This window comes from Gossypium raimondii, chromosome 4 (genome assembly GCF_025698545.1).
Source record: "Gossypium raimondii isolate GPD5lz chromosome 4, ASM2569854v1, whole genome shotgun sequence".
Lineage (NCBI taxonomy): Eukaryota > Viridiplantae > Streptophyta > Magnoliopsida > Malvales > Malvaceae > Gossypium > Gossypium raimondii.
In genome coordinates this window covers 31,643,379-31,715,467 of record NC_068568.1, presented here as the reverse complement: position 1 = coordinate 31,715,467, position 72,089 = coordinate 31,643,379, and the positions used below count along the sequence as shown (strand labels likewise).

The 72,089-nt window shown below is 34.1% G+C and overlaps 1 protein-coding gene and 2 long non-coding RNA genes across 15 annotated transcripts; all 3 read left to right on the top strand.

Annotated features, from left to right (window-relative positions):
* Positions 1-39,202: 39,202 nt before the first annotated feature.
* On the top strand, positions 39,203-51,680 carry LOC105780586 (uncharacterized). Of its 11 annotated transcripts, none has more exons than XR_008195253.1 (6): positions 39,203-39,460; positions 41,093-41,228; positions 41,465-41,585; positions 41,957-44,701; positions 45,169-49,503; positions 51,507-51,680. It is a non-coding gene; the product is annotated as an uncharacterized LOC105780586 (long non-coding RNA). The 11 variants fall into 11 exon arrangements; XR_008195255.1 differs by having other exon boundaries at positions 39,208-39,460; positions 45,169-46,337; XR_008195254.1 differs by having other exon boundaries at positions 39,208-39,460; positions 45,169-46,341.
* A 4,876-nt stretch (positions 51,681-56,556) lies between these two features.
* Positions 56,557-57,881, top strand: LOC105780854 (uncharacterized). 3 transcript variants are annotated; one of them, XR_008195250.1, is made up of 3 exons: positions 56,557-56,994; positions 57,095-57,357; positions 57,608-57,881. XR_008195250.1 is itself a non-coding variant. In XM_012605376.2 (3 exons), the coding sequence occupies exons 1-3, from the start codon at positions 56,888-56,890 to the stop codon at positions 57,692-57,694; spliced, it is 261 nt and encodes an 86-aa protein (XP_012460830.1). In that variant the 5' UTR covers positions 56,558-56,887; the 3' UTR covers positions 57,695-57,881. The 3 variants fall into 3 exon arrangements, 2 of the variants coding, with proteins under 2 accessions (XP_012460830.1, XP_012460828.1); XM_012605376.2 differs by having other exon boundaries at positions 56,558-56,994; positions 57,158-57,224; XM_012605374.2 differs by having other exon boundaries at positions 56,563-56,994; positions 57,095-57,224.
* A 1,827-nt stretch (positions 57,882-59,708) lies between these two features.
* LOC128040560 (uncharacterized) lies at positions 59,709-62,740 on the top strand. Its single transcript, XR_008195251.1, has 2 exons — positions 59,709-62,273; positions 62,564-62,740. It is a non-coding gene; the product is annotated as an uncharacterized LOC128040560 (long non-coding RNA).
* The last annotated feature ends 9,349 nt before the right edge of the window (positions 62,741-72,089 follow it).

Here is a 72,089-nt window from a genome sequence, read left to right as displayed (position 1 = left end):
CTCAAATTTAGTCCCTATGAGATAAAAGATCATAAATATCTCAAATTAGCAGGATCATACTCAGAATAAATACATAATTAATACATAAAAATATGTTATTCTAGAGTGTTATCAAGCCCGTTGAGCCACATTGGAATAATAAGGATACTTGGGTCTCTTTCTGATAAGAACATGCCAAAGCCATGTCCCAGACATGGTCTTACATGGGATGTTTCATGTATTGCCAATGCCATATCCCAGATATTGTCTTACACGAGAGTTCTCATATCGGTGCCTATGCCATGTCCCACAAATGGTCTTATGGAGGACCTCTCATCTTGGTACGAACGCCATGTCCCAAACATGGTCTTACATGGGACCTCTCGTCTCGGTGCCAACACCATGTCCCAGACATGGTTTTACATGGGACCTTTCATGATCTCAAGGATGCCAATGCCATGTCCCAGACATGGTCTTACATGGGATCTCTTTACCCAAATGTCATCCATTTGTATCTAATACCTTCCTTATGCTTCCACGGGACTTTTTAATATCAATTCTCTATCGTCTCATACTTGAGTCAATATCAAATAAATTCATGAAATAAATATATAATTACTGGAAAATAATAGCATTAATAATAATTATTGAAATATTGCATTTATTTACCGTAAACTTACCTCGGTAGCAAATATAGCCAAACTTATCAATTTTCTCTTCAACTTTATTCTTTCCTCGATCTAACCTCGAATTCCATTCTTCTTGATCTATAATAACAAATTTAACTTATTTAATACTAACATTCATTAAAACAGCCCTCGACTCTAACTTTGGCAAAATTATAATTTTGCCTCTAAACTTTTACATAATTACGCTTTTGCCCCAAAGTTCAGAAATTGAACTTCATCTCATATTCGTATGTTATATAACATGCTGAACATTTTCCTCTTCTATGACAACATCAAATTCTCACTCCAACACTTATGCACATTAGGGATTTTTACCGATTTTGTTAACTTACTCGTTTTTGCTTAAAATTGACTAGCAAAAGTTGTTTAACATAATTTATAGCTTCATATTCTATCATAAAACATCGAAATAAACACTTTGAACCTATGGGTATTTTTCCAAATATAAACCTTAGGTTAAATTATCGCTAGAATAAGCTAAATTAAGCTATCGGGATTTCAAAAATGTAAAAAGCATTAAAAACGGGGCTTAGAGTCACTTACTATGAGCTTGAAAAAGTGTGAAAACCCTAGCTATGGTGTCTTTCCAAATTCGGCAGCAAGATATGGAGGAGATGATATTTTTGCCATCTTTTTCCTTTTTTATTCCTTTTATTATTCATTTACTAAAATACCCTTCATTAAAACTTTAGTTATTTTTATCTATGCATGCCAATTTTTGTCCATGGAAATTTTATGGTCTAATTACTATTTAAGGACCTCTACTTTGATTATGCACTTCAAATAAATCTTTTATCATCTAAAATTCATATTTACCCACTTTTACAATTAAGTCCTAATAGGCAATTTGGGCATGCAATCAATAAAATTTCTTATCAATACTCTAATACTTATATCTAATCACTCGATAAATCTTAAAAATTAATAATAATTTTCTCTTTAAATCATAGTTGTCGTTACGAAACCACTATTCTGATAACCTTAAATTTGGGTCATTACAGAAATGGTGAAATAAATGAAATATAGGGCTTGTTATGGACCTAATTGATATTCGGCTATAATGGGTTGTGGTTGAATTTCATGAATTTTCACTTTTATAAGCTAGGGATTATATTGAAAAGAAATCAAAAGTTTAAGATCAAAAGAGTAATTTTGCAAACATGTGAATGTGGATTGAATTGAATAGAATATTTTTTAAATTGGTTGAATTTATTTATTTAGATCAAGATAAATCTCAACCAGATCTAAATCGAGGAAAGGCGAAAATCGCGGATTAAGTAATCGTACTCCTACGCAATAGTTGTCGATATAAGTTCATAATAATTAAATTATATCATTTAATTACCTTACGTATTTGTATTTTATAGTCAAGTAGTTAATTATTATATATATAAGTATAACCCGATCGCACTTACGTGCCTATTGTACTTCGATACCCTTGATAGCAGTTTCATGCCATGATTATGTTTCGGTAACATTTATTAAGTAAAATAGAATTTCCTTCATTTATTGTTAAGTTAAATAAATTGCTATGTACTTTTTAAGTTTTATAAGCTTATACGAGCTTATGTGTCATTTTGTAGATTACTTTTGCTGACTTGGGACGGATCGAAACTTCGGCTCACACTATCCATTATCATTAGTAGCTTTTGAACTCTTTCAAGATTGTGGCATGTATATGTGGCTATAAGTATATATGTATTTGTGTTTAGTTCATTTTAGTATAAAAGTGAATTACTAAGTTGTATGTTTGGATACTTTGTTTTCCATGTTGTACATATGTATCTTTTAACTTAACAAATTGGTATGAATGCAATCACTTATGAATGGTTTATTGTTGATTAATTTAAGTTTTTATGCTAGTATTTGTATTTGGTTAAGTGTTTTAATAAATAAAGATGAAAGACTAGTTTGAAAAAGCATGTTATATAGGTTATGTGATATGTTCTAATTATGGATTTGGTTTTTTTGCTTTCAATGGCATATAAGTCTATTGGTGATAGTAATGGAATGATACAAATGGTATATTTTTGGTGTTTGGTTGTTAGGTAAATTTTAATGGCATATGTTGAAAAAAATTTAGTTTAAAGGATAGTGAATATTATTTGGCTAAATTGAGTACATGGTTGCATGTTTATATGTTGACATTTGAGGTGCCTACGGGCATATTGGTTGTATATTAATATACCATATTTCATTTTACATAATTTTGGTGCCATGTTATAGCTTTTATATATCTGAACTTTTGGGTGTAGGTACCTGCCAAAATGGGTTAGAAAAATGGCTTGTAAAATAGCCTATTTTCATCCACATGGGCAAAAACACGGGCGTGTGTCTCAGCCGTGTGACACACGGCAAAGAAACACAGTCGTGTGTCCCTTGTAGCTTTCAAAGGGTTGCAAGTCAGGCTATTACAGGGCCTACCACATGGCCTGGCACACAGGCGTGTGATGTTATTACGAAGGGTACACGGCCTGGCATACGGACGTGTGGCTTGGCCGTGTGACCCAAGTCATTGAGTTACACGGGAATGGACACGGTCTGAGACATGGGCATGTCTCATGGTCATGTCAATCTCATGGCCGTGTGACCCCTGTAGTGTTGAGAATTTTTGCTATTTTCTAAAAAATTCTCTGAGTTTTCGATTTAGTCTCGACTTATTCCTAACGTGTTTTTAGGGCCACGAGGGCTCGTATAAGGGACTACATGTGTCACTTGGATTGGTTTTAATATGATTATCGATATGATTTGAAATGTTTGAAATTTTTGTTCATTTGATTTGAAAACTCCGATAATGCTCCGTAACCCTATTTCAGTGACGGATACGGGTTAGGGGTGTTACATATCACACTATCCAACATAAATATCGATAGTTTTTGAATATTTTGGCCAAGGTTATAATGGCATGTATAGTTTTAATTGTAAGGTCATTTTGATGTTGTTTAGTTGGTAGAGTGGCTTGTAAAAGTTGTAAGTGTTATCTTGGTTTGGTACTCTTGATGCCTTAATGGTTTGTGTCATTGTGCTATCTCATGTTGCATGTTTTGGAATGGCTCATCTGGTATGTTTTGAGATAGCTTGAACATGGTTAAGTTATGACATGTTTGGTAAGTTTTGGAGAGAGTAATTGATGATTGAAATGTGGTAATAAATGCATGTTTTGGTAGGTCTTGATGATTTCATGTGAGATGCCTTTGATGCATTGATTATGTGCAAATCAGGCCTAAAGGTTTTTGCATGATTTGTTGATGGAAATGGCTTGATTTTGGGCAAATTCATGTCCATACAGCCTGAGACACCAGCGTGTGACACATTAGTGTGTAACACACGGCCTAACAACACGTCGTGCGTCTCCAGTAGGTTCCTTTGTATGCAAGTCAGTGACTTACACGGCCTAGCACACAGGCATGGGGCAATTTTGACAGTAACAGGACCGTGTGACATAGGCATGTGACCCTACACAGAGAGCTACACAGGTGAGGACACGGGTTGGGACCCCTGTATTCCAAAATTTGTAACTTTTTCATAAAGTTTCCAAACGATTTCAAATGGGTTCTGACTTGTTTCTAAGGTGTTTCTCGGGCCTGGAGGGGTTGATTTAAGGACGATATGGATGTGAATGATTAGTTTATAATATTTTATGATAGTATAAGAAATGTATGTTTAAATGTTCCATTTGTATGGTAATAGTCTACAACCCTAATTTGGTGATGGATACGGGTTAAGGGTGTTACAACGATAGCAAGAAAGAAAGGTGAGTTATGAAGACTGCTTAAATACCAAGTCTTTCTCAACAATCCAATCCTAGACATATTCATTCCCATTACCACATCACTTCGCTTTTTTCTAGTGAAGAGGCATTGAGCTTATTTTATTTATACTTGCAATATCTTATTTATTATACGAAGCAAAATACTAACTAAGGAATAGAAATAAATGCCTAAAAATAAATACAAAGAATAAAAAATTCCCCCATTTCTATTTGTGTCATCCGCAATGTATTTTTCCTTTTCCCTTCTTTGTTTCACTTGATCCTACAATCTCCTTTTGCCATGTCTCGAAGATATGATCTAGGAATTCATGAACAAAATTTTTCGAGATATTCTTTAAATTAGTTCATAAGGTATCATCTCTAACTTTTGCATATCTCCAATAAGCTTGTTGTTGGTTATGCATGAATTTTCACATATCCACCATAGTTGAAAATTATGAATTCTTCATAGTGTTTAAGGAAGTAGGAATTGTCATCTCAGGATTAAAAGTCAGCTCCACTGGTTCAACTACATTTGGTTCCACCCTCGGTTCAGGGCTGTTTGGTTCCTCATCAGTTTTTGCTTCTTCTATCTCATCAACTGATTTAGCTTTCGATTTAGATTTGGTTGATGACCCATTTTATTCTAGTTCGTTTATCTCATTTGGTTTCACTTGGTTCAATAACATAATATTCTCCACTAACCTTTCAAGGCCTTGCCTTTTTATGCAACCTTAAACATAATGGTCCTTCTAGTTTGTTTCTATCTTACTTAGGTCCTTAAGCAAAGCAAAGTAATCAATCATGGAACGTAGGCATTTCCTGCCTTCTTCCCTGCACAGTCTTGAATCTCCTTGAGAATAATTCTCCCAACATTGATAGACCTTTCTTGCATAATCTCATACAACAAAAGCATCCATTCCATCAAGATGTTGGGTCTATGTGAGATAGGCAAGAAGTAATATCGAATAAAATAGAACCATACCTTAGCCACTGGATTTAAATATTCTCTTCGGTAAGAATTACTGCCATACTTTCTTATAATCCATTGGTCTCCCGGATTTATAACCACATTAAGAACTTGTAGAAGAAAATCCCAATTGATATTCATCATCATGGTAGGGTACTCATCTTCTTCAACATCATGTAAGTTAGAAAAATCATCAATGGACTTAGAAGTAAGGGGTACCTTATTCTTACAAATAAAAACTTCATTAATATCTGGCATGGTCAAGTTTGCATAGAACTCTCGTACTAAGTTTTCATCAAGCATTGATCGTGCATCACAAAATTGCTCTCAATTTAAAGCATTAATTGTCTTTCGAGGTGACAGTAGCATGATCATCTTGTAATTGCTCTCCAAATTAAAACCTTTTTCCAACATCATGGGTTGATTCTTGAAGAGAGAATCAAATCTTTCCCTTACTTTCTCGTCTTGAATCACAATCAGATTTCTGGCAGAAGTCTTACAAGATCTAGTTCTTTTTTGAGACATAGTATTTTTCTCGAAAGTCGGCCGAATTTAGGCAAATGGAAGGGAAACTATAATAGCCCGTTTTTAGGGAAATCAGAATAGTGATTTTGGGACCACAAATCTGATGAGTAAATTTTTATTTTATTATTATTTTAATATCTATGGGATGTTAGTAAGGTCATATTAAAATTTCATTAAAAATTCTTATGTTTGCATGATTAATTAAGTGAAAAGGACTAAATCGTAAAAGGTGCAAAATGGATTTCTATTAGTTGAAAGGGTCAAATGGATATGAAACTTTAAAGTGGATGGATTTTAATGGAAATTATACCATTCATAATGTTAGTGGGAAAAGATGGGCATGAATTTGGTGTTTTATTTAGTTAATTAGAAAGGTTATTAAGGTAATTTAATAATCAACTTAAAGTAAAATAAAGTAAAACAATTGTATCATCTTCTTTAGTTTATTTTCTCCATTGAAAATAGGGTTAGAAAACTCTATTATTGAGGTTTAAAGGTTGGGTCAAGCTATCTTGCTTGTATGGTATGATTTTCAATCCTGCTTTTATTGATTTTTATGTTTTTGAGGTCATTTTAACTTAATCTAGCTAGCCTAAGGGTTAATTTGTAAAACTGTCAAAGATTGAGAGTTATGCCATGAATGCTTTTGTATGATTCTTGATGTTTAATGATAGATTATGAGTCCTTGTTGATAAAAAAACAAGTTTTGTAAAGTGAATTTTATGAAAATTTCATTTAGGGATGAATTTGTAAAAATAGTAAAAGTTCATGTGAAATTTATGAAATGATGATTGTTATGGGTTGTTTCAAGTCCTTAGAGAATTCAGTTAGCTTGAAAGGATGATTAAAATGCTTAAATTTCAATTTATATTCTTAAAGACTAAATTATGAAAAGTTAAAATGTTAGGGGCAAAATAGTAATTTTGTATAAATATGAAACGTGAACTAAATTGAATACTAGGGTTATTAAATGGATTGAATTTGTCTATTCAGATCAAGATAGACCATGTACAGATTTAGATCGGGGAAATGCTAAAGCCTCGTATTAGTTCGACTTTGTTTCTACACCTTAGTTGTCGAGGTAAGTTCGTACGTACAGATTACTATATTAATGTAATTCAATTTTATGTTATCATGTATCTGAAATGCTATTGAACAATGTATATCCTAAGCAATGTTATGGCGATTATTTAGTCCCGGTTCAACCCTAGGAATTCGTAGGATACAAATGACATGTCATTAGAGATTTAATGTTTCAGGTGTCGGTCTTGAATGTCCTATCAATGATTGAGGTCTTGCATTTGTTGTGGATACTCCATAGCTTGTGTGAACAGCATCGTGTAGCTTACATTCCGACCCACAGCTAGTGTGATCGGGCCCATTTCACAACTTGTATGAGCAATGATGTAAAGGAAAGGTTATGGTTATATGTTTAAGCACACTTCGTGTGAGCTTTCTCAAGTATCCAATGATATTCTAGATGGTTCGACGGGCAAGAAAAGGGATCGGAATGGTAAGTTTCCAAATGAAAGTATGCATATTCTCATGAAAAGGATGTATGAATCAAATTATGTATTTTCTTACGAAAATGGTTTATTATGTGGTTAATCCAAAAGAATTATGTATAAAGGCACTAACTTGTGTATTGATGATGATGTTTAGGCTTGTGCCAAGCTTGTGGCTTGGGTTACATTATGTTTGTACTTATTATTATGTGATGAAATGGTAAGTTGCTTTTCATTTTCTATGAACTTACTAAGCATTTTGTGCTTACGTAGTTTCTTTCTCATGTTTTATAGATTATCGGAAGCTCGATCGGTTTGGAAGCTTGTCAGAGACCTATCACATTATCCAGCATAAATATTGGTAGTTTTTAAATGTTTTGTCCAATGTTATAATAGGATGTATAGGTGGACTTCTAATGGTGTTTAGTTGAATGTTTAATGGATGTTTTTGGCATGTATAACTCGTGCAAATTGTCTTAGTTGGTATCATTTGATACCTTGTTGGATTGTGTCATTTTGGGTACTTGTGATGCATGAGTGAAATGGCTAAAATGGTATGTTTGTAGTGATGAGTTAACGGTCATGTTTGTGGCATGATTTTATTAATGTTGAATTATAATTGATGATGGAAATGTGACCAAATATGCCTGTTTAGGTAAGTTTTGATGTTTTCCTTTGTGGTTCCTTGAATGGCATATTGTTTAGTTGATTTTAGGACTCTTGAATTGGTCATTACATGCATATTTTGATAGGGTTATCATGCTTTGGTTATGTGCACTTAAGGTCTAAAGGTTTATGCATGATGAGGTGTTGGAAATGGATTCCTTTGGGTGAATTTTAGGTTCACACGGCCTGAGACATTGGCGTGTGACTTAGCCATGTATGACACACGTCCTAGCGACATGATCGTGTGTCCCTTGCAGATCTCTTCACACGCAAGTCAGTCAGTTACATGGCCTAAGACACGACCTGGCACACGTATATGTGAGGCAATTTTGTGAGTTACACAGCCTGGCACATGAGCGTGTAAGGCAATTTCATGAGGTACACGGCCTGGCACATAGGCGTGTGACACGGCCGTGTGGCCCTACTCACAGAGTTACATGGGTGAGGACATGGGCTAGGACATGGCCATGTGTCCCTAGTTTGAAGGTTACAAGGGCGTGTCTCTCAGCAGTATGAGGCACACAGCCTAGCCACACGGCTGTGTGACTGGAACGACAGAAATGTACAAGTGTACACAATCGCAACAAGTAATAAAGTGACAAATAAATGTCGAGTTATCGTACCCACAGGGACTGTGAAAAGAATTATTTATGAATGCTATTTAAAACACTTTGGTGAAGAAAAATATTTTGTTTGAAGAGGGTGATTAAAAACTAAGATTTTAAACTAAGTGAACTAAATAAATAAATCTCAAAATATGATTTTAATCAAGATGACATAATTGTGTTAGATTAATTACATTTCTTAACTTAGAATTATTAAACTGATGTTTATATTGTTACGAATAAGTTCACGGTAACTCGGTAATTTGCTAATTTATGAACATGCTCACCAACCAAAATCCATTTATCTCTTGACTATATCCCTATGTCAATTCAATCGATTAAACAAATCTTAATAGGCTAATATGTTATTGCACATACATACTTATTAAATCAAAATAATCTCTTGTACATATCCCTATGTCAATTCAAACAATTAACTCGATTTAATAAGCACCTAAAAGACTATGTGAGGTAACAAAGTATCCTTACCTTGAAACAGTTTAATCACAATAATCTTGCAAGTTATGGAAGGCAAATGTATCGTCAGATACCGTTGCTAATCTAACCCTCAGCTACCTTAGATGATTAAACATGCACTGATTAAGTATTGTGTCCATTAATTACAATTTTAGTCCGTTTAAATAATTAATTCATTAGTTACCTAACAATTGTAATGCAAGAATAACTTAGTCATGATTTTACTTAATTAAGCATCTTACCGAGGCCTATAACAACATAACACAATTTTAATAATTTTAACAAACGAAATGCAATCAACCTAAAATGAACTAAATTCAAGATAAATTGATTAAATTAACCATTCCAACAACATAAATATTCATAGATATGTTCAGCATAACAATAACAGAAATTAAAGAGATAAGGAACAAGAATTAAATCTGGTCTTTTTTCATGGATTGACTAGTTGCTCTGTTCTTCCTTCTCCATTGTCCTCGTCGACCAAGGCTGCTATGAACATTTAATTGCTGCTCCAAATAGCTGATGAATGCTCCTTTTCCAGAAGGAGAAATCGGCAAGAGAGCAAGGGAATTTTGGAATGGAAAAGAAGAGAGAAAGTGGAGAGAAGAGAGGAATATGTGAATGCTTGAGGTGTGTTTTTAAAATGACCAGTGTAAGGGATTTTTATAGTTGAGGAGGGCTGCTAAAAATAGTTAAAATTATTAGCCAAAGAGCCCTCCCTTGGCTGGCCATACATGTGGCAAGGTTGATAGTTTCAACTTTGCTAATTTAGGCTTAAGGCAAATCTATAAAGCCACCAATTGTGGAAGGGTTTGAATGCAACTTGAACAAGTATTCAATGGCCTCTTTGGAAGCTTAAATAATCAGCTAATAAGCTGATTTGGGTCAGCTCTTGGGACGGTTTTTGGGCTGTCCATTTCTTGGTCGGTTCGGTTCACTCGGTTCAGTTGAACTAGACCATTTTTTCATAATTAATTAATAATAATTTATTAACCCAAATTAAATTGGATGTAAATTAAAATTAATTATATTATAATTTAATACATATAATTTTGGACCGTCTTAGGCTGAAATTTAGTTCGCCTCGATACTTCAAACTGCTTATCGGTTTTGAGCTTTTAGTAGTGTCTACCGAGGGATTTTTTGCCCTTTGTGAAAATCTGTCAAAAATAACCAAAATTCATCAAAATTAATTATAAAATTAACTAAAATTCAACATGTTCATATTTTAAGTGAACTTTAATTATTTTGTAAAAAGTAATTATTTTTTTTACAAGAATTTTATCGAAATTGTATGATTTTAAGTTTAAAAGGGTATGTAAAAATGTGTAAATTTTCGTGTTTACACACCCCCAAACTTAATTCATTGCTCATCCCGAGTAATGCAAAATTAAAAAATAATTACTCAAAAACACCTTTGAAAAATTCCTTCAAAATAACATTCTTCCCGAATTATGTATTTAATATACTTATTCTCAAAAATAAGAAATTTGATAGTTATGCTACTTAAGTATACATATCGTTCAAATTAATCTCAACAACTATTATGATAGCACAATTAGAGTAAATGCTTCCTTAACAAGACATGTTAACCCTTACCAATTTGATTTTATTTCCTTATTCAAGATTATGCTGCAATCATTAAGTTTAACTCATGCCTTCATATGTTGAACATAGCAGTTTCTCTCCACTAACGTGGGTAGCATAGAAAACTTGAATTAATAGGTCTTTAAAAAGGTTGTAACGTAGCTAGGCTAGAGGTAGGTAAAAGATAGAAAAATTTAGGCTTTTAAACCCTAGACTCAGCTTCAATCGGACCTTTGGAATAATTTCCCTCAATACACCAACTTATTTTGCTTTTATATGATCATTTGTACATCTATTTTCTTTCAAGTACATGTGCTCTCTTTTTTTTATTTTTTTTTCAAGCTTTTTACTGTATGTACTACAATTTTTAGAGCATTTGATACTTCTTTCAACTCCCCCAAACTTATTTTCAAAGAATATTCTGAATAGTACTGAGTCTAGTGTTTGGGACAATTTAAAAATAATTAAGAGAGAAGTATGGCTAAATATTGCAAGGGTTCAAATAAAATTAGGCCATATAGTCTCGAATTTGGGTTTCAAAGGATAAAATTTCATCAATGTTACAAGAGTTTCCTAAATCATTTTCAACATTCCATGCTTCCTAGGATTTCGCCTCAAGAAACTACTATGTCAATTCTAGAGACTTAAACTTTCATTCATGCCTACCTTTCTTAAGGAACTAAATTTCATGCTTTATTAAACATACATTTATATCATTATTCAGCTAACATAACAATTTTTTGAAATATTAGAACTTTATTTATACTGAAGTTAAGCATACTTAACAAAATTTCAAATTATTGAACAAAATATATCCTAATCATAATTAAAAGAACTATTTATTTTGAGTGGAAATAATTTCAATTTTTCGATCCCCCTACTTAAAATGAACAATGTCCTTATTGTTTAAAGTGAATAGATACTATACACCAGGTAGGATTCTAGAAATGAGAAGGTGAGTCAATTTGACTGCTTAAGTACCAGGCTCTTTCTAAATCCAGTCCTAGACATGTATATATCTATTGTCACACTTTATACTTCGCAACTTGTTCAATTTTATTAATGATTTCCATCTCTTGTTTTATTATGCAAAAATTCCTAATTAACTTTATCCTAAAATAACCTAAGAACATAAATAAAATAAAGTCGAGATCCCCCCTTTATTTATTTGCAGATCCTTTCGAATTCGACTCATCTTTTGCTCCATCATTATTTTCTTTGCATGAATCGCTTCACTCCTTTTTCGATAATGGGCTGCATGGTTCAAATATGTAATCCGGAAACTCAGGCACAAAAATAAATGGGTCATTGTAAATTTTTGTAAGAGCACTTCTCATCGAGTCATCCCTTATTTTTTAGTATTTCTAATAAGCTTGTTGCTGCCACTGCATATGTTACATTATGTCCATCAACTTTGACAACTCATCTCGAAGATCTGGGCGATGCGGTTGAGCTCTGAACATTAAAGTCTCGATATCAAGTTCAACTTCTGGTTCCATTGGTTCCACCCTATCAGGGACTTCAGTCGATTGTACTGGCTCGATCTCTGTGGGATCTTCTTCTTCTTCTTTTTCGAGATCCTCACTTTCTTCAACTTGTTACTGAAGAACAGAGTCTCCAGCTATTCAATAGAGGTCTCAATCTGTGATTGTGCCCTGGCTATAGCCTATCTTCTTTACATTTGCAAGAATTTTAGCTTTCAAGCACAGAATTGTTATCTTAAAGGGAAAGTAAGCTGGGCCAGTACCTGAACATCTAATGGCACAATTCTGCATTTCCCTCAAGATTATTTTTCCCACATCAATAGTCTTCCCAGTTAAAATCGAGTATAATAAGACCATTCGCTCTAATGAGATTGTAGTCCCATGTGAGCTAGGCACAAGGCTAAATCGGATGAAGTAGAACCATACCTTTGCGAGTGGTGTCAAATATTCTCTTTGAAAAGTGTGGATTACTTGCTTTGACATAGTCCACTTAGAACCTGGAACTGTAAGTTCCTTAAGAATTTCTTGCAAATTTTCAGACTCTATATTGCTCATCAAGGAGGAATATTCATCGATTTCGAAATCAGGCAATTCAAAGAACTCATTAATAGAGTTTGAAGTTATTGGTACCTTGATTCCGCGAACTGGAACTTCCGTCAACTCGCTTGAGGTTAAAATCATATAGAATTCATGTACTAACTCCTCATCCACACTAGGTCTATTCTCACAAAACAACTCCCAATTGAGAGTTTCAGCAACCTACTAAATATGCGCCATAAAACCAATAGAGTTGCTTTCTTTCAATGTGAAACCTTTCTCTAGATGCATCTGTTCATTCTTGAAGATACTCTCGTATCTTGCTTTGGCTTCTTCACAGTGGAACTTGTTTTGTGATTCGTAAATTTGGGCAGATGCTTGAGTTCTCTTGTGAGGCATGATTAACCTCATCATAAGATGGTAACAATTATTTTCTCAAAAATTTAATTAATATAAAATATTAATAATTCAATAAATTTAAAAATTCGATAATTAAATTAAAATTTAGGAGAAAAATTGGTCTTACCACTTTTTTTGTAAAAATTAAGAGCCCTGAAGAAAAATAATTTTGAATCAAAAGATGGAAAATTAATATAGGTTGAGGGGTTTTTGGCTAAGGATGGGTGAAAGGGTGGTGTGCCGCTCGAGTATGCAAGGCAGCAGCGCGCAGCAGGGGATGGATGTGAGCAGCGTGCGGATCGTTGAGCAGGCCTAATGTGGGCGCGCACGGGGTGCTGCTGACCGATCAGTTGGGTGATGCTATGGCTAGGGAATTGTTAGGAGGTTTTGCTGTATGAATGAAAAAAAATAAGAATAGATAGGTGGAATTTATGGTGAAAGGAGTAGGAGCTAGAGTAGAATTCTTAATAATTCTAAGTTCTAATTTTACTCAAAGTAAATAACAATTAATAATTAATATAATGCATATTAAATTATTATTTGCTATTAATTTATTAAGATAAAACTTATCGAAAAAATATGATTAAATTAAAACTAATCCTAACTCTAAATAAAGTGATAATAATTAATAATTATCATATTTTCTCCTTTTCCTTTTTTGAACTAAAACATTTATTCTAGATGCTTTTTGAAAATATTTACAAAATGAGACATCTAATTTTAATATTTACAAAAGAGAAACCAAAATTTAAAAATAATTCAATTAAGTTCCTAGACTTAATGAAATTTCAAAATTGAGTTGCAACATAAAGCTTGGATCAAAATTGACTCTTTTATTTGAAAAATAAAATTTATTTTGTCATTTAGGAAATAATTTCTAGGAAATTCATTAAAATCTCCTAGACAGAATTTATTTAAACATACTAATCCCAAAAATAAACCCTAAATCATCTTTTCAAAAAGAAGAACAAGAAAAATTAAATATTTGATTAAATGAACGAGATTTGGTTCTGTTCAATTTTATCTCCCCAGTAATGTTTTAAACGTTGAGCATTAACTCGAAAATTTCCTCCCTTACCTTGAAGTTCAACAACTCCATATGGATAGACTCAATGAATCATAAATGGACCGGACCAACGTAATTTTAACTTACTTGGAAAGAACCTTAATCTGGAATTGAATAACAAGACTTGCTGACCTGCTTCAAATTCTCAAACTCGAATGTGCTTGTCATGCCGTTTCTTGAGTCTCTGCTTAAGTGATTTGGCATTCTCGTATGAAGATATTCGGAATTCTTCTAACTCGTTAAGTTGAAGCATCCGTTTCTCTTTGGCACTTTTAAGATCCAAGTTGAATCGTTGGAGAGCCCAATAAGCTTTGTGTTCTAACTCTAACGGTAGATGACATCCGTAAAAGTGTCTTGTATGATGTCCTGTAAGCCCATAAAGCATCACCCAGTCTTTTGGACCAATCTCGTCGGTTTGAGCAAACTACCTTCTCAAGTATGCCTTTGATCTCCTTGTTTCCCAGTTCAGCTTGCCAATTTGTCTGCGGATGGTAAGCTGTAGCGACCTTGTGTTTCACTCCATGTTTATCTAATAACCATTTCAACCACTTGTTCACAAAATGGGACCCTTCATCACTGATGATGGCTCTTGGGGTTCCAAACCTTGTGAACACATGTTTCTGCAAAAACTTTATTACAACCTTAGCATCGTTTGTCAGATATGCCTCTGCCTCAACCCACTTAGAAACATAGTCTACTGCTACTAATATGTACTTGTGACCAAAAGACGGAGGGAAAGGACCGAGAAAGTCAATACCCCAAACATCGAATAATTCTACCTCAATGATGTTTGTTCGAGGCATCTCATTTCTTTTTGTGACATTTCTGACACTTTGAAATCGATCACAACTCTTTATGTAAGCATATGCATCTTTGAATAGTGTTGGCCAAAAGAATCTGACTTGCAATACCTTGGCTGTAGTACGTGTACCTTCGAAGTGTCCCCACTCAGAGCTGAGTGACAATGGTATAACATCTTATGTACTTCATCTTCTGCCACGCATCTCCTGATCCTTTGATCTGTACACTTTTTAAACAAATATGGTTCTTCCCAAAAATAGTACTTCACATTGTGAAGAAACTTTTTCTTTTGATGATACGTCTTATCAATCGGCATCAAACCACAAGCTAAAAAGTTAGCAATATCAGCAAACCAAGGGGTATTATGGACATGATTTACCTTCAGTATGTGTTCATCAAGAAACGTCTCTCGAATTGGTATAAGAGGAGAGTTCCCTTCTTGCAGCTCCAATCTGGACAAGTGGTCTACTACTTGGTTTTCCACTCCCTTTCGATCTTGAATAACTAGATCAAACTCTTGAAGTAGAAGTACCCATCAGATCAGTCTCGGCTTAGCGTCTTTCTTGGCAAGTAAATACTTAATTGTCGAGTGGTCTGTATAAATAGTCACTTTGGTACCTACAAGAGAAGATTGAAACTTGTCAAAAGCAAACACAATAGCAAGTAACTCTTTTTCTGTTACCGTGTAATTCAGTTGAGCCCCTGTCAGAGTCTGACTCGCATAGTAGATGGGATGAAAAACTTTGTTCCTTCACAGACCCATGACAGCTTCGATCGCGAAGTCACTTGCGTCACATATCAATTCAAACGGCAAATCCCAATCTGGTATGACTATTATGGGTGCCGAGACTAACCGACTCTTCAAATCATTGAAAGCTCTTAAGTACTCCTCATCAAATTTAAATGTCGTGTCCTTCTCCAATAATTTGCATAAGGGTTTAGCAACTTTCGAGAAGTCTTTGATGAATCTTCGATAGAAATCGGCATGGCCCTAAAAGCTCCTGACACCCTTTACAGATATTGAAGGTGGGAGTTTCTCAATAACATCTACCTTTTCTTTATCTACCTTGATTCCATGTCTTGTTATCCAATGCCCTAGAACAATACCTTCCCGTACCATGAAATGGCACTCTTCCTAGTTAAGTACAAGGTTTGTTTTTCGCATCGCCTTAGTACCTTAGCTAGATTGGCTAAACAATCATCATAAGTATCTCCGAATACTGAAAAATCATCCATAAAAACTTCCAAATATTTCTCAACCATGTCAGTAAAAATAGACATAATACATATTTGAAATGTAGCAGGTGCATTACATAAACCAAATGGCATGCGCCTAAATGCAAATGTATCGTACAGGCAGGTGAATGTTGTCTTGTGCTGATCTTCCGGTGCTACTATAATCTGATTATAACCCGAGTATCCATCGAGAAAATAATAATAGTCTCACCCTACGAGTCTATCCAGCATCTGGTCCAAAAACGGCAAAGGAAAGTGATCTTTCCTAGTTGCCTTGTTCAGCTTCCGGTAATTGATGTAACTTCTCCATCTCGTAACCGTTCTAGTTGGTATCAACTCGTTATTCTCATTTTCAATGACCATGATACCTCCTTTCTTTGGCACGCACTGGACTCGACTTACCCATGAACTATCTGAGATGAGGTAAATTATACCCGCATCTAACCACTTGATGATTTCTTCCTTGACTACGTCCTTCATGATGGGGTTCAGTCTTCGTTGTCCATGAATCATCCCTTTTTCACCATCTTCTAAGATAATCTTGTGCATGCATACAGATGAACTAATTCTACGAATATTGGCTATGGTCCATCTGATAGCCTTCTGGAATTGTTTCAACACTAGGATCAGTTTCTCTTCTTGCTGAGTAGTTAATTTTGCTGAAACAATCAGAGGCAGAGTAGAAGAGTTACCTAAATAAACATATTTCAAATGTGAGGGAAGTACCTTCAGTTCTAATTTAGGTGGCTCCTCGATTGACGCTTTTGGTTGGGCATAATCCATTTTCTCTAACTCCAACGATCCAAAGCGGGATTGCTGATTAAATCCCCTTTGATTAGCTTCTAACAAAGCTAAGTATTCATCCTCCTCTGCATCATTTAGAGGATCTGATGTCAAAATTTGTTTCAATGGGTCCTCAATATAATTGAGTTCCTTCTCCATAATTAAATCCTCTAAATCGGACACTACAGAACAATCATCAATTGTGTCAGAAAATCGCATGGACTTAAAAACGTTAAATGTTACCTAATCATTCGGAACACGCATAGTAAGGTCGCCCTTCTATACATCAATAAAGGTCCTTCCGGTTGCTAAGAATGGTCTTCCTAGGATGATTGGCACCTTTTTGTCTACTTCAAAGTCTAGAATCACAAAGTCAGCATGAAAGATAAATTTGTCTACACGTACCAATATGTCCTCGAATTTTCTTTCTGGATGTGCTAAGGATCGATCTACTAATTGAAATGTAACCGTAGTAGGTCTAACTTCACCTATCCCTAACTTTCTAAATATTGACATGGGCATCAAGTTGATACTCGCACCCAAGTCACATAGTGCCTTACCACAATATGTTGATCCAATATTGCAAGGTATGGTAAAACATCTAGGATCCTTCAATTTTAGGGGTAGTTTGTCTTGAAGATATGCACTGCATTCCTTCGTTAGGGCTACCGTCTCAAATTCTCCAAGCCTTCATTTTTTAGACTGGATATCCTTCATAAATTTGATGTAGTTCGGCATTTGTTCAAGTGCTTCAACCAATGGGATGTTGATATGAAGTTGCTTGAGTACGTCTAGGAACTTCTTGAATTGAATTTCCTGCTTCTACTTCTGAAGTCTTTGAGGGTAAGGTGGTGGAGGTTTCTTTACTGGAAATAGTTGATTCGTTTTCTGTGGCAATTCTGCATCTAATGGAGTTATTAGTTTATCAGAATTAGCTGGTTCAGAAGTTACCTTGTCTATAACACCCCAAACCCGGCCTAAACGTTATGGTCGAATCTGGCAATATCACATTGAAGTGTTTTTTTGAAAACATAGTTTCAATGAAAAACACGTTCTATATTAATTCTTGTTTATTGAAAACTCAAGTTATCTTTAGCAGTTTGTTACTATATTTAAAACATTGTTTGATGCGGAAGCTTTTATAGTATTTTACGAAAATGTGGTGTCTTGTAAAACATTCATCTTTTGAAAATTTGGGTCCTACTACTATAAGTAAGATTTTTAAAAAAATCTCAAATTAAAAGTTAACAATTTAAAGAGGCCTTATTACAACAAATACCCAATTTAAATTATTATCAGTGAAAATCTAGTTTAGAAGCAGGTGCGGTTGTGTGGCCACCTCCGAGTCTCTCCCAGCACCGGTCCTTAAGACTGGGGATTACCTATAAGATAAACAGAGGGGTGGGTTTACGAAAACTCAGTGGGTAACCCCATATAAGCAAAATGGCCAATCTGGCCCTAGGCAAGTACAGTCTGTGCCTAAGCCCAATTCAATAATAGTTCAGTTCAGTTCAGTTGGACCTTAGCCCATTATAATATCAGTATCAGTGTGGGCCTTAGCCCATTACAGTGATAGTGACAGTAACAGTTCATACATGCAACCAGAAATCCTACCCAGCTAGCCTCTACACTCCACTCTATCATGCTCAACACTCCATGTGGGGATAAAATCACTCACCCATCCCTACACTCCAAAATTAGCACCGGTTGCGGCACTAAATAGTATTTGCAGCAGAGCTGCCAATACAATACACTTCCTCCAATCATAATAATCCCATTCCCATGCAACATATCATACATGTATGCAACATGCTTATATATATCGTGGCATGCTTATATACAGTCACACATAACATAAAACATACAGTCACACATACACCCTAATTTCCATGTTTAAATCCTTTTCTCGTGTTTAGCAAATCATCTCGTCAAAAACGTTTACTTAATGTCTGGCATTGATACTTTAGGTTATTCCTCTCACGGAAGCTACTAAAGTTTGAAATGTAAAAATGTTTGTTTTTAAATGTTTTTGGAAAATAGTTGTAAATTTTGAAAATTCTTGTTTAGCAGTTTTAGATAAGGAAATGTAAAGCCCTTTTAAAAATTTAATCCCTCAAAGGCCTTATAACAGAATTAAAACATAAAATATAAAATTCAAATAAAAAGGCTACAGCAGAGCGTCAACGGTCGTGTGGCCACCTCCGAGTCTCTCGCGACTCCAAATCGCCTAAAGCTGGGGATTACCTGCATAGTTAGACGGAAGGGTGAGTTTACGAAAACTCAGTGTGTAATCCCTTATAATACAAATAGTCAGATATACGGTATGCAGAAGTAGACTGGGCTTGAGCCCATTAACAGAACCAAGTGGACCTAAGCCCAATACAGAAACAGTATCAGATGCAGATATGCAGACAGAAATCCAGCCCAATCTAACTAATACACCACTCGTACCAACCAAAACACCGTGTGGGGATAAAATCGACCCACCCAACCAACACACCAAGCTTAGCACCAATTGCGGCACTAAGTCTACAAAACATCTCGGCACCGTAGACAGAATGACTAAAAGCCATAAGTATCGTAGCAACGCTGCTAGTTAACAAAACGACTAAAAGCCGTAAGCAGAAAAGGCAGTAAGACTTGAACAAAACGGCTACAAGTCATACACTTCCTCCGTCAATATTAACCCAACCCCATGCAGGATGACATGCCATAGTAACATACATGAATGCAGGATGTCATCCTCAGTATCAGTCACATAACTTTCATATATACATCAGTCAACCTACCACTAAGGGTGTAGCGGTCATTTCGTCAGTTAAGGGTAAAACGATAATTCTTTCCCCTAGAGGTATTTTGGTCATTTTACTTTTCAAGCAAATTTCGGTCATTTAACAACCTTTTTGAAGGCCTACAGTCTCTTCGAGTGACACAGATAAACTGAATGGTCATAATGGTACAAATGGGCCCAAGGCCCATATTCGGCCCAAGTGGGCCCACAAACTCGTGTGGCCCATTTAGCCCAAATTCAGTCACGACTATGCGAACTAGATAGCCCAGTCTAGTATTTTTCACTTAATGTGGATTTAATTCGTCTGGGGCCCACGAGCTTTTTGGGCCCACACAACCAATTTCAGCCCAACGTGGCCCATAATGGCCCAAAAGCAAGAGAACGTTCGCGACAGCCTCTACAGTCTAACGCCCATATTCGTGGGTTCAGTTCACCACATGAGTATTCACATGCTCATGTGGCCTCAATCACCGTATTTTTGGCTTCTCGACTTTTGTCAATTTGCAGTAGAGACAGTGTGATTACACATACCTTCGGCTTTACAATAATAATGTTTTACGGAATACAGTTACACACCTGACTGGGAAATCGAATGAACAATTCGCCGCCAAGGCCTACATTCATTCGAGGTATACCGTCAGTTTTCCCATCATTAATGTTCACAATACTTAAACCCAAATCGTCACTCAGTACTCACCTTGAACAAATGAGAATTGCTTAATGCCCTTGGATTGCCAAATAAGAATCGATCACACGACCTCACCGATTATTTTCCTGAACAATGAAACCTATAAGAATAGGTTGTTTACAAAAAAAAATAAGACTTAAGGCCCCAATATTATAACACAGCACCATCGACGAACAAGCCAACTTACCCCCTTCAAGTATACAATTCAAAACCAAAAGAAGAATCTTGAATGCCTCAGCACTCCCGATGAACCCTCTTAAATCGCAATGAGTGCAGTACGTGAGAAAAGAAATAACAATCGGTCAGTAAGGTTATTCAGTTTTGAGAAAGAAAAGCAGAGATAGCTTTTGATCACCTACCGATAATTAGAAACTTTGTAGTAGATCGACGCAGAGAAGGATTAACAACAGTGATATTCGGCCAGCCTAGAATAGAAGGTGAACAGAAGTTAAAAGAAGAGAAAAGGAAGGTTAGGCTAGGCTATGAAAGAGCATAGCAAAGATGCAGAGAATGAATAACACGAATGGTTAGTTTCATAGCACAAAAAGAACTGGAGGGAACCCGAAAAAAAGATTCACGAGTGGTCAATTTTCATTTCGGCACTAGAGAAAAAGAAAGAGAAGTCCAAAACCCCAAATGTTAGAGAAGAAATTCGGCACCTATACAGTCACCAATTGCTGAAATGCACCAAATGAGTTCCCCTAGCCGAATTTGCAAATAGAAGTTGCACAATTCGACTAAAACACTCATCTCCTACAAATCCCTTGAAAATCTCCTCAAATCTCTCCCCTTATCCCTCCTTGATATCCTCCATAACAACCTTCAAGACCCATTCAAACTCTCACCCAACAGATTTCGAAACCACCTCCAACTCCTCCCGCCTCATGCTGGCAAAATAAATGTCATTTTTGCTTGCAATGGGATTCTAACACAAGCCCCCCTCAATAGCTCAACACGGCACTTGCCTCCTTGCTACAAGCTCTTTTGTGTCACATTTTATCTTCAAATTACTAAAAGGTCTAAAGGCCAAAGTCTAGGTTCCCTTAAAAGAAAAACCAAAATAAATTGCAAGAGCCAAGACTTGAACCCAGGCTCCCTTGCAACCTTAATGACACCGCAACCACTAGACCACGAGCTAGACTTGAACCCAGGCTCCATTGCAACCTTAATGACACTGCAACAACTAGACCACAAGTTTCCTTATGACAATTTTTTAACATAATAATTTAAAAGGCCTACATCCAAGCATCCAGGGCTTTATCCACTTAAAAACAAAATTTTTGCTAAAGCCTAGGTTTGAACCCAAGAATTTTCCAACTCTTCTTAGGACCCTTAACCACTAAAGCAAACATACTTTGTGCACAGTTTCCTAACCATTCCCTTGCTCAAAGCCCAATACTTCTAGGCCCAAATTCTGAGGCGTTACATAGTCCCTTAGTAAGTGGATCCGAAATCATAGAGTTTGTCTCAATATGCTTTATAGACACCTAACAACTCTGAATTTTTACTTTAACAACCAGGAACTTAAATTCTATGTGCTTTGACTTTGATGTGCTCTTATTGTTATTGGAATAAAGGACTGGTAATTATTGTTACAATTTGTACCTTAGTGAGAAAATTTTGCATCAATATTTCATCAAAATTGAAGTTTGTACACCTAATAATCTCTAACTTATCAAACCTATGATATGTGAGCATGTAATCTTTTATTCTCTAAAAATACCTTATAACCTTCTTGGCTACTATCTAATGGTCTATATCAGGGTTGCTTAAATATCCCCTTAGCATCGCAACAATGTACACAATATTCGAATGTGTACAAACCTGAACATACATTAGACTTCCCACTACTAAAATGTAAGGAATCTTATACATTTCTGTAATCTCAAAATTATTCTTAGGGCAGTGATTGAGACTATACTTACATTCACTAAACATGTGATATATACAATCATTAACCAAAGCCATCTCGAAACCAATTGAGATAATCACTTGGTAAATATTGTAATACTACGTGATTCCACATGCAAGGCTTCATTATAGGATGCAATTGTTTCTAGTAAATAAAAGTAATCATAAGTATTTGAATAACCAGTTCTAACAACATTCAAAATTAAAGATAAACTAAACTGATTATTTTCGAATGAACAATAATATCTAAATTTGTTCAACAAAGAAACATAAACTAAATTCCGTCTAAATGATGGTACAAAAAAATGCTTTTTAAATCCAAATAAAATAAAATAAACAGTTCCTAATAACAACTTAAAATGCCCAATTGCTTCCAATTCCATCGATTTCCCATCGCCCATGAAGATGTGTCTTTCACCATCACTTGGCTTTTGGTATTTTAGGCGACCTATTTTTTGCATGCCAGGTGTGATATTTGGCACATTCTTTCTTCACTTGTCCAAACTCGTTACAGAAGAAACAACTCTCTGTAAGTTATTGTTGTTTCTTTTGAGTTGGACCCTTAGTACCTTCATTCTGATATTTTCTTTTCTTGCCCTTGCTTTAGAAGCATTGGCCAAATGAGCACTTTTAGACTTATCATGATTCAACCTGTCTTCCTCTTGTACATAATGAGAAATAAGCTCATTTAGAGTCCATTTCTTCTTTTAACAGTTACAACCAATTTTAAATTGATTGAACTGTGCAGAAAGCGATACCAAAACCATAAGAACAAGCAATTCCTCAAAAGGCTTGATCATAAGTGCCTTAAGTCTTGAAACAATATGGAACATCTCCATACTATACTCCCTCACGTTTCATTGACCCTTATACTTCATAGACATAAAATAAGTCAGAAATGATGTCATCTCAACCTTATCGATTTTAGCAAAATGTTTCTCAATTCCGTCAAGGAAACCCTTGATCTGAGTAATCACTTCAGATTATGTGTGACTAAAGGCTTCTAGAATACTGTGTTTCATGAGCATTACACTCATGTGATTTGAACGATCCCGCCTCTCAAAATCCATTTTAACATCAGGGGTGCTTTCCGTAGTGAGAGGTGTGGGTTGTTCTTCCCTTAATGCAAGGTCTATATCCATACAGCCAAGCCTTATAAGTGCATTTTTCATTCCTTGAAATTAGTCCTATTAAACATGGGTATAGAATTTATATTAGCAGATATTGTGGCAGCAAGAGATGAACTAGTTGAATATAGAACAAAATAAATAAATAAAATGAAGCTTACATTAATATTCATAAGTAAACAATAAATTCAAGATAATGGCTAATCCCATCTCAAGATACCAAATACAACATTAGTACCAAGTCTTTGGACAGTAATATTAACAGTAAATGGTACTCTTGTTGCAGTAATCAATCATTGACAATAAATTATGTCAAACAATGGATTAATCTTTGGACTAACTTATTGTTCACATAAATTACCTTATAATTGTCACACATTTATCACCACAGATGTCGTTGAAATTCTGTCAACTTACCTTTGGGTTAATTAATATACACATGAATTACAAACACATATAATTATCTTGATATTTTAAATAAACTAATCTACACAAAAGAGGTCACTTTAGCGGCATTTTATTTCAACTAATCTATTTAAAATATTAGACATCATTAATTAAAACCTAAAGCCAAAATCAATTTATTTGTTTCAAAATATTTCTCTTAATTTCATCTTTCAATTAAATTAAAAGATAATAGTATATATATGTATATATATTTATCCCAAAACAACATACAATGATGTTGACAAATATAATAATAGTTGAATAAATCATAAATAACCTCACATAAGACTTCAAATTTAAACAAAATAATTTGAATAAAGGCAATCCTCACCTTAAGATATCGAACACTCCATTAATATTTCATCTTTGGACAAAATATTAACTTATAAGTGATATATTGGTGTAATAATCAAACATTGACAATAAGAACAAAGTCAAACCATAAATCTTCCGTTGGGTCAATTTATTGCTCACATGTAAAATCGAATAATTGTCACATGTTTATTACCATAGTTGCTCATGTAATATTATTAACCTTCATTTGGGCCGATCAATATTAGCATAACTTAAGTTACATACACACAACTTTTATATTTTAAAACAAAATAATTTATCTGAAAAAGATCATTTTGGCAACTTATTGCTTCAATTAAATTATTTTAAAATATATAATTATATCACTATTCAAATTTAAAATTTACCCAATAGTCAAAGGTCAAAACAAAATTTCGATTGCACTACAATTTTGAAATAATCCAAAATAAAGTTGTCTAAATAACACAAAAATACTGAAAATATTAATCTTTTAACTTATTTTAAAAATATATATATGTTAAAAACAAACAGAAATAATGATAACAAAATCTCAAGCTAATTTATGCGATTTCCCAAAACAATAAATATGCATAACAAAAGAATCTTTATAGCAAAAGCTTAAAGATTTTAATCAAGAACTCAATTGCGTAAATATTTATCAAATATCAAGAAACAAAATCTTTGTTAATGGAATTCCAAATTAATATTTTAAACCCATAAAATTTTAAGAATGAATCAATCCATATATAATAAAAAATAACTCATTCTCAATGATACCACTTGTTAGAACCGTAAAATAATATATGATATAAAACTTAAGAAACCATAAACCAGGAACTATCATGTCAAATCATAAATAACAAATCAAGAACAAAACTAGGTGTGAAAGCGTACCTGAATTCATCGATTTTCTAAAATCTATGGATCTTGGGGTTTTGATCTTTCAAATTAGCACACAAGAAATTCAAAGAATATTTGATCTCTCTTTCCTAAAGATGAGATATTAAAAATGTTATCTTGTTGTCTAATTTGGGAATTATAACCCTAATATATATAACTTTAGCACATTAACCCTAATTTCTAATCAGCCCATCGTCAATTAGAAATTAGTTCTTAGAGTATCTACACATATCCGACCCATACTTTATTTAATAATTAAAGTCCAATAAACTTTAACCAAATTAGGTCACTTTTAATTTGGACAAAAATACTATAATAGTAAATAATATGTAATTACCCTTATTATATATGTAATGTGGGCAAAATACCAATAAAAGCCCTTTTTTAAAAAAAATTATTGAAATGGACCCATTAAAAAATTAATTACAAGAATGGTCCAATTCCCCGAAAACGCATCCACGTCAGTGCGTTGTCAAGTGACGAGGAAGGAAAACGTTTCCTCAAGGGAGCACTTTGCCTACGTGGACATAAAACGCGCCCTCAAGGACTCGGTTTTCCCGTGTCTCCTACTGGTTAAGGTTTGGGGTTTTTGTTTTAGGGTTTAGGGTTAGGGTTTTATGGTTTTTAAGTTTAGGGTTTTAAAGAAAAAATTAAATAAATAAGGGATTATGGTTTAGGGTTTATTAATTAAATTAATTATAAAATTTTCAAAATTATATTAGGTTTCGTGTTTATGGTTTTTAAAGAAAAAATCAATTAAATTAGGTTTTAGGGTTACTTGAGTAAATTAATTAAAAAATTTTAAAATATTAGATTAGGGTTTAGTGTTAATTTCAAAAAGCTCCCACGTGGATGCTCTTTTGCTACAGTAGCTCCTGAAAAAATAATTTCGAGAAGACGTTTTTGAGTAAATAGTGTCAAAAACGCTTTTAGTAGGATGCTTTGTCAACAAAAGTACTGAAAGAAGCTCCCACGTGGACGCGCTTTTGCTACAGTAGCTCCTGAAAAAATAATTTTGGGTAGACATTTCTGAGCAAATAGTGTTAAAAACGCTTTAAGCAGGATGATTTGTGAACAAAAGTACTGAAAGAAGCTCCCACGTGGACGCGCTTTTGCTATAGTAGCTCTTGTTTGGCCTGAGGCTATAAATGAGGCAAATTTTTTTCTCAGATTGCATAAGTTACAGCAAAAAAAATTTAGAGAGTCTAAGAAGGATAGAAATTGAAGATGAGTGAACGTATTAGTACTATTATTTAGTATGATGGTGAGGTTCATCACACCGATAACGGTGTTGTTTTTTATCAGAGAATATAGTGCAACTGGTTTTTAACCAGAACATAGATTTAATAGAACTTCGTAAAAAAATTAGGCGTAAAATATTCGAAATGATGCCAATGAAAGTTCTGTCTATTACGTATCGGTTTTGTTCTTCTGTTGATCCGGTGACATATGACTCGTTTGACGTAAAAGGTGCTCGTAGCTTGGAGGCAATGGTGCAAACTCATCTCGCTAGTAGAGCACCCTATATGGAGTTATATATACAATTTACATCTCCAGATGATGCACTTGCAATTGCTGTTCGAGAGGTATACACGACCCCTGCCCGGCACTCGGTTAGTGGGTTACAAAATATGAAACAGCCCATGTTTGGTAACGGTATGGAATACACATCCCCTGCACAACACTCTGTCAGTGGATGGGACATGCACCTCGGTGGGTCGATGTTTGATAATGGAAATATGTACTGGGGAACAGCATAACTTCTAGTGGTTGGCAGTCTACATCCAATTGGGGACGTTATGAAATGCCCAGAATAAGGGATGATGTACACCCTACGACGTCTACCGGTGAGGGGACCTCGTACGTTGCAGATGATAGTGGGTTAGAAAATGACTCCGATGTGATCCACCTCGAGAGCCCAGGCCTGATGGTACAGAAGTTGCATTATTTTCTGAACTGAAGCCTATTCTAGCCGAACCTAAAAATGTTGAAGGGGGTTTAGATGAAGAAGAAGATCCACGCTTCAGGGCATACTCACCTCTAGCCCACATGCATAATGTCAATCTGTCTGCAGATGATGCTTTGGAGTTTCCAGATCTACCACACAGGTTACGTGATTGTACAAGTTCGATACTGGATTCGGGTAAATTTGAAGTTCGTAATGAGTTTTCCAACAAGGATAGTTTTATTGGCGCATTGAAACAACATAGCATCAATAACGGCATTAACTACCACGTGGTTAAATCCAAAGCTGATAAGTTTGAGGCGAAGTGTGTAGTGCAAGACGGTACATGTTCATGGAAAATCTACGCCTCGTTGAGGGAAAGGAGAGGATTGTGGGAGATAAAAAAGTACAAAGGTCCACATACATGTGTTGCAGGTACAGTATTTAGGGTTTTTGAATAATACTGTTATTATGTAATGTTGCATTATTTAATGTACTCCGTTGATAGGTATTTCACAAGATCATCCCAAGATGGATTCAGCTATGTTAGCTAGCTTGATACTACCCACGATGAAGCCAGATCCCAGGACTTTAGTACTGGTCTTAATTGCCAATATTCGTAGCCAAATAAGGTACACACCCTCTTATCGCAAGGTTTAGATAGCTAAGAAAAAGGTGTTGGAGAAGATGCATAGTGGGTGGCACGCTTCATATAATGAAATATGGCAGTGGTGTCAAGTGCTAGAGAGATACATCCAAGGTTGCATAACAAACCTTGAAATGGAACATGCGTACTACATCGATCGATTGCTACGTGATGCCAAGTGTTCAAACGCCTGTTTTGGACCTTTAAGCATTGCCGAGATACATTTCCATACTGCAAGCCATTGGTACAAATTGACGGTACCTTTATGTTTGGTAGATATACCCATCGGCTATTGCTAGCAGTGGCACAGGATGGCAGTAGGAGAATTCTTCCAATTGCATTTGCAATAACACCGGGGGAGTCAGTTGATGACTGGGATTTCTTTCTATCTAGGTTAAGGAGGCATGTTTGCCACCAACCTGATATCTATGTTATTTCAGATCAGGGCATCAGAAAACTAGCTACAATTGATCGATAGGGAAGCTTATGGCAGCGCACACACCATCAGTATTGCCTAAAGCACGTTGCTTCCAACTATACAGGTAATATCCATCTAAGAGTGAACGACGACAAGTGACCAACATGGGTATTTAGACTCTATTAATATAATTTTGTTTGTCATTTTGAATTTATTCTAAATGAAATAGTGGTATGTAATATTTGGTATGAACTTATATTGGCAGGGTATGAACTAAATAAAGACCGTTTTCACGAGACGTTGGCAGTTTTGCGTTCAATTAACGGTTAAGGCACGGACTACCTTTGTAACGTACCTTTCGAACAGTGGGCACAAGCATACGACGACGGCCTACGATATGGTCATGTGACCTCAAACCTGGCTGAATGCATAAATTCTATTCTAAAAGGAACGCATCATCTACCGATAACATCGGTTGTGCGAAAGACATATTTTCGTTTGGCGGTGCTATTTCCAAAGCGAGCAGCAAGTTATGCAGGCTAGATGCAGGGAGGCCATGTATGGTGCAGTAAGGTAGTGCAAGAAATTAACAAGGCCAAGGCATGAGCGAACACCATGCACACAGTGTGTCACGATCGAGACAACTTATGGTTTTGCGTGACAGATTTTGACAGACCGTACCAAGGTGTTATTAGCGGGCAATATCGTTTACACTTGCGAAATAGGACTTGTGACTGTGGGATGTTTGACGCACTTCGTTATCCATGCATTCATATAATTGAAGCTTGTCAGAATCTTCGTCTGGATTCGATGAGTTACGTTGACGAAGTGTACAAATTAGAAAACATGTACAACATCTGGAGACACGTATTCCCACTGGTCCCAGATGAATGTAAGTGGCCTTCTGTATTGCTTGCTCCCTTTAAGCTGTTACTGGATAGAGAATTGCGTCGCAAACCAAAAGGTCGACCTTGCTCGACTAGAATACGTAACAATATGGATATCCGAGAAACAACCAGTCAACAGAAGTTGTGCGGATGGTGTAGGAACCCAGGCCATACAAGCCGATCATGCCCAAATCGCAATAGTTGAACGTTTTTGTAAAAAAAAATTGTATTATTTATATTTTTTAAATCAAATAATATGAAAATATTTAGAATATTGACTTATTTAAAAGAAAATCTATTTTATTAAAAATATTAAAGTAAATTACAATTCCTTTATTCAAAATAACGTTTTATTTTATTAAATGAAATAATATAGAAATATTCAAAATATTGTGTTATTTAAAAAAATTTCTATTACATTAAAAATTTAAAATTATATTTCTATTTTATTACATGAAATAATGTAGAAGAATTTCTATTTTATTACGACAAATAATATCAAAATATTCAAAATGATTGTACAAGATTCAATGCCACATGGCGGCCGTCGATGATTATGCGTTGGATTCCTCCTTTGTCCAGCTTTCGGCGGGGGTTGTGATGGCTCCGGTGGGGATTCTGATTCCTCTGGTAGGGGATCTGGTTGTCGGTGTTGAGACGATGAGCCACATTGATAGAATAGTGACTGTGGAGGTGTTTGAATCACCAACGGCGAAGCTGTTTAAAACCCATACGGTGATAGGGATTGGTAAAAAGAAGAGCTCCCCAACGGTCCCTCATGCGATCCCTCGTGCGACGGTGGCCTATACATCGGCGGTCCACTTGGCGTAATCGAAAATGGAGATGAACCAGACCATTGACTCCAACCTGCCATAGGACTAGAAAAAGGAAACATATAAGGGTTAGGATACATCAATGGGCTAGGATACGCACCTGTCATCATCTGAAAAGGCTGTGCTGTGGGTGTCGTCGGTTGAAGTGTTGGGCCTGGTGACTATGTGGGTGCTCTTGTTGGGCTTGGTGATGGGCCAGGTGATTGTGATAGGCCTGCGTCGTCGTCCCTTCTTCTTGGATTTAAAGGGCCACGTCGTTCCTTTTGGAATGCAATTGCCATTGCCTCTCCTCTGCCGACAGTAAATACGGCTTGTCATGGATCTTAAACCATGGAATGTATTCCGGCACACATGCTAACTCTGGAACGATGATCGGTTCCCGAGTAGGTATATAATCATACCGATCTTCCCACATTTGGATGTAGTGTGACCGGAATCTCGGCCAATCTGTATGCAATTGTCGTGGTCGATTTTGTGATGATCATCCAACACCTCAGGTGCAATGGGAATCAGTTGTCGGAATCCAAATTGTCGTAATACTCTATCCGACTGGTGCATCTGCACGGTCGTAAAGTTGACCAATGGGACTTTCACATGCCAAGCGTTTCGATTTTGGAAGTACTCATCTGAAATTATTGCCCGAATTGCCAGATCCTCGTATGGTGTCCATTGAAACTACATGAACATGATGGAAATATTAGTTATATACATAATACATAATACTAAATACTAAATACCAATAAACTATCTCATGATGGAAATATCTATTTTATTTAATACTTACTTATGCTTCCGACCGTTGGTCTAATAGAAGCCGTATATCTTCAAGAGAAGTAGGTAATTGAGCATAACTTGTCGAATGGTTCCACTTAATTAAATAAATTTTTAGCATTCGATTATATTTTAAATCTACGTAATAATTGTAAAATCTAATATTAAATTTACCTTGTTATGAGTGGGAATGTATACGGGTGGTCCACTTGAGGACGTAAAAATAGAAAGCGAAATCATGCCCATGACTGCATTAGTGATAGGCAACCTCCGATTTTCGCTTTATTCGGTCGCATCACCCCGCACATCTCTCGGTACAATGTTGCCAACACGACAGACCCCCAACTAAATTCACCAGCTGCTTTAAAATTAACAAGTTTCAGCAGCCATCTTAGATTTACAAGGTTCCGTGACAAGTCCGGCATCAGATAGGCTCCAATTATCTGAAGAATGTATGCCCGAGCATATCCAATTTTTTCCAGTTCCGTTGAATCATCATTCGGCTCTAGGAATGTGTCTCGTAACCAGCTCATATCGATCCTAGCTTCGTTAATATTCTTCGGAATAGTGCCCAAAAGCTCGTAACATACCGCTCCCCAATCACCTGATTGAACAGACCCGGTGACTGCGTACCCGTCCACTGACAATCCCAATTGCAAATTTAAGTCATCCAAACTGATAGTGCATTCTCCACATGGAAGATGGAATGTGTGCGTCTCGGGTCTCCACCTCTCAATCAACGCACTGATGAGTTTTGGGTCCAACTTGCATCCCCGGCCTACCGTCACCATGTGCCAAAAACCCGCTTCCGCAGGTAATTCTCTACCAACGGTGATGGAGGACCATGCATATTACGGATATTGCATTGCAATATCCGATCTACAGACTTTTATAAGAAATAATAAAATAAAAATTATTTAAAAATTATAAGAAATTTCTAATAAAATAAAAAATATTTAAAATTGCATAAATCAAAAAAATCTTAAATAATATTTAAAAATTAAATTTAACACTTACCATTTTCATTTGTTCGACGTATATGTGTTTGTTATGGAGACGAATTAATTCTCTGGTCGTTGCTAACACGATCAATTTTTTATGTTTTAAAAAAATTCAAAAAAATAAAATTAAAGCTTTTTTAAAATAATTAAAAAAATTAAAGCTTTTTTAAAATGAATTTGAGAGGAAATTGAAAGGAACTTGAGAGGAATTTAAGAGGAATTTGAGAGAATATTGGAGAGAAATTGAGAGAAAGGATTTAGGTGTGAAAAAAATGAAAGGGGGTATATAGTTTTTTTTTTACCGTTGGGGGGGTCACCAACGGTAAAAAAAGTAGCTGTTGCTACTGTTCAAGCGCTTGCAAAACGTTTCCTCAAGGAAGCGCTTTGTCCACGTGGACAGAAAAGGCGTCATTGAGGGCACGCTTTCTGTCCACGTGGGCAAAGCGCTTTCTTGAGGAAGCATTTTCCTGCTTCGTCACCTGAGAACGCGCTGACGTGGACGAGTTTTCGGGGAAATAGGGTCATTCCGATAATTAATTTTTTAATGGGCCCATTTTAATAATTTTTTAAAAAATAGGGCTTTTATTGATATTTTGCCCATGTCCATATTTTCCAACATATACTACTATAAAAAATTTCATTAACCAAAAAAAACATTATTAATAGATCTAAATGGGTCAAACTAAAAGTTAGTAAAACAAGAGAAACCAAGACACTACTGAGTCCTGAGAGAACACCTAAAGCAAACTGAAATCAACACCTAAAACGAACATACTCATCAAAACATACACAAATAAAGAGAATCAAATCACATAAAGACATACACCTAAATTTAGGCTAAAGACTCAATCCAACAATAGATAATGGATACACCAATTGAAATAGATACAAGATTGACGCCATACATAAAGTCAAATTAAATGTAGATTTTATACCTGAAAGAGAACCTTTCCATAATGGCTCACTCAACTGGACTCATTCTTTAAGTTAAGCAAAGAAAATAGCCAAACTTCCTTAACAAACCTTGTTTGATTTCATCGATGCCCATATCTATAGAAAAATTCAATTTGAAATGATGCATTGTTCAAATGGTTTGCAACGCCATGATTGTGGGGGATCTCATCAGCAGCGGGTAGCTAGCCCTCTAAAATTCTAATTTTTTTCATTTAGGTCTTTTAAAAATTTTAAAATTTTAAATTAATAAAGGTGAAATTACACTTTGACCCTCTTTAAAAATGACAAATATTTGATTTAATCCTTTAAAATTTATAAAGATGTCGACTATTAAAATAATGAAATTATATTTTTACTATCATAAAAAAATAATTTAATGTTAACCACTTTAAAAAAAAATTCTAACTTGGTCCCTACTAATCAGTAATCAAACAATTTTATCTATCATTAAAACACCAAATTAGTAATCCTCCGTTAAGCTCATTTTCTCACTCAAGACAAAAAACACCATAAAGATAATTGAGTACAAAAATATCAAGTTTCAGTCACACAGCCTACAAACATCAAAATCCATTTGAGTAAGCGCATAACCAAAAATCAACAACACAATTGGAGACTCCATTGCTTCATGTCCGTAGCCACAACCTACAAACACCTTTAAACCACGAATTTATCAAATTGAGGACAATAACACCACACATTTGGTATGCGAATGAGTATTCTTATATTAAATAACACTCAAGTTTAGTAGTTTGAAAATTGTGATATATATTATTCTTTTTAGAATGTGTTTTCTATGACTTAAAATATAAATATTATTTATTAATGTATCCTCTTATCCTTCATATTTTTTCTTTTTTTTCCTTTTATAATTCAAAATTTAAAAAAATATTTATATTAAAATATTTGTTGATACAACAAATATAATAAAATATTAAAATAAAAATATTATTTTATTTAATTTAATTTGTACTAATATTTTTTAAGAGAAATCTATTAATTCATTCAATGAATAAGAGCATACAATTATCGGGGCGAATAACAAACACCAGTTGTAAGCGCGAAAGGACAAGCTCCACCCACACAACAAAAGCTTCAGCATCAATAGAACATTATGACATGTTGACAATCAGCTCTATTACAACTCAAGTACAACATATCAGCAGTGATTAAAAGCACTTAATATACTAAGGAAATCAACCCCGGATGGTCCAAAGTAACGAGCATAAATCAGCAAAAGAACCGAGCATCCACCAAACTAAAGGGGACGACAAAAAAACAGCCCTAAAATTACTTGCAAAAGCAAGACTACATGCATAAACCAGACTAAAAAGTGTACTACAATAGTAGACAAAAGCTTCTAAAAGTGAAGACTTATTAAATAATAGAAAAACAAACAAAAAAATATAAAACTTAGGATAACACGAGTCCAAACCAACTCATGAAATCATTTATTATTCTGAAACTCTCAAAACAGAAATAGATTAAGAAGTCAATGAAGAGCTACCCACTTTCTAAAAGAAACTGTAGCTGGTCGGTGGTATTCCAACAATGATAGGCACCGTCATCTGTCCATCAAAACTTGTGAAGACAATAAAGATACCCACAAAATAGATATGTAAACTAAAAAGAGAGAAGACGTATTGAGTGAATGAGAAGAAGAAAGAAAAATAGGGTTGATGGGCAAGAGAAAAAGGCGGGGCGATAGCTAGCCCGAAGGCCAACACCGCTGCTAGGCAAAAACAAAAAGAAGCAAACTAATTTGTACTAATATTAAAACAATAAAACAAAAGTATTACATATAAAAATAATATAATAATGTCATTACTTTTCAAAAATAATAAAATATATAATTTTATTAAAATAATAAAAATATTTATACATAAAAGTAAAATATTATAAAAAAATATAATTTTATATTAACATTTATAATACTAAAATAATATGAAAATTTATAATTTTAATATAAATATAATAAGATATTTATAGAATTTTATGTTAAAAAAATAAATTATTCCTATTTAAAAATAAAAAATATAATTTTATATTAATATTTATATATTATTATAATTAAATTTAAATAAAAATATTTTAAAAATAATTTAATTTAAATTTTACTGATTCAGGTTAGCCCAAGGGCGTAAAATCCTCGCCCAAGTTCGATCCAAGACAGACTTAGAGCTAGCAAACTGGCGGGCTCGGATGGGCTTACTTCGGACTCTGATTTTTAGGCTTGGGCTTTCTCGTGCTCGGATTTGTTACGGGCTTAGATTTTCTTAAGCTCAAGCCCTTTCAGACACAAAAGTTTTGAATTTGAGCTCGGATCGAGCTAAGCAAGCTCTAACAGATTCAAATAATTTTGAATTGTCTAAGTTATAAATATTTTAATTTTGAATGTAATAATTCATTTTACTTTTATATGAGACCAACATAATTCAAGTTTGCTTTATAAATAGCATAATTTATATATATATATATGTAATATAGTTATTTTATATAAAATAATTAAAGTACTTATTGTATGTAAAATTTATTATTTTATGATATTATATGAATTAACGAAAATAGCATTTATCGTTCACTATGATATTACATTGAAAATTGATTAATTTTATCTTATTAAATTTATAAACCTAATACTCATATTCTAAAATATTTATTTCAATACTTAAATACGGTATACTAAGCCCAAACTCGGATAATATACTTATTATCCAAACTCAAAATAAACAAATTATAGCCCAAATCTCAAGTCCAAAATAATAATAAATAAAAAACCCAATACCCAAATATAATTTGTTAAGTTAAAACTCAATTCAAAAACTAATTTAATAAAATAATATTTAATTAATGTATTAAAATTTTAATAATATTTTACGTATTATGAGTTATAATTATAAACATATATTTTAATATACAAAATTACACAAAATTATTTATGTTATATCCTTTATTATAATCTATAATATAATAATTATATATATTAATACTTGTAAAATATATTATTTCATTATATAATACTATATCACATACTATAATAGTAGAGTAGTAGAGTAGTACATAATATATTAATTATTATCGTATGTTATTGTTTATTATTATCTTGGTTGAAATATGCTCTAAGCCCTTATAGCTTTCCTACATTTTGAAAGTTAGCTCTCATACTATATTATATAATGTTATATCATATCATATCATATCATATCATATCATATAATATATTGATAGTTTATATATATGCATTAGACACATCCATGGGTGGGCGGGCGGCCCGCCTAAATATGGGAGGGTTCGGGTAAAATATAGGCCGAAATATGGGCTTGGGCAAAAAACGAGGCTGTTTAAAAATGGGCGGGCTCGCTCAACTTTTGGCCCAGGGCAAACTGCCCTGCCCTACCGAATATAATAAATATATATTTTTATTTTATTTTAATTTTAAAATACTTTAAAAATATTTTTTATTTTTTATTTTAAAATATTTTTTTGTGTTTATTAAAAATCGGGCGGCCTGCTCGAGCTTACTCTTTTTTCCGGCCGGCCTCGGGCAATTCAGCCCATATTTCGGGCGGGCAGGCCCGCCTAAGAGTCAGTAGAAAATTTTTTCGGGCCGGCCGCCCATGGACAGCTCTAATATGCATCAATGATTAAACAATATAATTTCATGTAATACTATATAATTTATTATAATCTATAGTAAAACTATAGTTATTTATAATTGTAGTTCATTATATATTAATTGTTATATCTTATTGTTTATCATATAGTAGTTTAAATATACTTTAAGTCTCTATACTTTTCAAATTTGAAAATTAGTGCTCCTACTATATTATATAATGATATATCATATCATATAGTATATAATATATTAATAGTTTATTTGTGCATCAATGATTAAACATTATAATATCACATAATACTATATCTTTTATTATAGTTCATAATATAATAAAAGTTATATCTAATAGTAGTACATTATATATTAATTATTATATATTATTGTTTATTATTATACTGGTTGAAATATGCTCTAAGCCTCTATACATTTCGTACATTTGAAAGTTACCTCCTACTATATTATATAATGTTATATCATATCATATCATATAGTATGTAATATATTAAAAGCTTATATGTGTACGCATCTATGATTAAACAATTTAATATCATGTAATATTATATCTTTTATTATAATCTATAATATAATAATAGTTATATATTTCCTTAAAAATAATAGTTATATATAATAGTAGTACATTATGTATTACATATTATTGTTTATTATTATACTAGTTGTGTAACGCCCCAATAATTTAAATATTGATTGTCAAATTCTATGATAGTTAAGTCTCTATATCTATGGTTATGTGCTTAGTCTATGTATTTAAGGTCAAGGGTTTGAGTTGCGTCTTTGGAAAAAGTTTTACCATTTTATCCTAAATTAACCTTTATCTTGAATTATCAACTTAATTTTAATTTTTTGCAATTTTGTATCCACTACACCAACACAGGCTTTTAGCGGCGTTTTTAGTGGCGTTTGGATACAAAACGCCGCTAAAAATCAAGCATTACTGGCCCTTTTAAACAAACGCCGTTAAAGATCGAGTATTAGCGGTGCTTTTTGAAAAGTGCCACTAAAAATGAGCATTAGCAGTGTTTTCCAAAAAGTGCCGCAAAAATCCTAAGCACAACGACGTTTTTCTTTGAGTTTTCGGGGCTTTAGTGGCGTTTTTGAAAAAGCGTCCCGCTAATGCTCGGGGGCTTTAGCGGTGTTTTTGGAAAAGCGCCGCTAATACTCGGGGCTTTAGCGGCGTTTTTGGAAAAGCGCCACTAGTGCTCAGGGCTTTAACGGCGTTTTTGGAGAAGCGCCGCTAGTGCTCAGGGCTTTAGCCGCGTTTTGGGAGAAGCGCCGCTAGTGCTCGGGGCTTTAGCGGTGTTTTGGGAGAAGCGTCGCTAGTGCTCGAGGCTTTAGCGGCGTTTTTGGAAAAGCGCCGCTAATGCTCGGGGCTTTAGCGGCGTTTTTGGAGAAGCATCGCTAATGCAGGGGGCTTTAGCGTCGTTTTTGGAGAAGTGCTGCTAATGCAGGGGGCGTTTTTGGAAAAGCGCCGCTAATGCTCAGGGCTTTAGCGGCGTTTGTTGAAAAGTGCCGCAAAAATATTTTATCTTAATTGGTTTATTTATATTAATTAAAAAAATTCAATTAATTTCTAATTGAATATTTAAAATCTTAAAAAAAATAGTGACACGTAAAAATAATTTGAAATAAAACACATGGAAAAATAAAAATACTATTATTTAAAATATTTTTAAAGTTTTTTGAGTAGATAATTACTGATTGTGTTTGAATTTATATATTAAAAAATTTCTTATATAATCGTAAAAGAGATAGTATTAATTTTAAAATATTAAATTAATTATCACTATAATTTAGGGTTTTTGGTTTAGGGTATATGACTAATTTAAAATTTAAGGCCGGTTTAGGAGTTACTATTTTAAGGTTAATTTAGGGATCAGTATGGTCTAAGGGCTGGGATTTAAGGTTTAGGGGTTTAGGTGTTAGATGTTAGGGATTAATAGTTAGGGATTTAGTTTTTAGGAATTTAAGGGTCGGGTTAGGGTTTTGGGTTTAGATTAATTAGTTTTTTGAATTTATATATTAAATATGTTCTTATATAATTGTGAAAGAGATAATAATAAATTTTTTTATGGTTTTTTGTTTAGGGCATATGATTAATTTAAGATTTAAGGCCGGTTTAAGAGTTGTTATTTTAAGGTTTAGAGGAGTATGGATTTAGGGATTAGGGATTAGGGATTATGGTTTAAGGGTTGTGATTTAAGGTTTAGGGGTTAGACATTATCAATTAAGAGTTAGGGATATAGGGTTTAGGGATTCAAAGGTCGAGTTAGGGTTTTGGGTTTAGATTAATTGGTTTTCTTAATTTATATTTTAAATATGTTCTTATATATTAATTAAAATATAATTTATTTTTAATTTAATATTTAAAATTAAAATACTATTATTTAAAATAATTTTAAAGTGTTTTGGGTATATGACTGATTAGGTTTTTTAATTTATGTATTAGATAATTTATTATATAATTGTAAAAGAGATAATATGAATTTTAATATATTATAATCATCATTATAGTTTTTTAAAGCTTTTTTTCATATTTTAAAATTTTTGTTTTTGTTTTTATTTTCTTACGTAAAAATTATATAAAATTTTAAAATTTATCTAATTCTTTTAAATATTAATTAAATTTTCAAAAAATATTTATTTAAAATTAATATGAATTATATAATAATTAAATATAAAATTGTAAAAAAAGTTCATCATTAGCGGCGTTTATTAGAAAAAACGCCGCAAAAGGTAGGTAATAGCGGCGTTTTGACAAAAAATGCCGCAAATATATGTTAAAATTTTTTAAAACGGTACCGTTTTACTATATGAATTTAATTTTTTAGTGGCATTTATGCTAAAAACGCCACAAAATCCATAATCAATTGTTTTGACACTATATAACTTCAGCGTGATATTTCAACAAAAATGATGGGGGAAAGAAATCCCTAAAAGCCTAAAGAAAAAGGGGGAAAGGTGAGGCCGATGCCGATGGAATTCGTGACAGACCCAGACGACCAAGGTTCAGCCATGGAAGTCGACAATGTTGACACACCGGAGATCTTCGACGAAGGTGTCATCGCTTCCGACAACCAGCTCGCCAATGCCGATTTCTTCAACTAAAAAAACAAAGAAGAATCATTTCAAGTACTCATCTATCTTTTTTTCCCCTTCTTACTTTTGCTTTTTAGGGTCTGAAATTTCTTAAAACTTTGTTCAATTTAGTTGAATTTGAACTGCACTATAGATGCTTATCTGTATGCAAATCAAAATAGTGTAGTTTATAAATTTAAATCGGTATAAATAAATATAATTTTCCTTTTAGCTCATTTCTCTTTTACTTGTTTTTTTCCTTTAATAAATCCTTTGAATCGTCATAGGTCCTTGGGTTCAACTACATAATACAAATCCCACCTTTGAACTTCATTTTTCCTTCAAAATAAAGCTTCGATTTGATCTCTTTTAGTGAGACAAATGGCTGAAAATCTTATGCCTGCTTTACAATATAACAACTATGGCGGAGGCGCTGCTGCTTTGAAGGAAAAAATCTACTTCATTACGATGATTTATTTTGCTTTTCTTTTTCTTTTTTTGTACTATTTTTCTTCATATAATTTTTTTTGGTTGAGATATTAATTCGTCTTTTAAGTGGAGATTTCAATTAAGGTTGTTAATCTAGTGTTTATATTGATCTATGTTTGTTCTTCGGATTCAAAATTTTTATTAGTTAAATTTGTGATTGAAAGCATATAGATAATTTGAATAAGTGCCGCAAAGCACTAGGATAGTGGAATTTTCTGGAATTAAAGTAAATTAAGGATTTGCTGAGACGGAGAGGTTGATACTTTACAGTGAAGTGTTTAAATTTTTTATATGGACGTGCTTGATATAAACTTGAAAAAATAATTTGCAGGGACTTAATTTTATAACGCTGTGAATTTTTGTTCTTTTTACTGCATGTTGAATTTTCGATCCCAACTCCAAATAAAGGTGAAATTTTGCTTAAACTGGAGGCAATTAGTCTAAACCCAGCTATCTACTCGTTTATTTATAGATTTTTGAAGAAATGTTCCTTATTTTTGGGTTTTTACTTGTTTTTTATTTGTTTACAGCAAGCATTGATGTTCCTATGAACTTAGACTAGCTTGTGAAGCTGTGATGCAGCAGTGTATGTGAATAAATTTTCATCACTTGCTTTCAGGTGTTTGAAAATTATAAAGATTTTGCATTCTTATGCAAATGCATGACCAAGTTGTATTAAAGAGTGAAAAATGAAGAAACATGTTGCTATTGTATCATCTGATGTTGTCACTGTAAACATCTTATCTTGCTGGTTACTTTCAAAGTAATTAGTTATTTTGAGAATGAAAAATATTATGTGGTTCTGGCTATAAATTCTTATGCTGTGATTGTGTACATTTATGCTATGTTTGGAAACATAAATTTGAAAATTTAGATTTGGAATTCACTAGAGGCCAGCCAGTCACAATATCTTTTGAAGTGATTTGTGTTAGATATTATTTTTGCAATGGCATTTGTCCATGTAGGGGCGAATCCAGAATTTATTTTAGGGGCCAAAATTGAATTGTAGTTTTCTGAGATGTCAAATATATATTTTATAATGTATTAGTTTATGATTTTATAATTTTTGAAAGGATTAAGTATACTTTTTTTACCATTTTTTGAGGGGGCCAAAGCATAATTTTCCTTTATATTGATTTATAATTTGATCACATGTAAGGGGTTTTAATTTGATCATATTATTGATTTTATCAACAGTTGGGAGATTGTTCTCATAACACTAGCTACTGGTCCATTCATGGTTGCTGCTGGAGGCATATCTAATATATTTCTTCATAGGCTTGCTAAGAACATCCAAGATGCTTATGCTGAGGCAGCTAGCATTGCTGAACAGGTTTTTCTCTTCTCTCTTGGCTCCATTTCTTTCAACCAGACTTATTTTTCTTAATGTTGTTAAGTGAATTTAAATTGGCTATTTTGCTTAATGTTCATACAGTTCTAACCCTATACTTACATCAATGGTGTATGTTTCAAAACAGGCATTATTTTATTTTCTAACCCTCAATTTTTAGTATACTTTTCTTAACATGGAAGAATAAGCTATGATTTCGACCTTGATGTTGATGGCAGTCGCATTATTTAACACCAAAACCCATATTTTACGGGTTTTTCAAAGAAGAAAAATGCTGAGAATAGATGGTCTCTGCAAGAAGATGGGCTACAAGGATGCCAAGTTACTGATGCTTTACAGGTATTATATGGTTCTGCATGCTCCAAATTCCTAAAAAAAGGTTGTGAACATTGGCAAGTAAATTTTTAGAGAAAGTTCTATGAAGTTTTTTATGGATTCTGTGACGCAGACCCATATTTTTTATTTTGGCATATCATATAATTGTTGTACAAGTAAAGTAAAAAGTAGACTGAATCAGTTTACTATGAAGTTTTTAGAGAAAGGTCTATGAAGTTTTAATCTATGCTTGCTTTCCCATGGATTTCCATTCCAACTAGCTTCAATACGAATCTGCAGCTTTCAGTTTCACGCGATCTCCTCATTGTTAACTTGTAATTATCCTTTTTCCACCTTTTGATGAGTGATTTTGCTGCTGCTTTTGTTGTTATTAGGCTCTGATAGCCAATGGCGTTGAAGAGGAGACTATCCAGTGTGGGCGTCCAAAGGAATAGAAGTTCTGGATCTCGTTTGCGTATCGTGATTCTTGTTTTCTTCTCAATTCTGACGCTCATTGCTTTGAGTTCATTACAATTCTACTGCTTTCAGTTTCACGCTCATTGCTTTGAGTTCATTACAAGATTTCCTTGATTAAATAAATATATTATATATTTTATTACCAAGATTTACTTGATTAAGAAAATGCATTGTATGTTTTATTACCTTGCATATGTATTATTTATTTTGGTTTTGATTCTAAATTTTTATTTTTACTTAAGAGTTCTAAATTTTGGATTTTAATTGTATTATTAATTTATTATTTTAAATTCTAAATTTAAATTCATTAATTTTTATATTTAGTTTTAAAGTTAAAATTTTCGTACAAAATTTAATTTAAATAATATTTTTTATTTATCCTTAAAACATAATATAATATTTATCATAGAAATAAATAATATTGAAAAAAATTATTTTTTAAAGATATGTTTTTAGCAGCGTTTGTGTGAAAAGCGCTGCTAAAGGTCTGTTCTATAGCGGCGTTTGTACGGAAAAGCGCCGCTAAAGGTCTTGATCTATAGTAGCGTTTGTGGGAAAAGCGTCGCTAAATGTCTTGATCTATAGCGACGTTTGTGAAAAAAGCGCCACTAAAGATCTTGAGCTATACCGGCATTTGTGGAAAAGCGCCGCTAAAGGTCCTGATCTATAGTGGCGTTTCTGGAAAAGGCACCACTAAAGGTCCTGATCTATAGCGGCGTTTGTGGGAAAAGCGCCGCTAAAGGTGATGATCTATAGCGGCGTTTATTTATATAAACGCCACAAATGTTTGCGAAGTTTACAACAGCAGCATTTTTTTTGGCGCATTCAAAAGCACCACAAGTACTTTTAAAAAAACGTCGCTAAAAACCTGTTTTGGTGTAGTGATCAAGAGTGAGCCTGTTTATTTGATGGTTAAACTTCTGTGTATCTTCTGGTTATGTGTTCAAGTCCCTATACGTGTAATAGTAAATATTTTTATACTTTTAGTGTAATTTTAGTTCCTTATTTAAATTAACAATTTTGTGGGCGTCCCTCTTCCACTTTCCTTTCTTTTCTTCTTTTTTGTTGTTGTTTTTTTTTTCATTTTATCTTATTTGTTTTTCCTTTCCTTTTGTTTATACCCGTGAAGTGGCTATCGAGACTAATTGAGGGTCGTACGTTGTTCGCTGTGTAATTTGGGAGGTTACCGTGTAAGTTCTGCCGAAAATTCCTTTTTGCTTTCGTGAATTCTTACTGTTTTTCTTGTTTTGTCGAAATTGTCTTAAATTACTCAAAAGCTTTAGTAAGCATACATTGGTTTCGTGTTTAGGCGAGGATTTTACGAGAACCATTTCACTAACATACTAATTCCACTGTTTTCACTCTACGAGCAAGGTGAGCGTAGGTATTTAAGGGAGGATTGTATTGAAGATTTAGACATGAAAGTTAGTTTTGTGCATTATTACTTGTGTGCATAGATGATAATTGTTAAATTTGTTATTGGGTGGTCGTTTTAGGTTTTGGGGTTATTCAGCATTGTTCCTACATGAAATCGACACCAGGTGTGTACCAAAAACTCAAATTTCTCTTAATTTTAAATATTGGAAAACATGGTTGTCAACGCCACATGACCGTGCACCAGTCCATGTGGTAGGCCGTGTAAACCACGCGGCTTGGAGTCATGTGAGTCACTGTTCATGAATTAGAGACACACGGGCTAAGGACAATAGCGTATGTCCAGACCGTGTATGAGAATGTTTTGTGCAAGGTTCACACGAGCCAAGGACATGGGCGTGTGTCAAGGCCATGTAAGTCACTGTCTGTGTGTTAAAGCTACATAGGCAAATGACACGGGCGTGTTTCAGGCCGTGTGAGGCACACGAGCATGTGTCAGGCTGTGTGAAACCACATAGGTGTGTGGACCAATATTTGGATTTTTCCCTCGAGCCACAAGTGTCATTTGAAATGAATGCAGGCCTTGTATGAGGTTCGTATGAACTGAATTAAACTGTTATTTTGTGGTCTGAGATTGAGGGTTGAAAATTTGAATGTGTATTGTGTGTGAAAATCGTTAATGATATTAATTTATTTTGTACAATATGAACTGTATTTGAATGGTCATATAGGCCTCTGTATTAATTGTCATTTGAAATCTACATCAGCATTGAGTGGGAATTGAGTAAAGGTGAAAGTATTTTGTTATGAGCAAGTGGTTAAACCACTAATATCTGTAATCTGATCTGGCAGCTGGTCTGTGATAATTGAAATGTGTCATACCGACACTATGTGGTGTGTAGGGCTGGATGGGTATTAAATACCTTGTTTGGTGTGTTGGGTTGGTAGGAGATGGTGTGTAACAGATGGGGGTAGGACACTGTATCTGTTTTGATCTGCTCGGCATGGCACTGTACCTATTCTGATCTATTATGTATCTAAAAAAGAGGTATTTGGTTACCTGTTTGATCTGTTCTGATCTGTTCTCTAATTTTGATTCCGGCCCTGAATAAGGAAACTTATTGGTTACTCGTAAATTGTTTGAACTTATATAATCTTTCCTTTAGTGCTAGACAAACTCATTTTGTTTGTTGCTTAAACTGCAGGTAGTCTACAAACTTCATCGAGTTAGTGGTTCAGAAGCTCGACCATCCTAATTATTAGCTTTTATAATTATTAGTTTGTTTTAGGTATTTTCAAAACATGCGACTTCATAAAACGATAACTTTTAGATTAATTATTATGTTTCTTAAATTTATTATTGTAAGAAAGACTTTGAACTGAGTATCGAATGTTATGTTTAGAAAAGATAATTGATATGGCTATCCAGACTTGGTCTTGTTGTCTAAGTCAGGTATAGAATGTTACATTTTGTGGTATCAGAGCCAGGTTATTCAACACTCGGGCTGTGTTATTGACTCTTATTTTGTGTAAAAGGGTGTTTCAATGAATATAAGCTATCCGAATAATTTTGAAAACCAATTTTATAAAAGATCAAGTCTCTGGCGTCGACCTTATAAGTATTGCTCTTCAGTTATAATGATTAGTTGAGACACTGTAGTGATTGAACTGTTTTCTGGTTAAATATTCTAATATAAACTGGCATGAGAACTGTGATAAAGACTATGAACTGATTTGTGCTATTCTAATATTGTAGATTAAGTGAAAATGAGGTCGCGCGGTAGTCGTGGATGTGGTACTCAGAGACGTCGTGGGTGTCGAAGAGGAGCTCGAGCAAAGTCATCCTCTATGGGTAGTATGCCAAATTTAGAGACCAGCGAAACTGTTGGTATTCTTACTACTAAGATTGGGTCTCGAAACCCGATAGTTGGGGATGACACATTGTCCTAAGTTATGATTCAAGCGTTAGAGAGGGTCACTGGGGTCTAGTCTAGATCTCAATGCCGAGGGTCGGTTACTGAGCGACTCCAGTCAAATGGTACTGAGTTATTTAAAGGTGTCATTGGAGTCGCCCCTACCATGTCAAGTATTGGTTCGAGGCCACTAAACATATCATGACTAATATTGATTGCACTCCTACTCAGAAATTAATGGGTGGAGTGTCTTTACTATGAGATAAAGCCTACCAGTGGTGATTGACAGTTGAGCAGGGTGCTCAGCCCGAACAGATTAATAGGACTACTTTAAGAATACCTTCCAGAGTAAATACGTGAGGGCGAGTTACGTGGAGGCTCACCATCACTAGTTTATGAATTTTGTTTAGGGCAAGAGACCTGTAGCTGAGTATGAAGCCGAACAGGTATGCTCGAGCTAGCTCCTTAGCGGGAGCGAGTATTTGCAGCCTTAGTTGACAAGGCTAAGATAGCTGAAGAAGTTAAGCACACTTAGCGTGAGAGGTAAGACCGAAAGAGATGTCAGAGTAAGATTAAGAAGTATTCGGGTCCCTCTAATTCTAGACAGCACTTTAAGAAATGATTAAGGTTTGATGGGCCTCCGAGGACCGATGCACCAGCTGCAGTGACTGAGATTTAGCTCTGTAGTGGCTGTGGGGGGTGCCATCTGGGTGAGTGCTGGAGGAAATCAGGAGCCTGTCTCCGTTGTGAGTCGGTGGAGCATCGTGTTCGAAATTGCCCTCGCCGATCAGATCAGGTGCTCATTACAGCACAGACTCCAGCTTTGGGTCTCGATCAGCCTCCGAGAGTAGTTCAACAACCACCTAAGGGTCGTAGAATGGGTAGGGGTGGTAATGGTTCTAGTAGGGGTCAGAAAGCAGCGGGTAGAGGTGTGGGTCAAACTGAGGCACGATAGCCTGCACTAGTCTATGCAACGAGACGCTGTGAGGACAACGACGATGGCGATGTTATAGTGGGTACATTTTTTATTCAGTTTGTTTCATATTTTGCTCTGATTGCTACTACTGTTTCTACAAATATGGGTATATTTGTTGAGAATACTGCTAGGGAATTTGCTGTGATTAGTCATCTGGGTCAGTCAGTCCAAGTTGATAAAGCATATAGATGGGTTCCATTAGAAATTTAGGGTGTGGTATTTTTGGTTGATTTAATGGAGTTGCCTTTCGGTGAGTTTGACCTGATTCTGGGGATAGATTGGCTCGTGGAACATCGGGTCAGTCTAGATTGTGCCTCTAAAAGAGTTACTCTAAGGACTAGCGAGAGTAGTGAGATTAGTATGATTGGTGAGCGTTGAGATTATCTCTCCAACGTAATCTCTTCCTTAGTAGTTGAAAAACTAGTTTGGAAAGGTTGTGAGGCTTACCTAGTATTTATCTCTGACTCTATTCCTACAAAGCTATTTGTAAAGAAAATTCGTATGGTGAGGGGCTTTCTAGATGTTTTTCCTGCGGAATTACCTGAGGTACCTCTGAACAGGGAGGTTGAGTTTCGCATTGAATTGTTACCGGGTACTGCTCTAGTGTTCATTGCACCATATCACATGGCACCTCAGGAGTTTTTTGAGCTAAAGGCTCGGCTTCAAGAACTTCTTAATCGAGGGTTCACTAGACCAAGTGTGTCTCTGTGGGGAGCATCGATTTTGTTTGTCATGAAGAAAGACGGTTCGATGAGAATATGTATAGGTTACCGTCAGCAGAACAAGTTGACAGTATAGAATAAGTATCCATTACCAAGGATCGATGATTTATTCAATTAGTTCTGTGGGGAATCGATATTCTCCAAAATTGATATTTGATCTGGGTACCATCAGCTCAAGGTTAAGCATACTGATGTGTACAAGATTGCTTTCAGGACTCGTTATGGGCATTACGAGTTCCAGGTTATGCCATTCGGTTTAACGAACGCTATAGTCCCATTTATGGATTTAATAAATCAGGAGTTTTAGCCATATTTGGACTAGTTTGTTGTAGTTTTATTGATGACATTCTGATTTATTCCAAGACTAAGTCTGAGCATGACGAACACCTTTGTATTGTTCTACAAACACTCTGTGAAAAACAACTATATGTTAAGTTTAGTAAGTGTATCTTTTAGTTGCAGAAAGTTTCTTTTTTGAGGCATGCTATGACTGCTGAAGGGATTTGGGTCGATCCTAATAAAATTGAGGCTGTGGCCGAGTGGAAACAGCCGAAGAATGCGTCTGAACTTTGGAGCTTTCTTGGCTTGGCAGGATATTATCGGAGATTTGTCGAGGGGTTTTCTTTGATTACGTCTCCTCTGAATAAGTTATTGTGTAAGAACACCCTATTTGTGTGGTTTAATAAACAGCAGTCGAGCTTCGAAAAGCTCAAGTCTATTCTGACATGAGCTCCTATTTTGGTTCAGCCCATATCGGGTAGGGAGTTTATGGTTTACAGTGATGTGTCACGCATTGGCCTAGATGTGTCTTGATGTAGGATGGTAAAGTGGTAGCTTATGCATATCGACAGTTGAAGTTTCACAAAGGTAACTATCCTACGCATGATTTGCAGCTGGATGTAGTCGTTTTTGCTCTAAAAATCTGAAGACAATACCTGTACAGTGAGCATTGTATCATCTACACTGATCATAAGAGCCTTAAATATTTGTTAACTCAGAAAGAATTTCACATTAGGCAACAGAGATAGGTTGAGCTACTTAAGGATTATGACTTCACGATAAAGTATCATCTCGGCAAAGCCAATGTGGTGGTCGATGCTCTTAGTCATAGAGCAATGGCCGATCTGAGAACGATGTTCGCTTGTCTAAGTTTATTCGAGGATGGGAGCCTGTTAGCTAAGTTTTAGGTTAAACCAAATTGGGTTGATCAAATTCGAGCTAAACGACTACGTAATAAGTCTTTAGTTCAACATTTGCATCAGATTCTGTAGGAGAAGCATAGTATCCCTTATTCTATGCATCCTAGTGGGAATAAGATGTATCGAGATCTCTAAGCATTTATTGGTGGTCTGGTTTGAAATGAGAGGTGACTACCTTTGTGCCCCATTGTGGTCTACTCCAGCTAGTTAAAATTCCCGTTGGAAGTGGTAGTGACAAACGACGAACTTCGTTTGTGGGTTGCCTTTGACACCCACTAAGAAAGATTCTGTATGGGTCATCGTTGACCAATTGACTAAGTTTGCTCATTTCCTACCTGTTAGGACGAATTATTCACTTCGAAAGCTGCCTAAACTATATGTGTCTGAAATTGTAAGACTGCATGGAGTTTCAGTCTTAATTATCTCAAATAAGGATCTGCATTTTAGTTATCGGTTCTGGAAGAAACTTCACGAAGCATTAGCACTCGATTAGATTTCAGTACCGCGTATCACCCTCAGATTGATGGACAGTCTGAGCTTGTTATTTAGATTCTAGAGGATATGCTTCAGGGTTGTCTAATCAATTTTTGAGGTAGTTGGGAAGATTATCTACCACTAGTTGAGTTTGCTTACAACAACATTTTTCAATCTAGTATTTAGATGGCACCTAACGAAGCTCTATATTGTTGTAAGTGTCGTATACCATTGTGTTGGACTAATTTAGGTGAACGTTGAGTTATGGGTCCCGAGCTAGTTTCTAAGACTGAGAATACAATTAAATTGATTCGAAACCATCTGAAAACTACTTCTGACTGACAGAAATTGTATGCAGATTTAAAGAGAAACGATATCGAGTTTTCTATAGATGATCAGGTATTTCTAAAAGTATCCTCATGGAAAGAGGTTCTTTGGTTCGAACATAAAGGCAACTTGAGCCCAAGGTTCATTGGACCTTACCATATTTTAAAACATGTTCAACATGTTGCTTATCAGTTAAAATTACTTTTAATGTTGGATCAAATTCATGATGTGCTCCACGTCTCGATCTTGAGGTGGTATCGGTCTAATCTATCGCACATTGTCCCTATCGAGGAAATTGAGGTGCGAGTAGATCTGATGTTTGAGGAAGAGTCTGTTCAGATTCTGGATCAAGACGTCAAGGTCTTGAGAAAAAAACTATCCCTGTAGTTAAAGTTTTGTGGTGGAATCATAGAACTAAGGAAGCCACTTGGGAACCCGAGGATTTTGTTCGTCAGCAATATCTCTATCTGTTTGAATCAGGTAAATTTTTTAGGCCGAAATTTCTTAAAACGGGTGAGAGTTGTAACGCCCCAAAAATTTTAATATTGTCTGTTGAATTTTATCGTAGTGAAGTCTTTATCTATGTGGTTCTATGCTCACTTTACGTGTTCGAGGTCAGGGGTTTGAGTTGTGTCATTCGAAAGTTATGTCATTTTATCCTAAATTAACATCTATCCTTGAACTATCGACTTAAGTTTGATTCTGTGCGATTACGTATCAAGACCGAGCCTACTGGTTTGATGGTTAAACTTCTGCGTATCTTTCGGTTCCATGTTCGTGTCTCTGTATGCACAATAGGAAATATTTTTATTCTTTTAGTGAAGTTTTAGTTCCCTTTTTAAATTAATAGTTTTGTGGACGTCCCTCTTCCACTTTCCTTTCGGTTCTCTTTTTTTTTCTTTCGTTTTTTTTATTTTATCTTATTTCTTTTTCCTTTCCTTTTGATTATACTTGTGAAGTGGCTAGCGAGACTAGTTGAGGGTCATACGTTGTTCGCTGTATAATTTGGAAGGTTACTGAGTAAGTTCTGTCAAAAATTCCATTTTGCTTCTGTGAATTCTTGTTGTTCTTCTTGTTTTGTCAAAAAAATATTTCTTCTTAAATTACTCGAACACTTTAGTAAGTATACGTTGGCTTCGTGTTTAGGTAAGGATTTTATGAGAACTGTTTCTCTAACGCGCTAGTTTCGTTGTTTTCGCTTCTACAAGCAATGTGAGTGTAGGAATTCTATGGAGGATTATATGGAAGGTTTCGACATGAAAGTTAGTTTTGTGCATTATAGTTTGCGTGCAGTTGGAATAATTGTTAAAATGGTTATTGAATGGTCGTTTTAGGTTTCGGGGTTATTCTCCATTGTTCCTACATCAAATCGATACCAAGTGCGTACTGAAAACCCAACTTTCTATTAATTTTAGACGCCAAAAAAATGGCTATCGATGCCACACAGTCGTCTGGTAGGTCATGCGGCAATCCATGTAACTCACTGTTCACAAATTAGAGGCACATGGGCTAATGACATGAGCGTGTGTCCAAACCGTGTATGGGAATATTTCGTGCAAGGTTCACACAGGCCAAGGACATGGGCCTGTGTCCAGACCGTGTAACTCACTGTTTGTGCATTAGGGCCACACGGGCAAGTGACATGGGTATGTATCAGGCCGTGTAAGGCACATAGGCAAACACACAGGTGTGTGCCTGGCCGTGTGGGACCATACGAGCCTGCTATCCAGGCCGTGTGTAACCACACAACTGTGTGGACCAATATTTGGACTTTTCTTTCCGGCCATAAGTGTCGTTTGAAACGAACACATACCTTTTATAAAGTCCATATGAACTGAATTAAACTATTATTCTGTGATCTGAGACTGAGTACTGAAAATCTGTATGTGTATTGCGATTGAAAATCGTTAATCATATTGATTTATTCTGTATGAGTATGAACTATATCTGAATGGTCGTATAGGCCTCTATATTAACTGTCATTTGAAATCTGCATCTGCATTGGGTGGGAATTGATTAATGGTGGAAGTATTTTGTTCTGAGCTAGTGTTTAAACCACTAATATCTATAATCTGATCTGGCAGCTGGTTACGATAATTGAAATGTGTAATATCAACACTATGTGGTGTGTAGGGCTGGATGGGTATTAAATATCTTGTTTTGTGTGTTGGGTTGGTAAGAGATGGTGTGTAGTGGATGGGGGTACGACATTGTATCTGTTCCAATCTGTTCTGCATGACACTGTATATGTTCTAATCTGCTTTGCATGACACTATATCTATTCTGATATGTTATGTATCTAAAGAAAAGGAAAATGGTTACCTGTTTGATTTGTTTTGATATGTTAAGTTAATGGATTGTCCTCTGAATCTGATTCTAAACCTGTATGAGGAAACTTACTTGTTACTCGTAAATTGTTCGGACTTATATAATCTTTCCTTTAGTGCTATACTAACTCGTTTTGTCTGTTGCTTAAATTGCAGGTAGTCCACAGACTTGATCAGGTTGGTGGTTCGAAAGCTCGGTCATCCTAATTATCAGCAATTATAATTATTAGTTTGTTTTTGATATTTTCAAAACATTCGACTTCCTAAAATGATAACTCTCGAATTAAGTGTTATGCTTGTTAATTTTATTTTGGTTAGAAAGACTTTGAACTAAGTTTCAAAAGTTATGTTTGGAAAAGATAATTGATGTGGCTCTCTAGACTTGGTCTTGTCGTCTAGGTCGGGTATAGAATGTTACAAGTTAAAATATGCTCTAAGTGCCTGTGATACCCCAAACCCGACCGGGACAGACCGGCCTGAATTCGAAGCATTACATTAGCCACCTAAGTGACTCTCCAACTAACGACCACCCAAGACACACCCCGACTTTATAACACCTCAATCTTATCTAATTCTTAGTTATTTATTAATGTAGAATCAAATAAGGAGCCAATTTTAAACTTTTTCTAGGTAATTTAACCTATGGGCATTTTTTTCATTTTACCACCTATGGTAAAATTAACTCAATTTTAGTTCTAAGTATTTACCGACCTTCTTTTAGTCAAATTCTGCAAGCTTAAAAATTTCAACTTAATTTGAGTTCGTTTACTATGTCTAATTCAAGTTTTATTCTTAGGGACTAAATTGTAATTTTAAAAAAATTAGAATACCAATTTAAAGAGATAAAAATTCAAACCCCAAAACCCACACGGCTGTGTCATTGACCGTGTTCGCGTCGTGAAAAACTTTTAGATCGATTGCATACGCCCATGTGGAAATCTCACACGCCCGCGTGTGATACCTCCAGTCTCCATACGCTTGTGTCACTTTCCCACACGCCAGTGTGCAACCTCTCACATGCTCGTGTGGACTGGCACATGCCCGTATGAAAACCACTGCACCTATTTTAGCAAAAAACTTAATTTAAAACTCGATTTTGCATATTTTAATGGCCAATTCAACTCGATTTAACAATAATTAATTACCATACATATACATACAACTTCAATTGAGTTTATTGACAAATCAAGCCTCAATTCTATACAATTGGCTATAAATTTCATGCATAAAAAACACCGAATAAATCAAACTAGTGGCGTACCTTAGTCGCTAGTAAATCACTCCATGAAAGTTTCATTTAAACAATCGTTAGTACAAATTTCATGTCTCGCACACTGTGTTATCAATCACCGTGTTATCAAGCAACAATACTTTGTAAATCATTCAATATTTAAACTAAAACATGCCGCAAAATTATTGTAAAACCATCCAAAATAAAATGTCCAATTACAACAAAAATTAAACTAATTCCCGAGGCTTCCACAATACACAATTACAGTCTCTAAAATGTGTAATAAGGTCTCTACCAAGCCTAAACCTCTTGGAACTCTCTAGCTCAGCTCCTCAGCTCCTCAAGCCCGACGATTATCTACACAAATTGTGAGGGTGTGAGCTTGAAAAAACTCAGTAAATGTTAATAAAAATGACTAGTAAATCAACATCAAAATCATACTTAAATCACATCCAATCAATCACCAATTATCAACCATAATAATGAAACATGTCAATTTAATTTCCATATGCTTTATCAATATCATGAATCAATTATTCATGGTTTACAAATATCAAATGATATAATAATCACACATAAATACATTGGCATACACTTCTCATGTCCTAATTGGGTAATCATACATCGGATAAACGGATCTCCGAACTCCCATAAATATCAAATACAGTCCATCGAGTTGAGTGAGCCAAAACACACGCTCTCTTATAGCGCCTCAAATAACCCAATGAGTGTAGACTCATGCTCAACACTCCCTTATCAACTCCAAACAAATCAATCCACATAGAGCCATATACTCACAATGTCACAAATAAAGCTGAGTACTCACAAATCCTATGGCATGAAAACTATATACAATGGATCCACCATGCATTTTGCCAATATATTCAATCAACATAGCATATAAACCAGTCATTATTGTGCTCAATTTAATGTGACAAAAATGTTTATGTGTAACATGTAACATAGCCATTTAACATCCAATTAAATCAAACATTTCATTTGCCATTTTCCAATGTTCAATTACCAATTGTAACACCAATATATCATGATCAAAAACTCCAGTAACCATGCTCTAATCATCAATATAATTAGCCTAATTAAATTGCACAAAACCACATAGATGCTTACTTGCCATTATTCAATAAAAATTCAACTCTTATACATATAATATCAATCTTGCAAAAATTAGCCATTCAACCATAATTAATCAATTTAAATCATCAATTAAGCTACTAACTAAACATAAATGAGGGTCAATTTACTAAAATGGCCTTTAGAAACACTAATTACACAATTTATTCTACCACAAACAAGTGATCATCAAAGCAAATCAAAGCTTCAATTTCGGTTAACTTGGTCCTTTTCAAGATTCGGAGCTTCAACAAAGATAAAGTATACATTACCACTTTTCCAATTCTATAATAAACACAAATTTTAATTAACTATACTAATCGAAATCCTCTCACAAAGATACCTTACTTGATTTGTAACACCAATTCAAAACCTCGATTCCTCACAAAATCGATCTATCCAACCCTCCTAAACACTTTCAATCATCAACACTAGACCAAATACACTTATACCAAGCATCAATTTCATTTTTAAATCAATTTCTCAAAATTCTGGAAAATCGGTTCATGAAGATGATGAAATTCAGAATTTTTTAAATTACCTCAAAAATCATGTTTAATCTTGATAAATAAGATCAGAAACCTTTTAATAGATCCATTTTAAGTTGGAACATCCATTAATTTGTTGATTTCCTCTCAAAATTCAAGATCCACCATTATAGAACCATGTATTCTTAGAAAGAGCTAACATTGATAAAAATCCTTTAATTGACTTTCAAATCATGTAAAATGTTTCTAATCATCATAAAAACATGTTTAGGATTGAAGATTACCATTGATTCGCTATAATTCGTTGATTGAAAATCTTGATTCAAGAAACTTGAGAAACTTCATAATATTTTTGGTTACTTTTGAGAATAATTTCAGGTGAATTGAGAGAGTATTTTGAGAAGGAAATTGGTTGAATCTATTCTCTGATGATAGATATTTAAAATCATGCAAAGAAAACAAATTTTAGAGCTCTCTAATATGATGTAAAATGTATGAAAAGTGAGCCAGATATATTAGTTTTAAAACTAAAACCACCCACCAGAAATTTAAAAATTGAGAAATTTGCCTAATGGCCACTCCAACATTTCCCTTACTTTACCATTTAACCTTTCCCTCCAAAATTCTGAATTTTAAGGTTTATTTTTCACATAAATACTCTAAATTTTCTCTTGTTTTACAACTAAATCCTATTTAATTAATATTTAAAATTTACTCAAATTACCCCCAATAAAAATTATTTTAAAATTCTTTTTCAACCCAAATTGATTATTTTCACTAATAATTATTTAAAATCTTTAAAATTACATTTTGAAAAAATTTTATTTACAATTTTTGGATTATTTTAATCGATTTTAGATGAAACTAACCTCCTAAATTAAATTAAAAATTACTAGAAACCCTATAAATTCCTAGTTTCACACTCAGAACCCGAAAAATATACCCGGAACTACTAGACTTGATTTAGGGATAATACAGTCCCTATACTTTTCGTACATTCGAAAGTTAGCCCTCTTACTGTATTATATAATACTATATCATATCATATATTAATAGTTTATATATATGCAAGAATGATTTAATATTATAATATCATGTAATACTATATATTTATTGTATTTTATATTATAGTAATAGTTATATATAATGTTAGTGCATTATATGTTACTTATTATATATTATTATAAAAGTTGAAATATGCTCTAAATTCCTATACTTGTCGTACATTTGAATGTTAGCCCTCCTACTATTTTAGATAATATTTTATCATATCATATAATATATTAATAGTTTATATGTATAAATCGATGTTTAAACATTATATATCATGTAATACTATATCTTTTATTATAAACCATATTATAATGATAGTTATATATGTATTAATATTTTAGTAATAGTTATATATTATAATATTATTTTATGTATTAGTAATACTAATACATTATAATATATTACTATTTTTATACATTAGTAATATACTAATTTAGTATATTGATTTAAGATTAAGTTAGGTAATCGATTTCAATAATAGTTATATAATATATTATTATATTATCATTAACATTTAATTGTAATAATGATTAATTTCATATATTTATTATGCATATATAATTATAGTATTAAAATTATTTTATATTAATTTGATGTTTCTAAAATTTTATTACATTTTATAATTTAACATAAAAATTATTATTAATTTCTTTTCCATTAATAAAATTATAATATAAATATGCAATGCTTATGGATACATTTTCAGAAAATAAAGAATTATCATTTATTTTTATTTTAAGTAATATTATAAAATTATATTAATTATAAATGTCTATAATGGTTGTTCATTTATAAAGTTGGGCTTTTTCTGCCTTTTGGTCAGATTTATCATGGGCTCGATCTTGGTCGATTTTAGGCTCGAATCTGTTATGGGCTTAGTCTTTTGCATGCTTGAATTTTTTAAGCTCAAATCGACACCGGTGAGCTTTCAGACTCGAGCCTGTTTGCCAGCTCTAGATAGATTGGGTCGACTTAGTCGAGTGAACCACCCAACCCTTCGTCAATTATACTTGCAATATGTAGTTTTTGTGTGAGGATACAATTGGAAAATAGTTGAAGTCGAAAAACAGATGAGTGATACTTAAAACATACATTAACATAGGCTAAAGTTATCACCAGACATAAATAAAAAAAAGTAGTGTGATCTTCTTATTAATGAAAGCTATGAAATGTTTTATTATTTGAATTTAATTCGGCCACTTTATTGATAAGAGGGAGAGTAGATAAAAACACATAATCCTAAAAAGAACAAAAACCACCTAACCTACTGATTGGAATACAAAACATCACAAAACTGTGGGCAAAGCCTCGGTATTTCATTTCCAAAGATAAAACCAGTCCCCTAATCTCTCGTGGGTGAAGAAAACACAAACTTTCCTAAAAAAAACTAATAATAAGAAAACCCCAAAGACTTAACCTTCCCTCATTCTTCCCTTCTTTTGTTGCGTCAATGGAACTATTTTCAACAATGGACCTGTTAAAGTAAATCCTCTATTCTTGTCTTCACTTCGTTACCCCGGCCCATCATCTTCTGAGTTCTTTGAAGCTTTGTTAACCCGTCTCCTTCTTCAAACTTAGTCCATCAAACATCAATACATTTTCATTAATCATTTCTCCTTTGGTCTCTAGCTACGATGGGTTCAACCTCCAATGGAGTTTCTTCTACCCAAAAAGTTGGAAAATCGCTTGCGGCCTCTGCCGCATACAGCCATCGCATGTGCCGCTCCGTTGGCTTCTTGCGGTATGAATTGGAACTCAAAATTTTGGAAAATTCTTCACATTGCTATTATTTCGTTTATAACTCCTTCGAAGATTGATCTGTCATTTCCATGGCTTTGCAGTTTTTTAATGATGTTCCTTGAGTCCCTATCGATGCTAACATCGCTAATATCCCATTTCTTCAGCAAAAATGGCTCTTTGGAGGCATGCATACACTTTAACGGTTGTCAAATCTCTAATGTTGTGGATCGGGTAAGAACACGAACCTATTACAAGCCCTGCATGGTTTCTGATGATAATTCCCAAAACTACCTTGTTGCTTTGTTGAAGAAACCCAATATCAAAATTAACTTTAACTTGAGTTTTTGATGGTGGCTCCCACTAGGTAATCATTGTGTTATGTTGACATTTCAGTGCTTCCTTTAGCTTGTCAATATCCGTTAAGTATGCTTTAATAAAAGTCACAATCTCGCATATTCTCTGTCGAATGCCTTCATGGAAATACATATTCTTTTTATGCATATTTCCCATACCGATGCTATTAAGCATGAACATTTATATGCATTATTGAGATTGAAATCCTCCATTAACCATTGTTTCCACTCTTGATTTTCATGAACGGGTGCCAATGTCAGTGTCATTTGTTGGACTTGTTTTACGAGGATGTAGTCTTGGAAGATGTGGCTTACAAACTCATCTTCTTCTCCACAAAGTGGGCATAAAGCATCATATTTCAGTTTATGGCCTTTTAAATTACTTAAAGTAGGTAAGAAATTATTTGTATTTATCCATAGATTAATTCGAACCTTGCTGGGAACTTTTAGACTCCAATTTTTTGTAAAATAACTTCTAATTAGATCCTAGTCTGTTATAATTTCATTTCCCATCATATTTAAATCTTTTAAGACACACCTTTTGTAATCACTTTTTACCATGTATTCTTCTGACCTGCCACCTCCCGAAACCCTTATATATGGTTACAGAGCGTTCCTTAAAGGAATAGATCCAATCTCCTTAGCTTGTTCTTCGAGGAAAAGCCCTTTCAAGGTTTCCTCGTTTTAGGTAACAAATCCATGATTTATAAGGTCTGCAACTAAAGTGTACCTATAATCAATATTCTGAAACTGTAATTTTCCTTCCCCAGGAAGTCATGCATCGTTTCATATGTTAATTGATTTACCATATCCAATTCTCCAACCCATTCTTGATTCTAGAATAGTCCAAGCGTTCCATATGCTTCTCTAGGTAAAGAAAGGGTAAGCCCATAGTTCGACATTCAAAAAGTCACTTCGTGGGTAGTATTTTGATTTCATTACTTGCGCGAGTAAGCTTGCGGAATTGGTGATTAGCTTTTATTCTTCCATTGTTAACAAGGCATTATTAAAATTTGATAAATCTTTAAATCCCATCCCCCCTTGTGCCTTTGGGATACATAATGACACCCACCTACACAAGTTAATACCCTTATCCATTTTCAAATTTTGCCACAAGAATTTATAAATAATGTTCTCTAATTCCTGGCATAAAGAACTTGGTAATCTGAAACATTGCATAGCGTAGATTGGAATGGCTTGTAAGATTGGTTTAATAAAAAAAAACTCTTTTCCCCCAATGGACAAATTACGAATGCTCCAGTTTTTCAGTTTTGTCAAAAAAATTTCCTTTATTTCCACAAAATCATTTCTCTTTCACCTCTCCACCATTGTCGGTAATCTAAGGTATTTCTTAGGATTGTTGGCCAAACGAACCCCCAACTCCCTTGATATTTGCAATTTAACTGCATCATTGACATTGTTGCGAAAGTAAATTAATGACTTTTTGAAATTCACCATCTATCCCGATATTTTTTCACAGGAATTAATAATTGATCGAATGGCTAAAGCTCCTTCCACTGTTGCTTTTCCAAATAAGATACTGTCATCCACAAAAAAAGGTGGGTTATTAACAAACCCTCTCTACCTACTTTTGCCCCTTCTATTTTCCTTTCCATTTTTGCAATATAAAGATGTCTTGAAAAACCGTCAGCATAGAGGATGAAGAAATATGGGTTTAAGGGATCTCTTTACCTTATTCCTCTAATGGGAATGAAACCAACCCTTTTCCCTCCATTAAGCACGGGTATGCATGATACGCTTTTGATGCACCGCATGATCAATGATACCCACTTGTCACAAAACCCAAGCTTCCTCACCATATTTTCAACAAAAATCTAATCTAACCCTATTGTATGCTTTGCTCATGTCTAGTTTTAGAGAAAAATTACCCAATCCATATCTTTTTCTTCTTAAAAGAAGGTAATAATTCATATGCCACTAATATGTTATCTGTAATCTGTCTACTTGGGACAAAAGTGCCTTGTGCATCATTAATACAGTAGCCAAGAGCCTTCCTAAATCTATTGACTATAACTTTTGAGATTATTTTATAAACTACATTGCAAAGGCTAATTGGCCTAAATTGCCCCATATTTTTTGTATTACAAACTTTTGGAATTAGGACAATGTTGGTATCGTTAATTGCGCCTAATTGTTTCTAGTTGTTCAAATTTTCTAAACAGAATCTAGACACCTCTTTTCCTAAAATATGCCAAAAAAACATTGTTGGAAATCCACTAGTACTTAAGGCTTTTAGTGGAGCCATTGATTTTAATGCTTCCCACAAATCTTCTTCTTTAAAGCTTGTTGAAAGATCCTCGTTAATGTGTTTAGGAATACTAGGTTGGATTTCTGTCCATAACTTTTCACAATCCTTCATATGTTTTAAGGAAAAAGGATCGTTAAAATAATTTGCTGCTAGAGTTAGCAATTCTTCATCTCTCTCGATCCATCTGCCACTCCCATCTTTAAGCCCTTTTACCATAATTCTTTTCTTACGGTAGGATGCATAGTTGTGAAAGAAAGTTGTGTTACTATCACTCATTTTAAGCCAGTTTGCCCTTGCTTGTTGTTCCCAAAAGATTTCTTCTTTGTCTGTCTCCATATTTAATGCTAGTTTAACCTCTGTAATTTTCGCTAGTCGTTCTTCTTTAGGGTCTTCATTATTAAGTTCTTCAAGTGTTTGGCTTAAAACTTTCCTTGCTCTGTTCTGAATACCTTTATTGATCCTGACCCATTCTTTTAAACTATTACCCAAACTTGCAAGTTTCCCTAGGAGATCTTCATTACTTGATCCCCATATTCTATTCACCTGTTCCTCGGAACCTTCTTCAAAAATCATTCTGGATTGAAACGGAAGGGAAAATTTCTTCCTTCAAAACCACCTCGATGCCCCTAAAGTATTCATAAGCAACAAGCAATGGCCTGAAAAACTATTTGTCAAGTGGCATACAGAATAATTAGGAAAACAACTCCACCATTTCGGATTTACCACTCCTCTGTCCTACCTTTTCACGTATAATTTTTTTAGCTAGTCGTCATCTCTCCCATGTAAATCATTGCCTTGAAAAATCGATGTCGCTTAACTCACAATCTTCTAGTGCTTCCCTAAATGTTTCTCTTTGTCTTTCTTCTCTCAACCTTCCACTTTTTTTCTTAAAAGAGTACATTATTTCATTGAAATCTTGCATGACAAGCCAAGGCAGCTGACAATCCTCATACAGGTGTCGTAGATTGTTCCATGAAACCCTCCTTAGATGCTTTACTGGAAATCTATAAAATCCTGTGAATATTCATTCGTTTTCTTCTCTTTCTTCTTTGACCTTCACATCAATGTGCGAACTAGAAAAGCTCTTAAGGCTAATAGTTAAACTTTACTTCCATCCTAAAAAGAGACCCCTTCTAGAACCCTCCACACCCACATCAATCCCATTAATGTAACAACCTATTTTCCATGATGTTGAAAATAGTGGTTTCAAAAGCACAATTTCAACGAGTAAATTATTATTTGTTATTATCTTAATTTCATCAAGATTAAATTAAGTTTTTATTATTGAATTAAGGTTTTATTAAAATTTCATTAAGAAAATTTGAAGTTTACATAGCTAATTAAGTGAAAAGGACGAAATCATAAAAAGTGTAAAAGTTAAGTTCTATTAGTTAAAAGGGTCAAATAGCTATGAAATATTAAACTAAGAGAGTTTAATGGTAATTACACCAATTAATGAGATAATGGATGTTTATGGACACAGTTTAAGTGAAATTATGGTAAATATTAAAGGTTAATATGGTAAATAGATAATTACGCTTAAAGAAAAGAAAAGAAAAATGTGTATCATCTTTTATTCTTCACCCTAACTGATTTTAAAGAAGAAGAAACTCCATGGATGAGTGCTTGGTACGACTAGGTTCATTATAGTGCATGGTATGTGTTTTTCATCCTGTTTTTTATGATTTTCATGTTTTTGAGTCTGTTTTAGCTTAATCTAGCTAGCCCGGGGGTTAATTTGTAAAATTGTTAGAGGTTGAGGGTTATTCCATGGATGCTTTTAAGGTGTTTTTTTTATGTTAAATGATAGATTATGAATCTTTTTTGAAAAATAAATAAGTTTTGTTAAGTGATTTTTGATGACTTTTGGAAATAGGGATTAATTTGTTAAATGTATATATTCTAGGGTTTTATTATGGAATCATGATAAATATGAGTTTTTCAAGGTCCCTTGTATATTTTATTAACATGGATTTAGATTAAAATGGTTAGATTTTTAGTTATAAGCTTAAGGACTAAATTGTGAAAAGTTAAAATGTTAGGGGAAAATTGGTAATTTTGCATAATTATGAAATGAGGATTAAATTGAATACTAGAAGTATTTAATTGATTTAAATTTTCCATTTATATCAAGATGAACCACGTTCAGACTTAAATTGAGGAAAACCTAAAGCTTCCGACTAGTTTGATTAAGCTACTACGCCCTAACTATCGAGGTAAGTTCGTATGAATGGTTATCGTGTTAAAGTTATTTAGATTGAATGTTTACTATGTTATTTTTAATTTAAATGGATCAATATATAAATGTATCAATGTTATGACGAATTGACGAATATTGAGTCTCGATTGAACCTTAGGAATTCTTTGGATACAAATGACATGTCATTAGGGATTTCATGTTTTGGGTGTTGTCTTGAATGTCCTACTGATGGTTGAGGTCTTGCATTTGTTGTGGATTCTCCACAACTCATTTGGGCAGCATCATGTAGCTTACATTCTGACCAACAGCTCGTGTGAGTAGGCCTATTTCACAACTCATGTGAGCAATGATGTAAAGGAAAGATTACGATTATATGTAAAGGCACAGTTTGTGTGAGATTTCCCGAGTATCTGATGTAATTCTAGATGGTTCAACGGGTTTGAAAAGGAAACAAAATGGTAAGTGTTCAAATAGAATGTATCATTAACTTATGAAAAGGATTTATGAATAAATGATGTGATTACATGTGTAAATTTACTTGTTTATAGATGAATTCATTTGAACCATGTACAAGAGTACTAACTTGTGAATTTAGTGATGTTGTATAGCCTTATGCAAAGCTTACGGTTTTATTTGATATTACACTTATGCTATATACATTATGCAAATGAAATGGTAAGTTGTATTGAAGTTTATACGAGCTTACTAAGCACTCATTGCTAATGTAGTTTCTTTCTTATGTTTATAGATTATCGGAAGCTCGATTTGGTTTAAAGCTCGTCGAAGATCTATCACACTATCTAGTAGTGAATTTAGTAGTTTTTGAGAATTTTAGCCATGGTTTATAATGGCATCTATAGGATGGTTTGTAATGGTATTTTGATGAATGTGCTAATGTTGTTTTGGCATGTATAAGTTTTTGAAAGTTATGTTGGTTTGGTATCATTTGTTACCTTGTCAAATCATGTCATTTTGGTTACCTTATTGTACATATTTATAAGGCTCTTTATGGTATGTTTTGCATGGTATGAAAATGATTATAAGTGATATGTTTTGGTAACTAGTTGGAATAGGTTATAATGTGTGAAATGGTGCAATATTGATATGTTTTGATAGTTTTTGTTTTGGTATATTTTTGTGCCTTTGAATGGCATACTAGTTAGTTGAATAAGGATATTGAAATGGCATCTTGATCTGTGTTTGGATGATATTTAGGTCCCTTTAAAGTATGCACAAATGGACTGAATGTTTAAGCATGGTTAGGTTATAAAACGACTTGATTTAGGTGAAATTTTGGGTTTAAACGGCTTGGAACACAGGCAAGTGAAAGAAGAAGATGGAAATGTGTGAATTTTGTGAAGGGAAATAAAGTTGACGGGATTAAATATGTCCATTGAGAATTGCGCCCACTCAAACAGACCAGACGGCTAGGTGACTTTTGATCAAACGGTGGGATTTGAAATTTCTAATATGCCCTCATTCTTGATGAGTCATAAGTGACAGTACAATAGTACGAATTGCATTGACAATAAAGCTTGAGTGCTTCAATAATGGTACCTAATTATTCTACAAAGAAAAAAGTAAAGCAAACTTGAATAGAAACAAAAATAAAATAAAATTACATAATAATAAATTTCATAAGAATTAAAATTTTTCGACCAATTTAATGGTCTCTGCCTACTTTTTTTCAATATTCCCAAGTTAATATTTCAATCGCTGTCCATTCACTTCGAACTGGTGTCTATCATCCAAATATCTGACTGTGACTGCACCATGAGGGAATACTTCGGCAACTTTGAAAGGTCTAGACCAATGAGAGCGCAATTTACTCGGGTGCAGTTTCACTCTAGAATTAAATAATAAAACTTGTTGACCCGCGATAAATTTTCGTTGCAAAATAATTTTGTCATCCCATCATTTGGTCTTTTCCTTATAAATTGCAACGATTTCATAGGCATTTCACCTAATCTCCTCTAGTTCAGTGATATTCAATAGCCTTTTTCTTTCTAGCAGCTTCATAGTCCATGTTCACTTGCTTAATTACCAACATTGCTTTGTGCTCTAGTTCAACAAGCAAGTGACATGCTGTCCTAAAGACCAACACATACGGTGACATCCCTAATGGAGTTTTGTATGCTATCCGCAATGCCCGTAAAACATCATCGAGTCTAGAAGACCAATCTTTCCTTGAAGGGTTGACAACCTTCTCAAGAATGTTTTTACTTAGTTGATTTGATACTTCGGATTGTCCATTAGTTTGCGGATGATAAGTAGTAGCCATTCTATGATTAATTCCATATCTCTTCATGTGGTTGCATCTTGGTTGCAATGAAAGTGTGTACCCTGATCAATAATCAATGCCTTTGGTGTGCTAAAGCGGGTGAGTATATGCTTGTGAAAAAATTTAAGCATTGTGTTTGCATCATCCTTTGGAACTGTAACAGCTTCAACCCACTTCGAGACATAGTCAATAGCTACTGATATATAAAGATTTCCAAATGAACTTGGAAATGGTCCCATAAAATCCATACCCCAAACATCGAACAATTCAACCTCCATAATTAGATGTTGTAACATTTCATTGCGTCGGGATATAGAGCCAGTGCACTGACACCTATCGCATTGATTCACAAAATTATGGGCGTCTTTGAGTAATGAAGGCCAGTAGAATCCTTATTGGAGAACCTTAGCAGCATTTCGCATGCCACCGAAATAACCTCCATAAGGAGCATTATGACAGTGGTTTAGGATTTAAAGAATCTCCTCTTCCAGAACACAACGTTGAATATTGTTGTTATTGCATACCTTGAATAATTTTGGCTTGTTCTAGTGGTACTTCAATACTTCATGAAGAAATCTTTCTTTTTTACGGCCTGTGACACCCAATGGGAGTTTTCCATACACTAGATAACTAACCAAATCCGCATACTAAGAGGTTCCATCTACAACAAATAACTTCTCATCGGGGAATGCGTCGACAATTTGAAGTATGTTTCCATCTTCACTGCCAACTTTCAATCGAGATAGATAGTCTGCAACCTGATTTTCTGAACCCTTGAGATCTTTTATCTCGATGTCGAATTCTTCGTTTTACATCCTTCTTCGTAAAAAGATATCTTAACGACGAGTGATTAGTAAATACGGTAACCTTTGGGCCAAAAAGATAAGAACAAAACTTGTTGAAAGCAAAGACTACAGCCAACAATTCTTTCTCTGTAGTGGTACTTCACTACTTCATGAAGAAATCTTTCTTTTTTATGGCCTGTTACACCCAATGGGAGTTTTCCATACACTAGATAATTAACCAAATCTGCATACCAAGGGGTTGCATCTATAGCAAATAACTTCTCATCTGGGAATGCGTAGACAATTTGAAGTATGTTTCCATCTTCACTGCCAACTTCCAATCGAGATAGATGGTCTGCAACCTGATTTTTTGAAACCTTGAGATCTTTTATCTCGATGTCGAATTCTTGGTTTTGCATCATTCTTCGTAAAAAGATATCTCAACGCCAATTGATCAGTAAATACGGTAACCTTTGTGTCGACAAGATAAGAATAAAACTTGTGGAAAGCAAAGACTATAACCAAAAATTATTTCTTTGTAGTGCTATAATTGATTTGAGCCTTTGTAAGAGTTTTGCTAGCATAATAGATGGCATGAAATATTTTCCCTTGTGTTGTCCTAGAACAGCACCGACAGCAAAGTCGCTTGCATCGCACATAACTTCGAAAGGTTGAGACCAATTTGGTGAAACGAGAATGGGTGTATTTACTAGTTACGTCTTCAATTGAATGAATGCATTCAGACATGCTTCATCAAAGAGGAATTTTCGATTCTATTCCAGTAATGAGCATATGGGCTTTGCAATTTTCGAGAAATCTATAATAAATGTTCAATAGAACCCTGCATGCCCAAGAAAACTGCGAATACCTTCCACATTTTTCGGTGGAGGTAATTTCTCAATGATTTCCTCTTTAGCTTTGCCTACTTCAATGCCTTGAATAGAGATGCAATGGCCTAACACAATGCATTTAGTTGCTATGAAATCAAATTTTTCCCAATTTAGAATAGGCTGTGTGTCTTCACATTACAGCAATACTTTATCCAATTTGTTACTGCAATGATCAAAATCATTTCCATAGACTGAGAAATCATCCATAAAAACCCCTAAAGAATCTTCAATCATATCTGAGAATATTGCCATCATGCACCTTTGAAATGTGGCAAAGAGCAAATGGACAGGTGAAAGTTGTTTTCTCTTGATCCTATTGTGAAATAGCAATTTGATTGTACCCAGAATAGCTGTCTAAGAAGCAGTAATAGGCTTTTCAAGTAAGCCTGTCCAACATTTAGTCAATGAAAGGAAGTGGGAAGTGGTCCTTCCTTGTGGCAGCATTAAGTTTGGGATAATCCATACACACTTTCCATCCCATAGGAATATGTGTAGGAATTAATTTGTTTTTGTTGTTGCTAACCACAGTGATGCCACTCTTTTTAGGGACGCATTGCACTGGACTTACGCAATTGCTATCATCAATAGGGTAAATAATTCCAACATCAAGCCATTTTATAATTTCTTTCTTAACAACGTCCTTCACCTTCTCGTTTAATCTTCTCTATTGCTCAATCGATTGCTTGCCTTCATCTTCCAACTTGATCTTGTGCATGCAAAAAGATGGACTAATGCCGCGAATATCAGCAATACTCCAAGCACTAGCTCGTTTATGCTGCTTAAGAATATGGACCAATTTCTCTCCTTGAGTTACATCCACTGCTGCAGAGACAATAACTGGGAGAGTATTGTTATCACCAAGAAAGACGATTTAAGATTAGTAGGTAATGGTTTCAATTCCAGAGTTGAAGCTTTGTTGAAAGATAGCTTGAAAATTGGAGTTGTTCTGTTGGCTAAGTCTAAAGATTTAATCTGCCATCCATGCCTGAGTTTAATATTATTAGCTTTAACCATGTTGTCACAATCATCTAAGAATTCATCATCAGATGTCACTGCAAACTCCTCAAAAAGTATTGTGTTTTGCTGATTGAATTCTTCCTCGATTAGATCATTTAGCACATCAAAAGTATGGAATTATTCTTTGCCCTTGCATTAAATAGATTCAAAAACACTAAAGCTAACGTGCTCATCATTAAGTTGCATGGTCAGTTCACCTTTGTAAACATCAATAAGAGTTTGTCCGGTGGCTAAAAATTGTCGTCTCAAGATTATAGGAACCTCCTTGCTTGCGTCATAGTCAAGTATGATACAACCAACCGAAAAATGAATTTATCCACATGAAATAAGATATCTTTGATTTGCCCTTCAGGTTGAGCTAAGGATCGATCAGCTAGTTGCAATGTTTGTAACAGCCCGTTTTTAGTGAAATTAGAACAGTGGTTTTGGGACCACAAATTTGAAGTTATAAAATTTATTTTATTATTATTTTATGGTTTACAAAATGATAGAAATACCGTATAAAATTTTTGTTAATAAAATTTACCATTTACATGCTTAATTTGATAAAAAGAACTAAATTGCGTAAAGTACAAAAGTTGAGTTCTAATAGCTAAAGGTATTAAATAGCTGTAGAACTTTAAAGTGGAGGTCCTTACATGGTAATTAGCCCATAATAGTGATAGTGGATTATAATGCCTTGGCATTTTGTGTAATTTGTAAAGTTAATAAAGGTTAATTAAGTAATTAGGTAATTAAAGTTAATTATAAATAAAACCACATTAAACACAATTTTGTATCATCTTTCTTCAACCAAATTTCACAAAGAAGAAAGCCATTTTTGTGCTTAACTTTCGTCAATCTTATCTCATTCAATTAGTTATGCATTTTTAATTCGTTTTTAATGATTTCTATGTTTTCGGAATCGTTGTAGCTTAATCTAGCTAGCTTGGGGACTAATTTGTGAAACTGTTAAACTATTAAGGTTTTAACATTGATGATAATATATGAGTTTTGAAGTTTGATGATAGAAAATGAATGGTTGTTGTTAGATAAACAACTTTTGGAAAAGAATTTTTAATGAAATTGTCAGAAAGGAACTAAATTGAAAAATAGGAAATATTACATGGTCAAATTGTATGATAATTGAAGTATAGTGCATGCTAAGGACCTATTTGGTATTCAACTATTGTGGGTTGTGATGAAATTGTATAAATTTCCATTTTTATGATCTAAGGACTAAATTGTAAAAAAATAAATGTATAGGGGAAAATGGTAGTGTACGAAGCTTTATATGGTCAGAAATGTCGAAATTCGTTATACTGGACTGAGCTGAGCAAGAAAATGTTATTTGGTGTTGATCTAATATGAGAAACCGAAGAAAATGACAAAGTAATACAAGAAAGTTTCAAAGTTGCTTTTGATCATCAGAAATCTTACGCGAATTTGAAAAGAAAAAATATTGAATTTCAAGTCAGCGATAAAATATTCTAAAAAGTATCACGTTGTAGAAAAGTTGTCCGACTTGGCCGAAAAGGATAGCTTAGTTTGCGATTCATCGAGCAGTATGAGATCATCAAGAGGATTGGATCAGTAGCTTATCGATTGGCATTACCGTCAGAGTTAGAGAAAATTCATAACGTGTTTCATGTGACGATGTTACGATGATATTGATCAGACCTTTCGTATGTGATTTCACCTGTAGATGTTGAGATTCAGCCATATATGTCGTACAGTGAAGAACCGATAAGAATATTAGCTCGGGAAGTTAAAGAGCTGAGAAATTAAAGTATAGCTTTAGTTAAAGTTCTCTGGAAACGTCACAAAATTGTACAAGCTACCTAGAAACTGGAAGAAGCTATGAAAGTGCAATACCCGAACCTATTTTCGGGTAAGATTTTCGGGGACAGAAATTCCTTTAAAGGGGAGAGTTGTAACGACCTGTTTTTAGTGATGTCAAAAATAGTGGTTTTGAGACCATAAATTTTTACAATTAAATTATAATTATTTTATTAATTTAATGTCATCAGGATTAAATTAAGGTTTTTTTAAAATTTTGTTAAGAAATTTTGAAGTTTACATAGTTAATTAAATAAAAAGGACTAAATCGTAAAAAGTGTAAAAGTTGAGTTCTATTAGTTAAAGCTTCCAATATCTATGAAATCTTAAATTAAGGGACTTGAATGGTAACCACGCCAATTAATGAGATAGTGGATGTTTATTGACATTGTTTAAGTGAAATTATGAAAATTTTAAAGGTTAATATGGTAAATAGGTAATTAAGCTTAAACAAAAGAAAAGAAAAATGTGTATCATCTTTTATTCTTCACCCTAACAAATTTTAAAGAAGAAGAAACTCCATGGATGAGTTCTTGGTTCGGCTAGGTTCATTATAGAGCATGGTATGCTTTTTTTGTCCCGTTTTTAATTATTTTATGTTTTTAGTCTGTTTTAGCTTAATCTACCTAGCTCGGGGGTCAGTTTGTAACAATGTTAAAGGTTGAGGAGTGTGCCATGGAAGCTTTTGTGGAGGTTTTGATGTTAAATGATAGGTTATGAATCTTTGTTGAAAAATAAACAAGTTTTGTTAAGTGATTTTTGATGAATTTTGGAAATAGAGATTAATTTGTTAAATGTATAAATTCTAGGGTTTTATTGTGAAATGATTATAAATATCGGTTTTGTCAAGGTCCCTTGCATATTTGATTAACATGGATTTAGGTTAAAATGGTTACATTTTAAGTTATAAGCTTAAGGACTAAATTATGAAATGAGATTAAATTGAATACTAGAAGTATTTAATTGATTGAAATTATCCATTTAGATCAAGGTAAACCACGTTCGGACTTAGATCGAGGAAAAGCTAAAGCTTTTGACTAGTTTGATTAAACTACTACGCCTTAACTATCGAGTTAAGTTGGCATGAACGGTTATCGTGTCAATGTTATTTTTAATGTAAATGGATCGATATATAAACATATCAATGTTATGACGAATTGATGAATTTTGAGTCCCGGTTGAACCTTAGGATTGCTTTGGATACAAATGACATGTTATTAGGGATTTTGATGTTTCAGGTGCTGGTCTTGAATGTCTTACCGATGGATGAGGTCCTGCATTTGTTGCGAATTCTCCGCAACTCATGTTAGAAGCATCATGTAGCTTACATTCGGACCCATAGCTCATGTGAGCAGGCCCATTTGTCAGCTCTTGTGAGCAATGATGTAAAGGAAAGGTGATCGGCTATTTAACGTCACAGGAATAATGTGCAAGCGTACACTACCGATGCAAGTATAGTAGACAGATATTAGTCTATCGGATATCGATTCCACGAGGATGGTTGTCTTTTGTCTAATAATGTCAATGTAATAAGTAGATGGCAACAAGATAAATTGTGAGAGTAGTTGTCGAAGGAATAACTAAAAAAGTAAGATAAAATATGATAATGATAAACTGGGATCCCCAACGTGAATATTCAACAGAATGCTAAGTGCTCACAAGGTAAAAAAAGATAGGTGACTGTCAATGCATTAAATTGCAATGAATATCTTACCAAGTTTAACTTCTATATTTAATCTAAGACAAACATGCACATTAACCATACCTTCCAGTGATGGCAATGGAACACTATTAAGAACAGGTGGATTAAATTCCTCTAATCCTGAAGCAACTTTCGTTGTCATGCTTGTTAGCTTGAACTGTCGCTGCACTTTCCAATGCCAGTGGCCGCAATAACACTTCCATGCTAAAAAACTCGAACCCAAATATTTAACAGTAGAACTAAGATTGAATAAAATAACATTTAACCTAGAAATCATGTATACTTCCGTACAAACATGAAATAGAAAGTAATCACCATTGTTTCAAAAATAAATATAAAAGAAACAAGTGGAGAGTACTATTCTTAGAAAATCTCGACTTGATCCCCCAACTCCCTCTTATGTCGCACTCAGGGCTCCTCGTCAAAAGCTAATCTGCATCCCTTTCATGTCAATTTACCCGTAGGAGGTTTACGCTATCATCGCCAAAAAGCTTCAAAATATAGGTTTAAGAAGATAATCCCCTCTCTCTCTTTTTCACGTTAATATTAATAGTTATCCAAATAGCTCAGGTGTCCTTTCATCAGAATTATGCTGCCTTTGTACGTATAAGTTGGTTGTACCAGACTGGATATCTCACACCTTTTTGTTATTATCCAGATAGCTGTTAGGTGCGGCGACAATGCTGGGCGCAATCTGAAAATACTCATGCAACGACATTGGTAATAAAACATGACAAAATTAAGGATAAATAGGCTAAGATCCACTTATTTATAAATTGCAATTTACTGAACTAAAAATGTTAAAATATGTGCTAAAGATAACTAAATAGGTACAAATTAACCAATAAGTAGGGAGAAAACATATGTTCTTTCTAATATTATCACACCCCCAAACTTAATTTTTTACTTGTCCTCAAGTAAAACAGAAACTAGCAAGGCTACACAAGAATTCACTAAGGAAAATGATCATTCTAGCAATTTACCTAAAATCCCAATGAAAGAGTCACATTCAGATGGTAGAATATTGCATTGACAATACATAAGTATGAATGAATAAGATTGCAACTGTAAACGGAAAAACATATAGGATTTTTCCTAGGTAATTTATCACCTTTTACTTAAATCCGTTGTTAAAACTAAGTAATTGTTTAATAAATTAATTAAATATGTCAAAATATGAAATTAGGACATAGAAATTATTAAAATGTGATTTTATGCTTTATTATATAGTTTTCATGCAATAAATGGCTTATTTTATATTAATTTGAATATATTGTATCTTTTAAGACATAAAGTGGGCCATGCATGATTAAATTAAATAATAAAATATAAAATTATATTTAATAATTCATTTTAAAATATTTCATTAATAATTTGGATTTTTAATTAATTAATTAAATTGGATAAATTTTATTCTTTGGTCCTGTAACTTGTTGATTTATTCTAGACAGATCTGATAGCTTTGTTGGATTACAAAACCGTCCAAATTGGAGACCAAGTCAACCCCAAAATTCAGCTGAACATGGTTGTTCATAAACCACTCTATGGTTTAATTACACAAGGTCCTTGAAGAGTTGAAGAAATTAGAGATTTACCTGAAGATTTGCACTTGACCTAGTCTTAGTCCTGAGTTGTTGTGGCACTCAAATTGACCAAAAATTAAGGAAAAATTTGCTAAACTTGCTCAATTTATGGCCGGCCACTCATGGAAGATGTTTCAAAAGATGAAAACTCCTATTTTTAGCAAACTATCCCCCTCTCCTCACTTATAAATAAGACCC

Bases quoted from the DNA above. Each gene is read 5' to 3' on its own strand.
- LOC105780854 (XM_012605374.2), top strand. From the start codon at position 56,888: ATGGGTTCAACCTCCAATGGAGTTTCTTCTACCCAAAAAGTTGGAAAA. The intron at 56,995-57,094 runs GTATGAATTGGA...ATGGCTTTGCAG, and splicing joins CGCTCCGTTGGCTTCTTGCG to TTTTTTAATGATGTTCCTTG. The intron at 57,225-57,607 runs GTAAGAACACGA...TGCCAATGTCAG, and splicing joins TCTCTAATGTTGTGGATCGG to TGTCATTTGTTGGACTTGTT.